The sequence below is a fragment of the Amphibalanus amphitrite genome, unplaced genomic scaffold, assembly GCF_019059575.1.
Source record: "Amphibalanus amphitrite isolate SeventyFive unplaced genomic scaffold, NRLGWU_Aamphi_draft 000162F_arrow, whole genome shotgun sequence".
NCBI lineage: Eukaryota > Metazoa > Arthropoda > Thecostraca > Balanomorpha > Balanidae > Amphibalanus > Amphibalanus amphitrite.
The window spans coordinates 298755-370132 of record NW_024881657.1 but is presented as its reverse complement, the minus strand read 5'-3'; the positions used below and the strand labels follow the sequence as shown (position 1 = coordinate 370132).

Sequence of the window (71378 nt, the reverse complement as noted above, 5' to 3'; positions counted from 1 at the left end):
TCAGCTGCGTTCCTCCCCTCCCTCGCCGCGCCGGCGGGTCGGCCATCCGCGCCCTGCCGCCCGCCGGCTGCTGGCCGGTCAGCTGGCCGGTCAGCTGGTCGCCCGCGGCTGTCGGTGCAGTGCGGGATGCCTACTTGCGGGGGGCCGTCGTGGCGGCGGCCCGGGTGGACTGGGCGAGCAGTGAGTTGGGGAGCGCTGCGCTGTCGGTGCTCTAGTTTGCATTGCGTTCGCATGATACGGCTTGAGCCAATACAGAGTGAACTGATTGAGCTGAGCAAGTCTTTATATACATTGAAAAGTAAAGCACTTTTTACTGCATCTACGGTGAGATGCTAGATAAAATTTATGGTCTACCTAATGGTATCCATTACTTAACAATTAAGTGAATCATTTCGTCGCTAAACTCTCGTAAATTCGTATGTCCGCCTCACTATGGAGTTTGGACCGTAACGTATGGTCTTTGCTCAGACAGTATACGAACAGGTGACGGGGATACCTCCCATAGAAGGATGCGACACGATTTTACTGCTAAATAGCGGCCGGCCGCCGTGGGGACGTTTTTGTACGACTTATATCTCGGCAACCACTGGGCTGATACACGTGCGGTTTTTTGTGTTGGGTAGCTTTTTTCCTTCTTTCACATAGTGTGCTACTCTCGATGCATATGGGTGACCCCTAACGCACGTTCCACGTGCAAAGCCAAGAGGTGCCTGTTTTGTAATAAGTGCAATAGCTCGCGGTAATTACTGGGCCGATTGCGCTAAAACTTGGCATGGAGGTAGACACATTCCAGGCGATGCATTTCCACGTGTCTTGGTAGGGGTGCAACTGCACGTGCGCACGGGCAGGGTGACGCTTCCAGATGTCGAGAACGGCTGGGCCGATTGTGATCAAACTTGGCACACCGCTAGAGGCTGGTAAGTAGGGTGCCGTGCACAAGTCAGATGGGACCCGCTATGCACGTGCGCACGTGCAGGCTGACGCTTCCAGATCTCAAGAACGGCTGGGCCGACTCTGCTGAAATTTGGCATACCGCTAGAGACTGGTTAGTAGGGTGCCGTGCACAAGTCAGTTAGTATGTATTTTCATGTGCCACGGTTGGGGTGCAGTTGCACCAGCGCACGTGTAGGGGTCGCTTCCAGATCTTGAAATTGACGGGGCTGATTGAGCTCCAATTTGGTACACCGCTAGAAACCGGCGAATAGAGTGCCGTGCACAAGTCAATTGGGGCCTAGGCTGCACGTGCGCACGTGCAGGGTGTCGCTTCCAGATCTCGAAAACGGCCGGGTCGATTGCACTCAAATTTGGCACACCGCTATAGACCGACGAATAGGGTGCCGTGCACGTCAGTCCGTAGCACACCGACTGCGGTCTGCACGTGCAAGGCTCATCCTCTCGTTTGGAGGCGGGCGTTTTTGCTGCGTTTACAAAGGTGCTTGCTCAAACAACCTGCGGTCCCGCGATGCGGAGCCCGGCATCGCAGATGCCGGGTAGGTTGTAGGTCAGGTTAGGTAAGGTTTGGTTAGAAAGACCCATTCTCGTGCATCGGGCAGCTTGTGCTACATCTACCTGACCAATACCCAATTTGGATTCCCAAAATTGATGGCAAACAGGCTTTTTGTATAACCGCAGGTTGTTTGAAAAGACAAACACTATTCGTTAGAATTGTGTTTTTCTATTGAAAAACAACCGGAGCGGTCCGTCTCCGGGCTATGTTTTGCAAGTCTGGCCGCGAATTGGGGCAACTTGACCGGGGCCTAAACGTGCATTGCGATTTTCGTAAAAATTTCAGGGTATGGGCTCCCGGGGGCGATCTACCTGATGGCTTCGGTCGCTACTCGCTTAAAACCTCGTGGCACGTGGCACGTGCGATTCCATTTTCCCCATGTTAAGTCAATGGGGTTTTGGACACTTTTTGCGCGATCGCGAATAGCGGGAAAACGAGCCAAGGAAGAGGTGGTTTTCTTCCCAGCATTTTATGGCAAACACGTTTGGGTACACGCTAGTGTGCGCCGTATACCCCTCAGAACTTCGTAACGTGACTTTGCACGAGGTCAAAGTTGAACTTTTTTCGCTCCCCATGTTAAGTCAATGGGCATTTTTGCAGAGACTTTTTCATTCGCTCATTGTACAAAATTATATGATACGATTTTGTTTAAACTTCCAGGACTTGTTGAGAAAAGACCATAGAACATGTTGTTATGCTTCTTTAAGCTGTGCAAATTCGTTTGTTCTTTTTAGGCTCGTTTAAAAATGAAAAATTTTAACATGGAAAGTCAATGGGAGCGTCTTTGCTGCTTAATAACTTTTTACAGTTGAGATATATTTATGTGAAAAGTTGATAGGTTATACAACTTTTGATGCTCTTTCCAATGATATATACAACTTTATTGCACGTGGTGCCGTTTTTGAGAAATATAGTAAAAAAGCACGACATTACCGAGATTTGAGCTCAGACCTATATCGTTACGGTGTCAGGCGGACACGAGGACAGGTGGCGCCGCCGCCGCCCGCATAGCGGCGGGAATGTGAACTAACCTGTTTACCATCTATGGTATGGTACCATCGGGGGACCGGCCGCCGTCGGCACCATTTCGGGACTTTGCATCGCAATAAAAGGCTTATTTACAATTGAAAATGGACTAGCGAGAGTCGTTATGGAATCAGAATTTGATGCTCTACAAAACTAGGCTATTTTCATTGTGATGGCATCACAGACTACACCGCTAAACCCAATAAAGCAGATTTATGTCGCGTCATCGATGATTACATATAATGTATCATTCTTTGATATATGTAGTCGGGTCTTTCAGCTGCGTCCCTCCCCTCCCTCGCCGCGCCGGCGGGTCGGCCATCCGTGGCTTGCCGCCCGCCGGCTGCTGGCCGGTCAGCTGGCCGGTCAGCTGGTCGCCCGCGGCTGTCGGTGCAGTGCGGGATGCCTACTTGCGGGGGGGGGGGCCGTCGTGGCGGCGGCCCGGGTGGACTGGGCGAGCAGTGAGTTGGGGAGCGCTGCGCTGTCGGTGCTCTAGTTTGTATTGCGTTCGCATGATACGGCTTGAGCCAATACAGAGTGAACTGATTGAGCTGAGCAAGTCTTTACATACATTGAAAAGTAAAGCACTTTTTACTGCATCTACGGTGAGATGCTAGATAAAATTTATGGTCTACCTAATGGTACCCATTACTTAACAATTAAGTGAATCATTTCGTCGCTAAACTCTCGTAAATTCGTATGTCCGCCTCACTATGGAGTTTGGACCGTAACGTATGGCCTTTGCTCAGACAGTATACGAACAGGTGACGGGGATACCTCTAATAGAAGGATGCGACACGATTTTACTGCTAAATAGCGGCCGGCCGCCGTGGGGACGTTTTTGTACGACTTATATCTCGGCAACCACTGGGCTGATACACGTGCGGTTTTTTTGTGTGGGGTAGCTTTTTCCCTTCTTTCACATAGTGTGCTACTCTCGATGCATATGGGTGACCCCTAACGCACGTTCCACGTGCAAAGCCAAGAGGTGCCTGTTTTGTAATAAGCGCAATAGCTCGCGGTAATTACTGGGCCGATTGCGCTAAAACTTGGCATGGAGGTAGACACTTTCCAGGCGATGCATTTCCATGTGTCTTGGTAGGGGTGCAACTGCACGTGCGCACGTGCAGGGTGACGCTTCCAGATCTCGAGAACGGCTGGACCGATTGTGTTCAAATTTGGCATAACGCTTGATACCGATCAGTAGGTTGCAGTCATTTAGTATGTATTTCCATGTGCCACGATTGGGGTGCAACTGCACGTGCGCACGTGCAGGGTGACGCTTCCAGATCTCGAGAACGGCCGGGCCGATTGAGTTCAAATTTGGTACACCGCTAGAGACCGATTAGTAGGGTGCCGTGCGCAAGTCAGTTTGGACCCATCTTGCACGTGCGCACGTGCAGGGTGACGCTTCCAGATTTCAAGAACGGCTGGACCGATTGCACTCAAATTCGGCAAACATCTAGAGATCGATCAGTAGGGTGCCGTGCACAAGTCAGTTAGTATGTATTTCCATGTGTCACGGTTGAGATGCAACTGCACGTGCGCACGTGGAGGGGTCGTTTCAAGATCTTGAAAACGGCTGGGCCGATTGAGCTCGAATTTGGTACACCGCTAGGGACCGGCGAATAGGGTCCCATGCACAATGCAATTGGACACAGCTTGCACGTGCGCACGTGCAGGGTGACGCTTCCAGATCTCGAAAATGGCCGAGCCGATTACACTCAAATTTGGCACACCGCTATAGATCAGCGAGTAGGGTGCCGTGCACGTCAGTTTGTAACACACCGACTCCGGTCTGCACGTGCAAGGCTCATCCTCTCGTTTGGCGGCGGGCGTTTTTGCTGCGTTTACAAAGGTGCTTGCTCAAACAACCTGCGGTCCCGCGATGCGGAGCCCAGCATCGCAGATGCTGGTAACAAGTGTGGTTAATTGTTCTAATCCCCGCTGCAATGTGAGGGTAACTGCTTTTCTACAATCACAAAATTTGAATTCATATAGGTAACCGCAGGTTGTTTGAAAAGACAAACACTATTCGTTAGAATTGTGTTTTTCTATTGAAAAACAACCGGAGCGGTCCTTCTCCGGGCTATGTTTTGCATGTCTGGCCGCGAATTGGGGCAACTTGGGTCAGGCCTAAACTTGTGGCTCGATTTTCTTAAAAATTTCAGTGTATGGGCTCCCGGAGGCGATCTACCTGATGGCACCGGTCGCTACTCGCTTAAAACCTCGTGGCACGTGGCACGTGCGATTCCATTTTTCCCATAGTAAGTCAATGGGGGTTTGGGACACTTTTTGCGCAATCGCGAATAGCGGGAAAACGAGCCAAGGAAGGGGTGGTTTTCATCCCAGCATTTTATGGCAAACACGTTTGGGTACACGCTGGTGTGCGCCGTATACCCCTCAGAACTTCGTAACGTGTCTTTGCACGAGGTCAAAGTTGAACTTTTTTCGCTCCCCATGTTAAGTCAATGGGCGTTTTTGCAGAGACCTTTTCATTCGCTCATTGTACAAAATTATATGATACGATTTTGTTTAAACTTTCAGGACTTGTTGAGAAAAGACCATAGAACATGTTGTTATGCTTCTTTAAGCTGTGCAAATTCGTTTGTTCTTTTTAGGCTCGTTTAAAAATGAAAAATTTTAACATGGAAAGTGAATGGGAGCGTCTTTGCTGCTTAATAACTTTTTACAGTTGAGATATATTTAAGTGAAAAGTTGATAGGTTATACAACTTTTGATGCTCTTTCCAATGATATATACAACTTTATTGCACGTGGTGCCGTTTTTGAGAAATATAGTAAAAAAGCACGACATTACCGAGATTTGAGCTCAGACCTATATCGTTACGGTGTCAGGCGGACACGAGGACAGGTGGCGCCGCCGCCGCCCGCATAGCGGCGGGAATGTGAACTAACCTGTTTACCAGAGGGGTGTTCACGGGCACCGCACACTGCTGCGTGCGCTGTGTGCGGTGCGTCCAGCAGGCGTGGGGGTAGGGGATGGGTAGGCGGTTCTGACGTCACGGCTGCGTGCGGTGGACGGTCCGCTGTGGCCAGTCCCGACCGGCCACAGCGATCGCTGTGTGCGGTGACGGAAGGCTGACGTAGGGACGCAGTGGGCGGAGCTTGGAGGCTATGTGCGGTCCGACCGCACACAGGGCCCGTGAACAGCCCTCTGATCTATGGTATGGTACCATCGGGGGACCGGCCGCCGTCGGCACCATTTCGGGACTTTGCATCGCAATAAAAGGCTTATTTACAATTGAAAATGGACTAGCGAGAGTCGTTATGGAATCAGAATTTGATGCTCTACAAAACTAGGCTATTTTCATTGTGATGGCATCACAGACTACACCGCTAAACCCAATAAAGCAGATTTATGTCGCGTCATCGATGATTACATATAATGTTTCTTTGATATATATGTAGTCGGGTCTTTCAGCTGCGTCCCTCCCCTCCCTCGCCGCGCCGGCGGGTCGGCCATCCGCGGCTTGCCGCCCGCCGGCTGCTGGCCGGTCAGCTGGCCGGTCAGCTGGTCGCCCGCGGCTGTCGGTGCAGTGCGGGATGCCTACTTGCGGGGGGCCGTCGTGGCGGCGGCCCGGGTGGACTGGGCGAGCAGTGAGTTGGGGAGCGCTGCGCTGTCGGTGCTCTAGTTTGTATTGCGTTCGCATGATACGGCTTGAGCCAATACAGAGTGAACTGATTGAGCTGAGCAAGTCTTTATATACATTGAAAAGTAAAGCACTTTTTAACCGCAGGTTGTTTGAAAAGACAAACACTATTCGTTAGAATTGTGTTTTTCTATTGAAAAACAACCGGAGCGGTCCTTCTCCGGGCTATGTTTTGCATGTCTGGCCGCGAATTGGGGCAACTTGGGTCAGGCCTAAACTTGTGGCTCGATTTTCTTAAAAATTTCAGTGTATGGGCTCCCGCAGGCGATCTACCTGTTGGCACCGGTCGCTACTCGCTTAAAACCTCGTGGCACGTGGCACGTGCGATTCCATTTTCCCCATGTTAAGTCAATGGGGTTTTGGACACTTTTTGCGCGATCGCGAATAGCGGGAAAACGAGCCAAGGAAGAGGTGGTTTTCTTCCCAGCATTTTATGGCAAACACGTTTGGGTACACGCTAGTGTGCGCCGTATACCCCTCAGAACTTCGTAACGTGACTTTGCACGAGGTCAAAGTTGAACTTTTTTCGCTCCCCATGTTAAGTCAATGGGCATTTTTGCAGAGACTTTTTCATTCGCTCATTGTACAAAATTATATGATACGATTTTGTTTAAACTTCCAGGACTTGTTGAGAAAAGACCATAGAACATGTTGTTATGCTTCTTTAAGCTGTGCAAATTCGTTTGTTCTTTTTAGGCTCGTTTAAAAATGAAAAATTTTAACATGGAAAGTCAATGGGAGCGTCTTTGCTGCTTAATAACTTTTTACAGTTGAGATATATTTATGTGAAAAGTTGATAGGTTATACAACTTTTGATGCTCTTTCCAATGATATATACAACTTTATTGCACGTGGTGCCGTTTTTGAGAAATATAGTAAAAAAGCACGACATTACCGAGATTTGAGCTCAGACCTATATCGTTACGGTGTCAGGCGGACACGAGGACAGGTGGCGCCGCCGCCGCCCGCATAGCGGCGGGAATGTGAACTAACCTGTTTACCATCTATGGTATGGTACCATCGGGGGACCGGCCGCCGTCGGCACCATTTCGGGACTTTGCATCGCAATAAAAGGCTTATTTACAATTGAAAATGGACTAGCGAGAGTCGTTATGGAATCAGAATTTGATGCTCTACAAAACTAGGCTATTTTCATTGTGATGGCATCACAGACTACACCGCTAAACCCAATAAAGCAGATTTATGTCGCGTCATCGATGATTACATATAATGTATCATTCTTTGATATATATGTAGTCGGGTCTTTCAGCTGCGTCCCTCCCCTCCCTCGCCGCGCCGGCGGGTCGGCCATCCGTGGCTTGCCGCCCGCCGGCTGCTGGCCGGTCAGCTGGCCGGTCAGCTGGTCGCCCGCGGCTGTCGGTGCAGTGCGGGATGCCTACTTGCGGGGGGGGGGCCGTCGTGGCGGCGGCCCGGGTGGACTGGGCGAGCAGTGAGTTGGGGAGCGCTGCGCTGTCGGTGCTCTAGTTTGTATTGCGTTCGCATGATACGGCTTGAGCCAATACAGAGTGAACTGATTGAGCTGAGCAAGTCTTTACATACATTGAAAAGTAAAGCACTTTTTACTGCATCTACGGTGAGATGCTAGATAAAATTTATGGTCTACCTAATGGTACCCATTACTTAACAATTAAGTGAATCATTTCGTCGCTAAACTCTCGTAAATTCGTATGTCCGCCTCACTATGGAGTTTGGACCGTAACGTATGGCCTTTGCTCAGACAGTATACGAACAGGTGACGGGGATACCTCTAATAGAAGGATGCGACACGATTTTACTGCTAAATAGCGGCCGGCCGCCGTGGGGACGTTTTTGTACGACTTATATCTCGGCAACCACTGGGCTGATACACGTGCGGTTTTTTTGTGTGGGGTAGCTTTTTCCCTTCTTTCACATAGTGTGCTACTCTCGATGCATATGGGTGACCCCTAACGCACGTTCCACGTGCAAAGCCAAGAGGTGCCTGTTTTGTAATAAGCGCAATAGCTCGCGGTAATTACTGGGCCGATTGCGCTAAAACTTGGCATGGAGGTAGACACTTTCCAGGCGATGCATTTCCATGTGTCTTGGTAGGGGTGCAACTGCACGTGCGCACGTGCAGGGTGACGCTTCCAGATCTCGAGAACGGCTGGACCGATTGTGTTCAAATTTGGCATAACGCTTGATACCGATCAGTAGGTTGCAGTCATTTAGTATGTATTTCCATGTGCCACGATTGGGGTGCAACTGCACGTGCGCACGTGCAGGGTGACGCTTCCAGATCTCGAGAACGGCCGGGCCGATTGAGTTCAAATTTGGTACACCGCTAGAGACCGATTAGTAGGGTGCCGTGCGCAAGTCAGTTTGGACCCATCTTGCACGTGCGCACGTGCAGGGTGACGCTTCCAGATTTCAAGAACGGCTGGACCGATTGCACTCAAATTCGGCAAACATCTAGAGATCGATCAGTAGGGTGCCGTGCACAAGTCAGTTAGTATGTATTTCCATGTGTCACGGTTGAGATGCAACTGCACGTGCGCACGTGGAGGGGTCGTTTCAAGATCTTGAAAACGGCTGGGCCGATTGAGCTCGAATTTGGTACACCGCTAGGGACCGGCGAATAGGGTCCCATGCACAATGCAATTGGACACAGCTTGCACGTGCGCACGTGCAGGGTGACGCTTCCAGATCTCGAAAATGGCCGAGCCGATTACACTCAAATTTGGCACACCGCTATAGATCAGCGAGTAGGGTGCCGTGCACGTCAGTTTGTAACACACCGACTCCGGTCTGCACGTGCAAGGCTCATCCTCTCGTTTGGCGGCGGGCGTTTTTGCTGCGTTTACAAAGGTGCTTGCTCAAACAACCTGCGGTCCCGCGATGCGGAGCCCAGCATCGCAGATGCTGGTAACCGCAGGTTGTTTGAAAAGACAAACACTATTCGTTAGAATTGTGTTTTTCTATTGAAAAACAACCGGAGCGGTCCTTCTCCGGGCTATGTTTTGCATGTCTGGCCGCGAATTGGGGCAACTTGGGTCAGGCCTAAACTTGTGGCTCGATTTTCTTAAAAATTTCAGTGTATGGGCTCCCGCAGGCGATCTACCTGTTGGCACCGGTCGCTACTCGCTTAAAACCTCGTGGCACGTGGCACGTGCGATTCCATTTTCCCCATGTTAAGTCAACGGGGTTTTGGACACTTTTTGCGCGATCGGGAATAGCGGAAAAACGAGCCAAGGAAGAGGTGGTTTTCTTCCCAGCATTTTATGGCAAACACGTTTGGGTACACGCTGGTGTGCGCCGTATACCCCTCAGAACTTCGTAACGTGTCTTTGCACGAGGTCAAAGTTGAATTTTTTTCGCTCCCCATGTTAAGTCAATGGGCGTTTTTGCAGAGACTTTTTCATTCGCTCATTGTACAAAATTATATGATACGATTTTGTTTAAACTTTCAGGACTTGTTGAGAAAAGACCATAGAACATGGTGTTATGCTTCGTTAAGCTGTCAGAATTCGTTTGTTCTTTTTAGGCTCGTTTAAAAATGAAAAATTTTAACATGGAAAGTGAATGGGAGCGTCTTTGCTGCTTAATAACTTTTTACAGTTGAGATATATTTAAGTGAAAAGTTGATAGGTTATACAACTTTTGATGCTCTTTCCAATGATATATACAACTTTATTGCACGTGGTGCCGTTTTTGAGAAATATAGTAAAAAAGCACGACATTACCGAGATTTGAGCTCAGACCTATATCGTTACGGTGTCAGGCGGACACGAGGACAGGTGGCGCCGCCGCCGCCCGCATAGCGGCGGGAATGTGAACTAACCTGTTTACCAGATCTATGGTATGGTACCATCGGGGACCGGCCGCCGTCGGCACCATTTCGGGACTTTGCATCGCAATAAAAGGCTTATTTACAATTGAAAATGGACTAGCAAGAGTCGTTATGGAATCAGAATTTGATGCTCTACAAAACTAGGCTATTTTCATTGTGATGGCATCACAGACTACACCGCTAAACCCAATAAAGCAGATTTATGTCGCGTCATCGATGATTACATATAATGTTTCTTTGATATATATGTAGTCGGGTCTTTCAGCTGCGTCCTTCCCCTCCCTCGCCGCGCCGGCGGGTCGGCCATCCGCGGCTTGCCGCCCGCCGGCTGCTGGCCGGTCAGCTGGCCGGTCAGCTGGTCGCCCGCGGCTGTCGGTGCAGTGCGGGATGCCTACTTGCGGGGGGCCGTCGTGGCGGCGGCCCGGGTGGACTGGGCGAGCAGTGAGTTGGGGAGCGCTGCGCTGTCGGTGCTCTAGTTTGTATTGCGTTCGCATGATACGGCTTGAGCCAATACAGAGTAAACTGATTGAGCTGAGCAAGTCTTTATATACATTGAAAAGTAAAGCACTTTTTACTGCATCTACGGTGAGATGCTAGATAAAATTTATGGTCTACCTAATGGTACCCATTACTTAACAATTAAGTGAATCATTTCGTCGCTAAACTCTCGTAAATTCGTATGTCCGCCTCACTATGGAGTTTGGACCGTAACGTATGGCCTTTGCTCAGACAGTATACGAACAGGTGACGGGAATACCTCCCATAGAAGGATGCGACACGATTTTACTGCTAAATAGCGGCCGGCCGCCGTGGGGACGTTTTTGTACGACTTATATCTCGGCAACCACTGGGCTGATACACGTGCGGTTTTTTGTGTGGGGTAGCTTTTTCCCTTCTTTCACATAGTGTGCTACTCTCGATGCATATGGGTGACCCCTAACGCACGTTCCACGTGCAAAGCCAAGAGGTGCCTGTTTTGTAATAAGCGCAATAGCTCGCGGTAATTACTGGGCCGATTGCGCTAAAACTTGGCATGGAGGTAGACACTTTCCAGGCGATGCATTTCCATGTGTCTTGGTAGGGGTGCAACTGCACGTGCGCACGTGCAGGGCGACGCTTCCAGATCTCGAGAACTGCTGGACCGATTGTGTTCAAATTTGGCATAACGCTTGATACCGATCAGTAGGTTGCAGTCATTTAGTATGTATTTCCATGTGCCACGATTGGGGTGCAACTGCACGTGCGCACGTGCAGGGTGACGCTTCCAGATCTCGAGAACGGCCGGACCGATTGAGTTCAAATTTGGTACACCGCTAGAGACCGATTAGTAGGGTGCCGTGCGCAAGTCAGTTTGGACCCATCTTGCACGTGCGCACGTGCAGGGTGACGCTTCCAGATCTCAAGAACGGCTGGACCGATTGCACTCAAATTCGGCAAACATCTAGAGATCGATCAGTAGGGTGCCGTGCACAAGTCAGTTAGTATGTATTTCCATGTGTCACGGTTGAGATGCAACTGCACGTGCGCACGTGGAGGGGTCGTTTCAAGATCTTGAAAACGGCTGGGCCAATTGAGCTCGAATTTGGTACACCGCTAGAGACCGGCGAATAGGGTCCCATGCACAATGCAATTGGACACAGCTTGCACGTGCGCACGTGCAGGGTGACGCTTCCAGATCTCGAAAATGGCCGAGCCGATTACACTCAAATTTGGCACACCGCTATAGATCAGCGAGTAGGGTGCCGTGCACGTCAGTTTGTAGCACACCGACTCCGGTCTGCACGTGCAAGGCTCATCCTCTCGTTTGGCGGCGGGCGTTTTTGCTGCGTTTACAAAGGTGCTTGCTCAAACAGCCTGCGGTCCCGCGATGCGGAGCCCAGCATCGCAGATGCTGGGTAACCGCAGGTTGTTTGAAAAGACAAACACTATTCGTTAGAATTGTGTTTTTCTATTGAAAAACAACCGGAGCGGTCCGTCTCCGGGCTATGTTTTGCATGTCTGGCCGCGAATTGGGGCAACTTGGGTCAGGCCTAAACTTGTGGCTCGATTTTCTTAAAAATTTCAGTGTATGGGCTCCCGCAGGCGATCTACCTGTTGGCACCGGTCGCTACTCGCTTAAAACCTCGTGGCACGTGGCACGTGCGATTCCATTTTCCCCATGTTAAGTCAATGGGGTTTTGAACACTTTTTGCGCGATCGCGAATAGCGGGAAAACGAGCCAAGAAGGAGGTGGTTTTCTTCCCAGCATTTTATGGCAAACACGTTCAGGTACACGCTAGTGTGCTCCGTATACCCCTCAGAACTTCGTAACGTGTCTTTGCACGAGGTCAAAGTTGAACTTTTTTCGCTCCCCATGTTAAGTCAATGGGCGTTTTTGCAGAGACTTTTTCATTCGCTCATTGTACAAAATTATATGATACGATTTTGTTTAAACTTTCAGGACTTGTTGAGAAAAGACCATAGAACATGTTGTTATGCTTCTTTAAGCTGTGCAAATTCGTTTGTTGTCTTTAGGCTTCTTTAAAAATGAAAAATTTTAACATGGAAAGTCAATGGGAGCGTCTTTGGTGCTTAATAACTTTGTACCTTGAAGACATATTCAAGTGAAAAGTTGATATTTTATACAACTTTTGATGCTCTTTCCAATGATATATACAACTTTATTGCACGTGGTGCCGTTTTTGAGAAATATAGTAAAAAAGCACGACATTACCGAGATTTGAGCTCAGACCTATATCGTTACGGTGTCAGGCGGACACGAGGACAGGTGGCGCCGCCGCCGCCCGCATAGCGGCGGGAATGTGAACTAACCTGTTTACCATCTATGGTATGGTACCATCGGGGGACCGGCCGCCGTCGGCACCATTTCGGGACTTTGCATCGCAATAAAAGGCTTATTTACAATTGAAAATGGACTAGCGAGAGTCGTTATGGAATCAGAATTTGATGCTGTACAAAACTAGGCGCCTATTTTCATTGTGATGGCATCACAGACTACACCGCTAACCCCAATAAAGCAGATTTATGTCGCGTCATCGATGATTACATATAATGTTTCTTTGATATATATGTAGTCGGGTCTTTCAGCTGCGTTCCTCCCCTCCCTCGCCGCGCCGGCGGGTCGGCCATCCGCGCCCTGCCGCCCGCCGGCTGCTGGCCGGTCAGCTGGCCGGTCAGCTGGTCGCCCGCGGCTGTCGGTGCAGTGCGGGATGCCTACTTGCGGGGGGCCGTCGTGGCGGCGGCCCGGGTGGACTGGGCGAGCAGTGAGTTGGGGAGCGCTGCGCTGTCGGTGCTCTAGTTTGCATTGCGTTCGCATGATACGGCTTGAGCCAATACAGAGTGAACTGATTGAGCTGAGCAAGTCTTTATATACATTGAAAAGTAAAGCACTTTTTACTGCATCTACGGTGAGATGCTAGATAAAATTTATGGTCTACCTAATGGTACCCATTACTTAACAATTAAGTGAATCATTTCGTCGCTAAACTCTCGTAAATTCGTATGTCCGCCTCACTATGGAGTTTGGACCGTAACGTATGGTCTTTGCTCAGACAGTATACGAACAGGTGACGGGGATACCTCCCATAGAAGGATGCGACACGATTTTACTGCTAAATAGCGGCCGGCCGCCGTGGGGACGTTTTTGTACGACTTATATCTCGGCAACCACTGGGCTGATACACGTGCGGTTTTTTGTGTTGGGTAGCTTTTTTCCTTCTTTCACATAGTGTGCTACTCTCGATGCATATGGGTGACCCCTAACGCACGTTCCACGTGCAAAGCCAAGAGGTGCCTGTTTTGTAATAAGTGCAATAGCTCGCGGTAATTACTGGGCCGATTGCGCTAAAACTTGGCATGGAGGTAGACACATTCCAGGCGATGCATTTCCACGTGTCTTGGTAGGGGTGCAACTGCACGTGCGCACGGGCAGGGTGACGCTTCCAGATGTCGAGAACGGCTGGGCCGATTGTGATCAAACTTGGCACACCGCTAGAGGCTGGTAAGTAGGGTGCCGTGCACAAGTCAGATGGGACCCGCTATGCACGTGCGCACGTGCAGGCTGACGCTTCCAGATCTCAAGAACGGCTGGGCCGACTCTGCTGAAATTTGGCATACCGCTAGAGACTGGTTAGTAGGGTGCCGTGCACAAGTCAGTTAGTATGTATTTTCATGTGCCACGGTTGGGGTGCAGTTGCACCAGCGCACGTGTAGGGGTCGCTTCCAGATCTTGAAATTGACGGGGCTGATTGAGCTCCAATTTGGTACACCGCTTATTTCTGTGGTGATACCGTCTGTATTGATCCCGTGTTACCTGACGTGGCAGTGCAGGCAGTGTGTGCCGTATCTCTGTAACCGCAGGTTGTTTGAAAAGACAAACACTATTCGTTAGAATTGTGTTTTTCTATTGAAAAACAACCGGAGCGGTCGTTCTCCGGGCTATGTTTTGCAAGTCTGGCAGCGAATTGGGGCAACTTGAGCGGGGCCTAGACGAAATGTACAATCTTCGTAAAAAGTTCAGTGTATGGGCTCCCGGAGGCGATCTACCTGATGGCACCGGTCGCTACTCGCTAAAAAGTCTTTTGCGCGTGGCACGTGCGATTCCATTTTCCCCATGTTAAGTCAACGGGGTTTTGGACACTTTTTGCGCGGTCGCGAATGGCGGAAAAACGAGCCAAGAAGGAGGTGGTTTTCTTCCCAGCATTTTATGGCAAACACGTTTGGGTACACGCCTGTGTGCGCTGTGTACCCCTCAGAATCTCGGGACGTGTCTTTGCACGAGATCAAAGTTGGAATTTTGCTGTGTCCCATGTTAAGTCAATGGACGGCGATGCCGAGACTTTGCAGAGACATTTTCATTCGATCTTTGTACAAAATTTTAGAGATAGATTTCGCCCAAACTCATATATCTTGTAGAGGAAAGAGCATAGTACTTGCTGGTATGCTTCGTTAAGGTGGCAAAACTCATTTTTTCTTTTAAAGTTAATTTGAAATTTAAATTTTTTAACATGGAAAGTCAATGGGAGCGTCTTTATTCCTCTATAACTTTTAGCTTTAGTAAGATATATAGGTGAAAAGTTAATATAATATACAACTTTTGATGCTCTTTCCACTGATGCATAGCACGTCACTGCACGATGTGCCGTTTTTAAGAAAAGCTGTAAAAAATCAGGGCTCGACTGTGACTTGAACCCAACCACATTAGAGTATACGAACAGGTAACGGCGATACCTCCCGTGTGCGGATGCGACACTGATTATTGCTAAATATTAGCAGTAGGCCGCCTGTGGGGTGCCTTTACAAACCTTATATCTCTGCAACCACTGGACCGATTCACTCGCGGTCTTTTGTGTGGGATAGCTTCTTCCTTTCTTACACGTAGTGTGCTGTTCTCGATGCGTATAGGTTACCCCTAATGCACGTGCCACGTGCAAAACGAAGAGGTGTCAGTTCGGTAACAAGTCTAATAACTCTGTAGTTAGTTTGCCGATTGCGCTGATATTTAGCATGGTTGTAGGCACCTGCCGCGCAATGCATTTCCATGTGTCACGGTTGGGGTGCCGCTGCACGTGCACACGGGCAGGGTGACGCTTCCAGATCTCGAGAACGGCTGGGCCGATTGTGATCAAAGTTGGCACACCGCTAGAGGCTGGTAAGTAGGGTGCCGTGCACAAGTCAGATGGGACCCGTTATGCACGTGCGCACGTGCAGGCTGACGCTTCCAGATCTCAAGAACGGCGGGGCCGACTGTGCTCAAATTTGGTATACCGCTAGAGACTGGTTAGTAGGGTGCCGTGCACAAGTCAGTTAGTATGTATTTTCATGTGCCACGGTTGGGGTGCAGCTCCACGAGCGCACGTGTAGGGGTCGCTTCCAGATCTTGAAATTGACGGGGCCGATTGAGCTCCAATTTGGTACACCGCTAGAAACTGGCGAATAGAGTGCCGTGCACAAGTCAATTGGGGCCTAGGCTGCACGTGCGCACGTGCAGGGTGTCGCTTCCAGATCTCGAAAACGGCCGGGTCGATTGCACTCAAATTTGGCACACCGCTATAGACCGACGAATAGGGTGCCGTGCACGTCAGTCCGTAGCACACCGACTCCGGTCTGCACGTGCAAGGCTCATCCTCTCGTTTGGTGGCGGGCGTTTTTGCTGCGTTTACAAAGGTGCTTGCTCAAACAACCTGCGGTCCCGCGATGCGGAGCCCGGCATCGCAGATGCCGGTAATGAGGTAGCCAAGTACTAGGACGAGCAGAATGATTTTGAAGAACGTTCAACCTTTGGGAAATATTAGTGGAAATCCCGGGATTATCAGTACCTTATGGGGATACACAACCATGCCTTGTAGGTACGGTTGTGCCCCATGGCAAAGCTACAATCTTTCACCCGGTGCAGGGGTTGAGCACCCCCAACCATTTTGAAAAATCGACACCCCTGCACATCATAACCGCAGGTTGTTTGAAAAGACAAACACTATTCGTTAGAATTGTGTTTTTCTATTGAAAAACAACCGGAGCGGTCGTTGTCCGGGCTATGTTTTGCAAGTCTGGCAGCGAATTGGGGCAACTTGAGCGGGGCCTAGACGAAATGTACAATTTTCGTAAAAAGTTCAGGGTATGGGCTCCCGGAGGCGATCTACCTGATGGCACCGGTCGCTACTCGCTTAAAACCTCGTGGCACGTGGCACGTGCGATTCCATTTTCCCCATGTTAAGTCAACGGGGTTTTGGACACTTTTTGCGCCATCGGGAATGGCGGAAAAACGAGCCAAGAAAGGGGTGGTTTTCATCCCAGCATTTTATGGCAAACACGTTCAGGTACACGCCAGTGTGCGCTGTATACCCCTCAGAATCTCGGAACGTGTCTTTGCACGAGGTCAATGTTGGAATTTTGCCTTGTCCCATGTTAAGTCAATGGACGGCGATGTCGAGACTTTGCAGAGACATTTTCATTCGATCTTTGTACAAAATTTTAGAGATAGATTTCGCCCGAACTCTTATATCTTGTAGAGGAAAGAGCATAGTACTTGCTGGTATGCTTCGTTAAGGTGGCAAAACTCATTTTTTCTTTTAAAGTTACTTTTAAATTTAAAATTTTTAACATGGAAAGTCAATGGGAGCGTCTTTATTCCTCTATAACTTTTATCTTTAGTAAGATATATAGGTGAAAAGCTAATATAATATACAACTTTTGATGCTCTTTCCACTGATGCATAGAACGTCACTGCACGATGTGCCGTTTTTAAGAAAAGCTGTAAAAAAGCAGGACTCGACTGTGACTTGAACCCAACCACATTAGAGTATACGAACAGGTGACGGGGATACCTCCCGTGTGCGGATGCGACACTGATTATTGCTAAATATTAGCAGTAGGCCGCCTGTGGGGTGCCTTTACAAACCTTATATCTCTGCAACCACTGGACCGATTCACTCGCGGTCTTTTGTGTGGGATAGCTTCTTCCTTTCTTACACGTAGTGTGCTGTTCTCGATGCGTATAGGTTACCCCTAATGCACGTGCCACGTGCAAAACGAAGAGGTGTCAGTTCGGTAACAAGTCTAATAACTCTGTAGTTAGTTTGCCGATTGCGCTGATATTTAGCATGGTTGTAGGCACCTGCCGCGCAATGCATTTCCATGTGTCACGGTTGGGGTGCCGCTGCACGTGCACACGGGCAGGGTGACGCTTCCAGATCTCGAGAACGGCTGGGCCGATTGTGATCAAAGTTGGCACACCGCTAGAGGCTGGTAAGTAGGGTGCCGTGCACAAGTCAGATGGGACCCGTTATGCACGTGCGCACGTGCAGGCTGACGCTTCCAGATCTCAAGAACGGCTGGGCCGACTGTGCTCAAATTTGGTATACCGCTAGAGACTGGTTAGTAGGGTGCCGTGCACAAGTCAGTTAGTATGTATTTCCATGTGCCACGGTTGGGGTGCAGCTCCACGAGCGCACGTGTAGGGGTCGCTTCCAGATCTTGAAATTGACGGGGCCGATTGAGCTCCAATTTGGTACACCGCTAGAAACCGGCGAATAGAGTGCCGCGCACAAGTCAATTGGGGCCTAGGCTGCACGTGCGCACGTGCAGGGTGTCGCTTCCAGATCTCGAAAACGGCCGGGTCGATTGCACTCAAATTTGGCACACCGCTATAGACCGACGAATAGGGTGCCGTGCACGTCAGTCCGTAGCACACCGACTCCGGTCTGCACGTGCAAGGCTCATCCTCTCGTTTGGTGGCGGGCGTTTTTGCTGCGTTTACAAAGGTGCTTGCTCAAACAACCTGCGGTCCCGCGATGCGGAGCCCGGCATCGCAGATGCCGGTAACCGCAGGTTGTTTGAAAAGACAAACACTATTCGTTAGAATTGTGTTTTTCTATTGAAAAACAACCGGAGCGGTCGTTCTCCGGGCTATGTTTTGCAAGTCTGGCAGCGAATCGAGACATCTTGATTGGGGCCTAGACGAAATGTACAATCTTCGTAAAAAGTTCAGTGTATAGGCTCCCGGAGGCGATCTACCTTATGGCATCGGTCGCTACTCGCTTAAAACCTCGTGGCACGTGGCACGTGCGATTCCATTTTCCCCGTGTTAAGTGAACGGGGTTTTGGACACTTTTTGCGCGATCGCCAATAGCGGGAAAACGAGCCAAGGAAGAGGTGGTTTTCTTCCCAGCATTTTATGGCAAACACGTTTGGGTACACGCTAGTGTGCGCTGTATACCCCTCAGAATCTCGGAACGTGTCTTTGCACGAGGTCAAAGTTGGAATTTTGCTGTGTCCCATGTTAAGTCAATGGACGGCGATGTCGAGACTTTGCAGAGACATTTTCATTCGATCTTTGTACAAAATTTTAGAGATAGATTTCGCCCAAACTCTTATATCTTGTAAAGGAAAGAGCATAGTACATGCCGTTATGCTTCGTTAAGCTGGCAGAAATCGTTTTTTCTAATAAAGTTCGTTTGAAAATGAAAATTTTTAACATGGAAAGTCAATGGGAGCGTCTTTGTTGCTTAATAACTTTTTACGTTACAGATATATCAAAGTGAAAAGTTAATAAAACATACAACTTTCGATGCTCTTTCCAATAATGTATAGAACGTCACTGCACGATGTGCCGTTTTTAAGAAAAGTTGTAAAAAAGCAGGGCTCGACTGTGACTTGAACCCAACCACATTAGAGTATACGAATAGGTGACGGCGATACCTCCCGTGTGCGGATGCGACACTGATTATTGCTAAATATTAGCAGTAGGCCGCCTGTGGGGTGCCTGTACAAACCTTATATCTCTGCAACCACTGGACCGATTCACTCGCGGTCTTTTGTGTGGGATAGCTCCTTCCTTTCTTACACGTAGTGTGCTACTCTCGATGCGTATGGGTGACCCCTAATGCACGTGCCACGTGCAAAACGAAAAGAAGTCAGTTCAGTAACAAGTCTAATAACTCTGTAGTTAGTTTGCCGATTGCGCTGATACTTGGCATGGTTGTAGGCACCCGCCGCGCAATGCATTTCCATGTGTCACGGTTGGGGTGCCGCTGCACGTGCGCACGGGCAGGGTGACGCTTCCAGATCTCGAGAACGACTGGGCCGATTGTGATCAAAGTTGGCACACCGTTAGGGCTCGGCGAGTAGGGTGCCGTGCACAAGTCAGATGGGACCCAGTTTGCACGTGCGCACGTGCAGGCTGACGCTTCCATATCTCAAGAACGGTTGGACCGACTGTGCTCAAATTTGGCATACCACTAGAGACTAGTTAGTAGGGTGCCGTGCACAAGTCAGTAAGTATGTATTTTCATGTGCCGCGGTTGGGGTGCAGCTGCACGTGCGCACGTGTAGGGGTCGTTTCCCGATCTTGGAAACGGCTGGGCCGATTCAGATTAAATTTGGTACATCGCTAGAAACCGGCGAATAGAGTGCCGTGCACAAGTCAATTAGGGCCCAGGCTGCACGTGCGCACGTGCAGGGTCACGCTTCCAGATCTCGAAAACGGCCGGGTCGATTGCACTCAAATTTGGCACACCGCTATAGACCGGCGAATAGGGTGCCGTGCACGTCAGTCCGTAGCACACCGACTCCGGTCTGCACGTGCAAGGCTCATCCTCTCGTTTGGCGGCGGGCGTTTTTGCTGCGTTTCCAAAGGTGCTTGCTCAAACAACCTGCGGTCCAGCGATGCGGAGCCCAGCATCGCAGATGCTGGGTAACCGCAGGTTGTTTGAAAAGACAAACACTATTCGTTAGAATTGTGTTTTTCTATTGAAAAACAACCGGAGCGGTCCTTCTCCGGGCTATGTTTTGCATGTCTGGCCGCGAATTGGGGCAACTTGGGTCAGGCCTAAACTTGTGGCTCGATTTTCTTAAAAATTTCAGTGTATGGGCTCCCGCAGGCGATCTACCTGTTGGCACCGGTCGCTACTCGCTTAAAACCTCGTGGCACGTGGCACGTGCGATTCCATTTTCCCCATGTTAAGTCAACGGGGTTTTGGACACTTTTTGCGCGATCGGGAATAGCGGAAAAACGAGCCAAGGAAGAGGTGGTTTTCTTCCCAGCATTTTATGGCAAACACGTTTGGGTACACGCTGGTGTGCGCCGTATACCCCTCAGAACTTCGTAACGTGTCTTTGCACGAGGTCAAAGTTGAATTTTTTTCGCTCCCCATGTTAAGTCAATGGGCGTTTTTGCAGAGACTTTTTCATTCGCTCATTGTACAAAATTATATGATACGATTTTGTTTAAACTTTCAGGACTTGTTGAGAAAAGACCATAGAACATGTTGTTATGCTTCTTTAAGCTGTGCAAATTCGTTTGTTCTTTTTAGGCTCGTTTAAAAATGAAAAATTTTAACATGGAAAGTCAATGGGAGCGTCTTTGCTGCTTAATAACTTTTTACAGTTGAGATATATTTATGTGAAAAGTTGATAGGTTATACAACTTTTGATGCTCTTTCCAATGATATATACAACTTTATTGCACGTGGTGCCGTTTTTGAGAAATATAGTAAAAAAGCACGACATTACCGAGATTTGAGCTCAGACCTATATCGTTACGGTGTCAGGCGGACACGAGGACAGGTGGCGCCGCCGCCGCCCGCATAGCGGCGGGAATGTGAACTAACCTGTTTACCATCTATGGTATGGTACCATCGGGGGACCGGCCGCCGTCGGCACCATTTCGGGACTTTGCATCGCAATAAAAGGCTTATTTACAATTGAAAATGGACTAGCGAGAGTCGTTATGGAATCAGAATTTGATGCTCTACAAAACTAGGCTATTTTCATTGTGATGGCATCACAGACTACACCGCTAAACCCAATAAAGCAGATTTATGTCGCGTCATCGATGATTACATATAATGTATCATTCTTTGATATATATGTAGTCGGGTCTTTCAGCTGCGTCCCTCCCCTCCCTCGCCGCGCCGGCGGGTCGGCCATCCGTGGCTTGCCGCCCGCCGGCTGCTGGCCGGTCAGCTGGCCGGTCAGCTGGTCGCCCGCGGCTGTCGGTGCAGTGCGGGATGCCTACTTGCGGGGGGGGGGGGGCCGTCGTGGCGGCGGCCCGGGTGGACTGGGCGAGCAGTGAGTTGGGGAGCGCTGCGCTGTCGGTGCTCTAGTTTGTATTGCGTTCGCATGATACGGCTTGAGCCAATACAGAGTGAACTGATTGAGCTGAGCAAGTCTTTACATACATTGAAAAGTAAAGCACTTTTTACTGCATCTACGGTGAGATGCTAGATAAAATTTATGGTCTACCTAATGGTACCCATTACTTAACCCGCGCACCGACGGGGGGGGCGGATATCCGCCCCCCCCTGAGGTTTTTCGCGGATAGCGAGAAAACCGCGGCGCGTAGCGCCGCGAAATTTGGTATGACTATTCTCTCATCAATTTTACACATGGTGTGCAAGTTTGAACCTCCTAACTTTTAAGGTCAGGTCACCAGGTCACTTTGAATGACCCAACCTCAAGTCACTTTTTTGCAACTTTGTCACCGTGCCAGAGCTACAGTAGATGTCGGAGGCCTTTGAAAGTCGCAGGATGTTATTAGGTCATTAGTAGCTACAATTTGTATATCTCGGAATTTTGATGTCGGTGACCTAAGGTCAGGTCAATTTCGCGACCTCCCCATTATAAGTCAATGGGGGAAAAATCAACTCCCTGTTTTTACCACTAAAACGGGTCGGAATGGCCCCATATACCATACGTGACTTCACATACGATCAACCTTCACTACCTTGAGGTCTGTTTTGCTGTTGGGCAGCTGTAAGGTCATGTGACGTCATCAAAGGTCACCAAAGGTTTTTTGCCAATAACTCCTTACAGGAACAAGATACAGCCGTGCGGATGGTTTCATTGTGTTCAGCTCGTCAAGACGCATCGAATGATATACATGATGACCTCGAGGTCACGTGACCTGAGGTCAACCTTTGACCTTGACCTTTCGAGGTCAACATATATATCATTCGATGCGGATTGACGAGAGGATCACGATAATGCCCTTAGTTTGTTCCTATCTTGACTACTTCGAAAGTTATTCGAGAAAAACCCTCTCCATATCTAGCGCCGCCATTTTGACTTTTTCGACCCCTGTGACGTCATCTTTGACCTGACCTGAAAATGACCTTAGTAAAAATTGTAGACCTTGTCCGTGCGTATCCGATGCCGTTTACCGCTTGTCGCTATCTTGCTTCGTTCTCGAGATCTCAGGGGGGGGCGGTCATCCGCCCCCCCCCGTCGGTACTAAGTTGGCGCAGACCCCCGTCGGTGCGCGGGTTAACAATTTAGTGAATCATTTCGTCGCTAAACTCTCGTAAATTCGTATGTCCGCCTCACTATGGAGTTTGGACCGTAACGTATGGCCTTTGCTCAGACAGTATACGAACAGGTGACGGGGATACCTCTAATAGAAGGATGCGACACGATTTTACTGCTAAATAGCGGCCGGCCGCCGTGGGGACGTTTTTGTACGACTTATATCTCGGCAACCACTGGGCTGATACACGTGCGGTTTTTTTGTGTGGGGTAGCTTTTTCCCTTCTTTCACATAGTGTGCTACTCTCGATGCATATGGGTGACCCCTAACGCACGTTCCACGTGCAAAGCCAAGAGGTGCCTGTTTTGTAATAAGCGCAATAGCTCGCGGTAATTACTGGGCCGATTGCGCTAAAACTTGGCATGGAGGTAGACACTTTCCAGGCGATGCATTTCCATGTGTCTTGGTAGGGGTGCAACTGCACGTGCGCACGTGCAGGGTGACGCTTCCAGATCTCGAGAACGGCTGGACCGATTGTGTTCAAATTTGGCATAACGCTTGATACCGATCAGTAGGTTGCAGTCATTTAGTATGTATTTCCATGTGCCACGATTGGGGTGCAACTGCACGTGCGCACGTGCAGGGTGACGCTTCCAGATCTCGAGAACGGCCGGGCCGATTGAGTTCAAATTTGGTACACCGCTAGAGACCGATTAGTAGGGTGCCGTGCGCAAGTCAGTTTGGACCCATCTTGCACGTGCGCACGTGCAGGGTGACGCTTCCAGATTTCAAGAACGGCTGGACCGATTGCACTCAAATTCGGCAAACATCTAGAGATCGATCAGTAGGGTGCCGTGCACAAGTCAGTTAGTATGTATTTCCATGTGTCACGGTTGAGATGCAACTGCACGTGCGCACGTGGAGGGGTCGTTTCAAGATCTTGAAAACGGCTGGGCCGATTGAGCTCGAATTTGGTACACCGCTAGGGACCGGCGAATAGGGTCCCATGCACAATGCAATTGGACACAGCTTGCACGTGCGCACGTGCAGGGTGACGCTTCCAGATCTCGAAAATGGCCGAGCCGATTACACTCAAATTTGGCACACCGCTATAGATCAGCGAGTAGGGTGCCGTGCACGTCAGTTTGTAACACACCGACTCCGGTCTGCACGTGCAAGGCTCATCCTCTCGTTTGGCGGCGGGCGTTTTTGCTGCGTTTACAAAGGTGCTTGCTCAAACAACCTGCGGTCTAGGTGTTTACATGTTCAGAAAATGATACAAAATATGACACAATTAATTATAGCTGCAACTGGATAGTGGATACCAACCTCAACTGAAAGTTTCTGCAGCCTTATAACCTAACAAATGACTAAATTGCCAAAATAAATCCCTTAGTACAATAGCTTGACTCTAAAATAACAGAAATTTTGCATGCAGACCCTGAAATGGAGGGTTTATGAAAAGTAACAAAAATAAACATTCACTAATATCAATTTTTTTTTATGTTGTTATAAATTTCATATGTAGCATAAGCGCCAATACTGCCTTCATTTACAATGTTGCTACTGTTTTCCACTCACAAACGCTGCCCTCCGTGGACAGCAGCAGCAGCAGTGAAACGTCACCCGTGGTGTGACATCATCACCCATGACGTAATGGAAATCCAGTTGTTACCAAGGCCCGCGGTGCCGCGTGGTCGTCGGGGCGGAGTTGTGAGTATTTTCGGTGTTTTAAATGGTTGATGGCCATTTGAACCAGCTTCATATTATTTCCTACAAATTTTTGCATCAAATTATTGCTTTGAAAGACCATTGAAACCCCTTATCTCTTCATGAAACACGATCATATTCATCGTCGACGAAAATGGCGCGGGACTCCATGTGCATTCCGATCGAAATAAATCGTAAATTAAATAATATTCGATGATAAGTATCATATTCTAGTGACACATTTTCATAAAATAAGGCATAAACTTTGCAAGGAAGTCAACATTGGATAATTGGATTCTTATTTTGCTCACATATCCTTGTAGTAGTCAAATGGCTCAATTGTTAGATAGATGTAAGTATATGTTTTGGCTTGATGTTTGCTGTGAAACCACCCAGCCACTTGCTGGTTGAGTGGTTTTCTGATAATTACCTGATAATCATTTCTTCTTTTCCTTAAAAGAAACTAAAATTCCTTTCAAAGTAATCCATTTTAAGGAAAGGCGGCTTGCTCATTGGCATTTCATGTTCTAGTTTTGTTATTGCTGGCAGTATTTTGATACAATAATGCAATATGAATTTTTTGCAATAATAAAACCTAAGACAAACTTAGTTAATGCGTCAATCAAACACCCAACAGAAAGATTGTGAGTCCTTGTGACGTGAAGTAGAATATTCTATGAATGTGTTATATAGAATATGCCAAATATTAAATTAATTATTATTTGATACTGATAGCTGAGCAGGTGAATTATGCCACAATATAATTTCATTTTCTGGTTTTAAAATAGCCGGCAGTATTTTACTTCAACAAATGTAATATACATAGAATACATGTTGTTATGTTACCTACATATGTTAAAAGTTTAATAACAGCCAACAGAAGGAGCTGTTTCAGCAGATAATGTTTGTACCTTATGCATTACCTTTCTTTTCTGCAGGACCATGCTTCCGCTGGGTGGTCGACATTTACCTCCTGAAGAAGTTGAGCAACATGAAGACCACCAGATGAGGTGTCTGCAGTTCATGTGGAACTCTGCAGACTACAAGTGTTATGCCAACCACAACCAAAGTGCTGTGATCATGGAGGCATGAACCTCATGACAACACTTCAGATTTGCAGTTGAACCAAAGTGTGATTCAAACCACCTGTGGCATCTCACTCAATGTGTGAACAGTGTGATTATTGTGCAGTGTTCAGCTGCAACTAAGACATTGATTAGTGACTTGTTTTGCAATTAGCCACCAAAAGCATTTTTTGGGCTGGCTGCTGTAATTTGGTTGTGCACTGCGCAATAGTGGTAGTGTTTTGTCACTTGTCAAGTTGTCAGTTGTGCATGTTGCATGTTTCTCTTTCCTCGGCCCTCATTATCAGTTAAGTGGTGAATTGGCATCACTCAGTCTCCCCAGATCTCCATTGACTGTCTGTCAACCACCTAACTTGAGATAGTATTTGCTAATAGTGTCAGAAAAGAAGTGATTGTAGACATTTTTAGGAATATGAGCTCCGTTTCATGCGTGTTCCAGTGGTCATTTTGTCACATGTCCCATAGTGTAATAAATGGAAACTGTTGTTCCCTTTTGAAGGTACTCGCGGATGCAGAAAGCGTTGGGCCTAATTATTAAACGCACCCTCCTATCAGCGACGCACGAAATCGACAAATATCATCCTTTTTAGAACAGGAGGAAACGAAAACTTGTGAACATAGCTGTACCTACAACAGTGCATAAGGAATTGAAATTCTGGGAGTTTTTGAAATTCGGAGAAACTCAAGTTGTCCGTTGTCGACAGGTATGCCCCCTTGCACGTCAAAGACCGCCTAAAAAACAAACGTCTACAAATGAAGGCAGTATTCGTATGTTCGTTGTAATTGCAGCAGCCTAGCAACATGTATTGCGGTCCGATGGCGAATTGCACTCGTGCTCAAAAACTATGCCGGTAACTGCCAATGCACTTAGGTCATAGGTGAGGAGAGGAAGGGTTATGTCATATGTCAACATCATAGAAATGGCTTCATCTGAGCTGTGCCTATTGTACATAATTCAACCAATCTATGCATTTCGTTTCTTGCAATCTACTCATGCTTTCATTCCAGCTTCAGAGTAATCATCCCATATTGTACGTCTTAAGATATTGATTTCTATGGCGGTTTGCAATTACTAGCCACGTCTCACCTCAGTTTGGTGGCCCCGCATCGGCCCACTCGGCTGCTCTAAAATTGACTTACGGAGGAGGATGGTGGCTTTTATTTTAGCTTCTCCGCCGACTGCGGGGAGCGCCGTCGCCGAGGTAGGAGCAATAATTAGCTTATGTTTGGGACTAATTTCCACGCTTAATTAACATTTTAATGTTTTTTTAATTAATTCATGTTAATCCTTGACGCATTCTCTTTCTATTGATACCATCCACCGGTCTGAGAATTACTGCCTTGCTGCGTAAGGGCCGATAAAAGATCACGCTTTTAGGGGTATCTCTTCAACATGGGGCAGGAGCAATAAATAGAGTGCTCTAATTTTAGCTTATTTCCCTGGTTGATGCTCTTCCCATGCATCACGGTGGGTGTGAAGATAACCTGAAGGTCAGGTCAGGTCATTGACCTTTGATGACCTCGGTTCACTTTTTCGAGTTTTACATGTTTCTAGGGTAGTTTATAGGGCTGATTTCGAATTTAGCATCCATTTGAACGTTTACTACGAAGTAGTTTTAGTGCTTTCGTGACATGCTACGACGCCGTCAGTGGTAGTTGACACCTACTATGGATAGCCGGTAGGACGCCTAATGGTTGACCTGACCTGACCTGACCCGATCTGGCCTAAATGCATGAAGAAATCATCTGTGATCAAAACTAACATCAGATATTTGTGATCAGCACCCCGAAAAACCCGATAACAGCTTCACTTTACGCAGTTCTAGCAGGTCCCGATTTTCCCGACTTTTGGAATATTGACCTGACCTGGAAGGTCAATCAATGAAGTAGGACCTTAAAATTGGGTATCATCGGCTTTCTCTCGTCACGGGCAACACCCTCGTTTTTTCCGCGAAGCTCTAGCTCGATCAGGGGCCTAACGGCAAGGGGTCCGATCGACCCCCCTCCCCCTCCCCCTACACATTAGAAGCTGGAAAACGCTGCACACATTCGAGGGCTAATATTGTCAATATTGACTACCGCAAAAAGTAAAAGCGGCCAACTTGGCCATTTTCGAAGATATCGGGCTAAAATTTTTGACAGTGGGTCATCGGTTCGGTACGTGTTCAATCACATGCTCCATTTCCCTTTTTCAGCACAAATGTAAGTTTTGAAGACCATCACTGATCACAGTAGCAAATGCTTCGAAAGATGGATAGTAGGCAACATATCCTGAATTTGCCGTGCTGCATGGGAAGTAGTGTTGATGAAAAAGGGGTTTTTGGTTCAGATTATTGTGGGTGCAGAATACATTGTCTGCACCCACTGGATAAATATTGTGGGTGCAGCTGCACCCTTGCACCCATGCTTCCTACGCTTATGCACTCAAGGCCCACTGCCTACCGGGTTAAGGGGTTCGCTAAGTAGGCGCCTTACCTAACATACTTTTTAATTTTTACTTTTAATTTTGGTCAAACTTTTATTTGGTGATTGTGTTCTACATCAAAATTTGATACCCTGCGCACGTGAGACAATCGTTTTATTCAGTAAAAATATTTACGCTCTATTGCTTTCATCTGATTCGCTGATTGCTTCGTTGTCATGGAAATTCGCTGCAGCTGTGCGTGTATTAGCGCATATTTACGTCTGGACAACGAGTTGCGGGGAAAAGTGCTGATTTTGTTGCAGTTTTAGGAGCCGGTGATGAGGCTGGATTTTTGGGTTACTTTTTCGTTCCGATTCATGTATTTCATAGTGTTTGGCTTTTGAATATTTTAGTTCTTTCAGTTAAATATTACTTGCCTTACAACTTTCGTAAAAACGTTTCATTTTTTTATAAGCCGACCTTCAGAGTCCCAAAAATACATCAGCACTACAATCATTGTAAACAAACAAATGGAGCGCACCACTTGGCTCTGTTCCAAGGCGCTTTTTAAGTTTATCTGGTGGTTTCCGTACTCTTGTACGTCGTTTTGTTGGATGTTTTGGATCCCTTAGGATTGACTTATATCATATTTAAGAAGCATGTGACTAAATACAATCCGAAGTATCCAGGAGCCTGACAGAGGTCCTGACTCCTGAGCAATATCAATATCAAGTTGAACTTGAAGTTATGAAATTTTGGTTGATAAACGCAAGTTAAACGGGCTCATATATCAGCAAGAAAAAGTAAAATTAAAAGAGCTTATTGGCCGAAATAAGCTATAATATTGCAGATCTTGGAGCAATACTGAAGAGCGCGCTGAGCAGGATCATGCCAGAAAATGCTGACTGATGAGCGCACTGCGCATATTGATGTATTGGTATGAATATTGAATGATGACTTACAACAGCAAGATAAATTAGTGCTATCAAGTTAAAAATCTAGAATGAATGGACTTTGGCAGCTTTACTATGCTTAGATGCTACGCAAAGTGTAATGTGCATCAGGTACTCAGTGTCTGGCAAATGAAACATGCGATCATTCCATTGCTACTGGAGGAGAAAGTTTGGATCACAAAATCCACTTTATGTTGATTTTGATGTTAATCATTACTGTATTTCTTGAAAAAAGGATTGTTATAAAATTGTCAATGTGACAATCCATGCAACGATGTGATCATATAATGTGTTCATAGTCATTCATGATAGTGATTCATGATTGTTGGTCCAATATACAATGGCAAAGCTCTCAGTCTCAGCGTTTCTTCCTGTGGATGGCCAGCAGTGACTCAGAGCTTAGAAGTAATAGTTTTTTTTTCACAAGGCTGGGATAAAAAGTACTGAGGGTAATCTTCCACCAAGAAACTCTACTTTGACATGGTATGAGATGTAGGCACAAGTAGGTCGGTGGCAGGTGCTTAGTTCCTATAGTCGGCAGTTGTGTAGGTTTAGTCAGGTTAGCTTAGATTAGGTTATGTTAGGTTTTTAATTTGTGAAGTGTCCATAAAAATGTGACCTGAGCAATGAGCACACCTCAATAACCTGACAGCTGACCTAACCTCAATAGTCAATCGTCACACATATTTGCAGCCTACCCAAGACCTGCATAGCACCTAGCAGTAGCACCCAGTTATAGGTAGGTACTCACCCTAACTCAATCTTACCTGCTAACCTTCAACTTGCCTATAGTTAGCTCACCTTGCCAAGCTGCATCCAGGGAAACAGTCAACTGAGGAACTGGCTCATTGGGTGGCTGGTGTGAGTCTGTGCATTTAAAGTGTTTCTTCTCTGAAGCTGCTCTGCACTGCTGTATGTCATGTTAGATGCTCAGAAAATGTGGGAAATGATTACTAAGCTACTTTAGTGCTTTGTTAATGCTTGAGACATGAACAAGTACAGATCCAGCAGGGTACAGCTATGAGTTAGGTGCTAGGTGAGTATGTTATGTGAATGTGCTGTTCCCTGTTTGACCATGGTAAGTATACAAACAAGCAAAGGGTCACAGTTATATTCAATCTCCACATAAACATAGAACAAAAACGGCCATATAGCCTCACTCCGAACACACCACAAATAACTTATGCCTTTGCAGGCACAAAAATGCTTTGATTTACAGGACAGGTATACAATATAACCTCTGTCCTTGGGGATCTTGCTGCCAAGTTGAGGTACGATGACTGAACTTCAGGATTGATCAACATTTTCTTCTTAGCCACTGCTTATATACAACTGAAAGACCAAATGCTTGTTTGTAAACTGCCTTGAAAATTTAATGATCCACCTTCAATTCTGACATGAAGGCACAAATAAAATAGTTCCCTCTCCTTTTGGAATACACAAAGCAAAATATTCAATAACTTGAATAACTTCTCGTGGATGGACAAGAGCAATTAGCATAGCTTCCCCTCAAGTTAACTTCTGGCACTGATGAATTACACTGACGCTTATTCGCTTCATATTTTGTAACAAACGCGCAAAAACTGCAATATAACAGCACTATATGCTTCTTGACAAAATGCAAAAGTAGTAAAAATTTAGCCTTGATGGCATTCATTCTTGGTGAAAACGTAATTGAAAAATATTTTGTAGTAACTATTAAATTGCGACCGAAAACAGTGCACGGTTTGAAAAAGAATCATTCCAATGACGGTCCATTCTTGCGGTCCTGAAATCGCCACTATTTCCGGCCTCTCCAACGCAACTCGTTGTCCAGACGTAAATATGCTAGCAGTAAGATGTCAGCTTGAACCACTGCTTGAACAGTTGTCGCCTGTTAAATGCCGCACGTGCAATTTGGCGGGCGATTTCTTGTGAAGAAGCCTGCTGCAGTTGACGCAAGGCTATATAAACCAGGTAGAACGTTCCCGACGAAAAAGTGGTGACAAGCGATAATTAGTAGCCGCGACCCTCACTTGTTCAAAACTATATCCGCAAGCAGCATTTACAGGCTAGCGGAAATCGCCCAATTGGCGTTCGGCAATACTCGACGCTGATTGGCCCGATGCTCGTGACGAAATTGCGGGGGACTGTAGCTATTTCCCTATGGCGTTTCATAGACTTACGGCTTTTGAAGGGGATTTATACCAGTTTTTGTCAGGTTTGAGGCCATTTTTGAGCTTGGATATTCTTTCTGTGACTTTTGGCTGTGTAATAACGACATTTAATCATAACATTTCTATATACTACCGGTGTCACATCGGCCAAAAAGACCGTAAGTACATGGGATAGACGGACCACTGATGATGGGGCCACACATGCCGGCGTGTGGTCATCGGAGGTCCATGAGGGCTCGACATAGGCCCTTCATGGGTCGGTATAGGCCCGGTGGGTCCAGTGCAAGCCTATCAGGGGCTGGTTCTGACCCAACAGGGCCCAGTGGCATATAATGTAAGGCTGTCTAGGGACGTTGAGGGCTCATGGGGGCCATATAGGACCAATAGGGACCACATAAGTCAATCAGGGGCCATTTAGGCCAATAAAGGCACTTCAGGGGACTTGAAAAGGTCATTCAAGAGCTGTGGTGGGCCCATATGAGGGGACGGCACTGGTCCAGCAGGTGCAGTCAGGGGATGTTGTACGGGTTTCTCAGTGGCCCATTTCGGCATATCAGTGACCAATTTGGACCCAGCAGGGGGCTTTGTAGAACTATCAGGGGCTGGTGATGGTTCATCAGGGGCCAGCGTTAGTCCATCGGGGCACGGCATATGCCCATCAGAGGTAATTGCGAGCCCACGCTGAACAATGATGGCCCTTCAACGGCCCCTAATGGATCTACATTGACCCATGGGCCATGATGTGTCATGTATTCCCCCTATGACAGGCCTACTCAGACCCCTGATGGACATTCCCGGCCTCTGATGACCCTCTACTGAATGCTGATGGGGCTCTAAGTTTCTCCAATAACCCTTCGTCAACCCATTATTACCATACGCTGGCACTAGGGGCCCCACATCAGCCGCAGGGCAGTCCGTGCCATGACAGCATGTCTTTTCGGCCGATATTACATCGGTAATATTTATCAAAATCATGATTTTATTGTGTCATTATATAGCTAACAGTCATAAGAAATATATTTTAACTCGAAAACAGCTCCAAACAGCATATAATTTTAAAGAAACTCCTCCGAAATCTAAAAGCCTATTCGGGTCCATAGAGAATAACTGCGGTCCCCCGCAATTTCGTCACGAGCGTCGGACCAATCAGCGTCGAGTACTGCCGAGCGCTGATTGGTGAATTTTCCGCTAGCGTGTAAGTACTGCTCGCGGAACAAGAGTTCGTCGACAATCCTCCACAAACGTCTGTCACCATTTTTCGTAATGCTAAACAGCGGGAGCGTACCCCCCTGAGTTGACGGTAATGGTGACAGTGAGGGTAAGAGTTGAAGTGAAAATAAAATGTTTTTTTTGTGGTCATTTATTACGTATAGGTTTGTTTATGAGTAAAAGTCTATATTCTATTTTAAGAATACCTGATTAGGTATTTTGTCATTGTTTTATTGGATGCACTGCAAATCTGGTAATTTTTCTGCGTATGAATACCTATGCTTTGCCTGGAATGCGTTATGGCGTTATGGGACTCACGACACATTGACATGCCAACTACTCAGTTACGACTACTAGCTGTGTGTCATTGTATGCATGTATATTGTATTTATTGACATGATATGTTTCCTGCCTACATTATTAATCCTTTTCTCAGTTAATAGGACGTTCCAGGCTCAGACATAAGTTGATTCCTATAATATAGAGCAGGGGTCAGCAATCTATGGCCTGCAGGCCGGATCCGGGCCGCAGCAATCTGACGTCTGGCCTGCGACTGGTATCAGTACCTAGCTTACATTGTGTTCCGGCCTGCAGTTCCTTCAGAAATTGACTATCATACAAAATGTACTAGAGTGTGTTGGCACAACAACACAATACAATAACATACTTCCTATGGCATCTGATATTTATAGGTGCCCAGCCAGCAAATTAGTTCGGTTCCATTCTGTTTTGCCTTGGCAACTCCTACATACCACGGTGACTATAAATACGGTGATCTCATCTGGATTTGGTCACGTGATCATTTTCGAGCGCAGCGCACGTGCAGTTGTGGCGAGGGCACTTCCAGAAATTCTGGATCCATGCGATTTTGGAGCCAATGTAAAGTCTATGGGAAAATGGTCCATTTTTATTTGTTTTTCTTATCACACCTAAACTTTCAAGTTTTTCTCAAAGATTCACCCTGATTCATGTGTAGAATTGATTGGTCTTTAATATGGCATCAATTTTAGATTTTTATCGGATAATTTCAAAAATTACTTACCATTTAAACTACCAAAAGAGGTGATTGCGGCTAAGCATTGTGACAGCCATATCATGTCATTGGGAAATTACGCTTTCTTGTGCATCTTCATTTTAACTGTTCTCGAAGTTAGTACCTACTGGATGATTCATGCGTAGAATTTGTTGAACTTTTGTCTTGTGTCACTGTTAATGCATTTATGAAATATTTATTCAAGTAATTAAGTAATTTCGCCCCGGCCGACATGGACGCCGTTGTGAGCCGGTTTTGGCGTCGGGGAGAGAGAGAGAGAGAGAGAGAGAGAGAGAGAGAGAGAGAGAGAGAGAGAGAGAGAGAGAGAGAGAGAGAGAGAGGAGAGAGAGAGAGAGAGAGAGAGAGAGAGAGAGAGAGAGAGAGAGAGAGAGAGAGAGAGAGAGAGAGAGAGAGAGAGAGAGAGAGAGAGAGAGAGAGAGAGAGATAAAGACCAGGGGCCATCGGTGAGGCGGGAGCTCCACGACAGGTACTGGGAGCGGGCTCGCCTTTTCCTCGTAGTGACCCATCAAGGCTGGGCGGCGGCGGTACTAGTTTCGCAAGAGACAGAGACATGGAGCGACTCGGGACTCGTCTCAGTCCGGCCGCCACCCAGCCGCCCGCCGCGCCTGGCCGGGCTGCTGCTTCGCCGGCCGGGTGGTGCGGGCGGCCCTCCCGGCTCCTGCCCATCTGGGATGCGCTCCCCATCCGCAGGGCGTCGGCGGCGCCCAAGAGGCACAAGAATAACGGCGGTGCTGCGGGCGGCTTGTGGGGTGACGGTGCCGCGCTCCTTCCCCGGCTCCTCGCCGTCCGTCCCCCCTCCCCGGTGCCGTTTTCTTCCAGGGGAGGTGTCCCGGCCGCCGTGCCGGGGCGTAGCGCAGTCCGTGCTTTCAGCACAGCAAAATATCCACCCAGGCTAGATTAAGGTAATGACAAACTAGGATTAAGAGTGGCTACAGACTTCAGACATTATGCAGACTTAACATTAAGATATTATATATGCAACTAAATGACACACATGGTGTTTGTTCTAACCTTCTCAACAGAAAGTGAACATGTCAGGACAGCACCCCTTGGTGACCATTATACTCAAGGGGTGTAGGCACTGATCCCCCAGGGGTGAAGTGATAGGAGCACAAACATGAGTCACTAGTTAGCTCTGTGTCTTTCCTCCTGCAGGAAAAATATATGTGTGATGCCCAATGTGACTGGTAACTGCATATTATAAAGCTGGAAATATTGTACAAAGTTATGACAATACAAGCAAACAATGCATGTTACTGCTCTTGTTATTCCTATATGAGACCTCACAAGACACAAAAATATGCATGGTAAAAAAGGGAGCAACAATACATTTCAAATGTAGCTTGCATTAAAATGATCATGGATTTCACTACATCAAAAGTGAATGAAATTAAGTGATAATCAAAGACTCTGAAAAAGAAGATCAGCATAACCATAGATATGTAGACTACATATGTCTTGTTTCCAAAGCTAAAGTATGATCCTCAATGTTGTAAAAGTTGGTTGGCTTTTACAATAACTTTGAATAAAAAACAACATATGGTAAACACAATTCAAGGAAATGCCAAGATCCATCCAACCTTTGACATGCCCTGTTTGGAATGCTGTTAAACATGCTATGATCTTCTCAGAATACGAAAAATCAACTCAAAATATTACCTTCTTTTATTACAAATAAAATCCCATGAATTTCACTATTGTGACTGCAGAGCTCATTCAGTCAATCAGAGACCGTGCAGAGACTTCATCATTCAAACAGAGAATCAATGTGCAAAGACTAACACTTTAAAATCTACAGACTTTTCACAAACATCTTTCATGCTACAAGCTTATGCCTACTCAACACTTTTTTTCATGACTCGAATATGGTGGTGTTCATTTTAAGTGAAAACATTCATCCAGCACTAAGCAGATTATTTCTAACCTCCACTAAGTCCCAATTTCTGCTATATTTCGTTTGGAGTCACTTCATAGTTTGAATTCAAGGTGCCTTGTGGATTTACCCCAGTTATGTAGGTAAATACACAAGGATTTATCGACTTCACCTCAGTTATGTAGCTGCTCCCTTAATTTAAGTTTCTCGTGAAATTTCATTGAGGCGTTGCAAGATGGGCTGTAGCCAAATTCTCTTTCCTGTTTAGCTGATGCTCATAATACCTCAACATTTTTCATTCCAATTTTTGTAGCTGTTAAAAATTGATGAAGACCCATCCACCTAGACAACAATGACGTTACAGAGGAAATCCCTGGCTGTGTTTCACCGGCGCGCTGCCAGCCGCTGCCAGCGCATTCCGTGAGCTAGCGTCAACCTCTGGTAGTGTCGGAGGTATAGGCTTGTTGATGTCTCTATGTAAGCCAAAAATGGCTGGCAGAGTGCCGCGAAACACCACCCTTATTTTTGCACAAAAATGGTGTGATAACTGTTCCTGCAAGAACATATAAGGTGAAATGAAGTAAAATCAGGTCAAACATTAATATATACCCAAAAGAGGCAGTGTATGGAGTACCTATGTTCACATTACCAATAATATGATGCACAACAGGCCATAGAAAAACCGGTGAATGTTGAATTGTAACCCAATTTCAATATCAACATAGCACTTGGCATTGACAATAAAACACACCGTTTTTGATGTTAAATCAACAGAAAAAACTCCTGAACATAAACAAAATGATCAGAATATATAATAAGGATAATAGTATAAATAAAAATCGACGAATCGACCTATCATCGCCCCTACACATTCAACACTTCCAAGTGCTTCCAAGTCCCAATCCCCATTCCACGCACAGATTGTTTACCTCTTGGTTTACCCCGTGTTCGCAGTCTCCCGGACGACGAAGATTCTATACACCGTTCGACCAATCACGTTCAAGATCAGCGGGGCTTGGCCGCGGTTCTCGAACGCCATTGGCCAGATTACGCAGAATCTTCGTCGTCAGGAAAACTGTGAACACGGGGCTACATTTTTCGCTACGGTAACAAAAGCGCCAGAATTGACTACCAGAATTGGATCCGAAGGTCAAATGGGTCACGTGACTGTGCAGTTCAGATGGACAACACCTGCTACATACCATACCAGATTTAAGCCGGAGTAAATAGAACGCCCTCGGAACAGGGGTATGGGTCGCTATGGCTCGGAATCGGCTAGCCATCTTTCCCGCAGTGCTTGAAGGTGGTGTGGTTTCGCTCCAGCTATAGTGTTACACCATTGCGGTGTGCTACGGCTATGTCCGGCAGTGCCTCGTAGCTGCTCTAGCTTACTGTGGCTGAAGTAGGTACTGTTGAGGTACGACACGACTAGCATAAGTCCGGCCACGGCGCTGGTGTGCTCCGTGATCTTGGGTCAGCTGTAGAAGAGCCCCCCTAGCTAGCAATTTGGTTTGGCTCAAGTCCGTTTTGCCCCGGCAACTCAGACATGCCACGTCATTTGGACCGGTGTAAACGGAACGCCATCGGAACAGGAGTCGGGTCGATATGGCCCTCTATTCCGGTTAGCCAACCTCTGCCGTAGCGCTGCGCTCCAAAGTTGGTATGGTTTCGCACCGCCAAATTCGGCTGTCTGCCAAGGCGTGCTATCAGCTATTGCTAGGTCCGGCTGTCTCGTAGCTCGTAGCTGTTCTGGCTTCCTGTGGCTGGAGTACGGTTGAGGTAAGGCACGGCTGATTGTGGTACGAGCGGGCTCCGGGATCGCGTGTCAGCTCCAGAGCCCCAGATCCTGCCCATACCTCGGCCGGAGTAAGATGCCGCAGCTAGCCAGAGCAAAACCAAATACGGTCCAGACTTATTTTGTTGGCGAGCCACAGCTTTTCAGTTCTTTGGCCGGAGTAAAAATGCTGGAGCTAGCCAGAGTAAAACCAGATACAGACCAATTTTGCTGGTTGGGAGCCATGGGAGGTATCTGATCAGATAATAAAGATTGCTTAGTGATTTGTGTGATTGCAAAATGCAATTACTCAAACTAAGCTTATAAGTGATGTCTTTATAGACTGCAATGTTTGGAGGTAGGCAAACATCATAGGTTGGGTTAGGTTTGATTAGGTTTAGTTAAAGTTTAGATTTTGTTATTTTTGGTTAAGTTCCTACGTTAGTTTTGACTTGTTTAGGCTACTTTTAAAATAGATGTAATTGTTTGTACCTTTGAGGAGTGAAATACACTGAGGACCAAGTGGAGATGACGATCAGCAGTGAGTAATGGAGTGCTTAAATGTGCTTTCCTACATGCCGGGGTATGTCTTAAGCACAGCACGAGCCGGGCAGTAAAACTATGACCAAGAAACTGTCGGTGTCAAAATGCCATGTTATTTAATAGGCCGGGCAGGAAACAAAAGTTTACTGCCTGGGTTTACTGCCCAGGGCAATGACCTCTCAACTACAGTTAATCGCATTCGCCCAGAGGTATAATTGACAGGGAATGTATAATTGACATCATTATTGCATGATATTTGCCGCGTAAAATTAAAAAACTAACATTTCTTGGTAAAACATATCTTATGAAGGGTCTTGAAATATTTTGCATTGGCTACAAAGCCGAAATTATGGTAAGATATGCGCCTATTAATCGAAATCCGTTATCGCTTGTTCTCATATCTTCGTGTGATTTGTCCACTGATACCTTGGGCCTAAGTTGTTGCGTTATTGTTTGACAGTTGTAGTCCTTTCCTGGAAACAAACATGTAAAATATGGAAATATAATGTATTTCACGAAAGTTTAGCCATAGGGCATCAACAAAGTGTGATTACAAAAATAAAGAAAAGATTCTTGCAAGAGCACTGGAAAATTTACGTTAAATCACTATTATAATACCTTCTTCTTGTTATAATGTCGTGGTAAATTATTCATGCATTATGTTCCTTGGATATCCAGTTGTGCCATTCTGAGTTGATATTTTCAGACGCGATTCTTTTTGAAGTAAGGAATTTTGATGCATTTTCTTCTATAAATTTCCTTTAGAGCTTTATCCACAGCCGTTGCGCAATCACTGTTCGGTAATTATAGACAAAACAATTGTATAAAAGTGTCACCAAAACCTGTCGAAACTACTTAGCATGTATGCGGCATGTAGGAAAAATCTTACTGACCTCAGCCGCACGAAATTATTTGGAAACTCGGCTTGCAAAATTTGACTCCGGCCCTCGTGCTCCGCACTCGGGCCTCCGTCAATTTTGCAAACCTCGTTTCCAAATAATTTCGTCGGCCCGGTCAGTAATATATAATCTGACTCTGAGACATGTTTTGATGTCAGTTTTTCCAGTGTTTCAGGAAAAAAATCTTGCAGTTAAGGGTATGTAATTGCTAGATAATTGCATTATAGCATGATGTGATATTAAGCAGCTCCATTTAACAACTACAAATGCAAGGGGACATTGGTTACTCCAACCCTTTCCTCGCCAAATTTTTATTACCCATGTAACCCCTTTATTCTGGAGCAATGCTTCAGAACATACACTTAACCCGCGCGGGGCTGGGGGGGGGTAAATTTTACCCCCCCTCGCGAATTTTTGCGATATCTCAAAAACGGCGGCGCGCAGCGCCGCCAAACTTTCAGTACCTTTTCTTACATCAATTTGACACGTTCCCTGAAAATTTGAGCGAAATCCGTCGGAAATTTTTTTTTTGAGAAATTGACGTTTTAGTGACGTCATGTTCGCCATTTTCGCCTCAAAAACGGCAAAAGTTCAAACGCCGCTAACATCTTCATTTTTAAAGGAATCAAGACGTAACAAAAAAGGTTATGCGTAATTTTACTTTGTCTATCAAATGGCTATCTCGGTTTTTTTGAAAATTTTGGATTTTGGCCTAAATTTTTTCAAAAAACTGACTTTTGGGAAAATCATTATAAAATCCAAAATTTTGAGTCTATCGAAAAAAACCGGAATATATGTCAGAGAAGCTGTCTATGTGCACCTACATACCAAATTTTAGAAGAATCGGTTCAAAAATGTGGGAGTTATTCAAAATTTTATGACGTCACGACACACAAAATTTTTGAAAAATGACTTTTTTGGAAGTTCTAGGCCTCGTACGGAAACAAAAATAGCACCATTCGATTTGCCGTGAAAAACTGCATCAGATAGACACCTTTTTAGGCCTTAACAACCAACTTCAAAATTTGACCTCACTTGACCTGACCTTGACCTGACCTCGACCTGAAATTCATCCAGAGGTGGTCCATATCACTTATTGAGTGTGCCTATTGAGTTCTATGAGTAAAATGACCCATAAAACATGTGTCGCACATGCCCTTTTCTATATTTTGTTTTTTGGTGACCTGACCTGACCTGACCTGACCTGACCTTGACCTTGACCTCTGAATGATATCGTATGCAACGAATATTGTCTTGGTAGCCTAAGAACACGTTTTGAGTGATCAGTCTCAGTCCATGACTCCATACTTCGGGAACTACGGTGCAAGGCCGATACTGTAGAAACTTGCAATTTGTACCCTTGACCTGACCTTGACCTTGACCTCAAACTTTAAATTAAGTACATGTTTTTAGTAGTTCGTGATGAGAGCTTTCGATTGGCGTTTGAATTTTCCAAATCGGACCATTAGTTCGGGAGATAACAGGGGGGGGGGAGTAAAATTTACCCCCCCCCCCAGCCCCGCGCGTTCGGCTGGAGACCCCAGCCCCGCGCGGGTTAAGTGCAAAGCACCTATGACATACTGATAACTGTCTGTGTTTCAGATTTTGTTATAAACAACTAGGAAGATAACATCTGCAGGTCAGCAAAAATGAGAAAAATGAATATAGTTGCAGCAATGGCCAGCAACAGAGGCATAGGGTGCAACGGCGATTTGCCTTGGAGGTTGAAGTAAGTAGTTTCACGCAGTGATTATCCCTATTTTGTGAAAAGCTGTCTTTCAGGCGACAGAAACGGTGCAACACTAGGAAGCTAGGAGCATAGCATACCTAAATGACCACAGCACTCAGCAGTCATTGCACCATTAAGCCCTGATAGTTAGATAGTTAGTTGCACCATTAACCCGCGCCGGGCCGGTGCTCTGAGATTCCGCGCCGGGCCGCGGGGGGTGTCTGAACACCCCCCCCCCCCTTCTAACTCGGCTCCTGGGCCACTTAGCGACACGCGGTAAGCGGCAATCGAAAGAACGTCAAAAATAAGGACGAAAACACTCGCCGTTTTTGAGCTATCTGCGAAAAACCGCAAGGGGGGGTGTTCAAACACCCCCCCCCCCCGGCCCGGCGCGGGTTAAGCTCTATGCGCTGCCGGGGGGCAACATCTTTCGCAACAGATCTTAATAGGCTCTAAGTCTACACTGATTGCACTGATCACTCGGATCGTGACAGAATCTGATCTCGGGAATAGCCCTGTCATAGGTTCTGGATTAGTCTGTGCTGTGACAATATCAGGCCCACGCATGACTGTGTTCAATATGCATTGAATTGTTCGCAACACAACATTCATATTTTTCAGCTTTTCAGCTTTTTCGTTCTTGGTCTCGTCTTGATCTAAGGAGCCAACATTCAACTTGACTCTTTTGAAAAGAAATGTTGTGTCTTTTCAATGAAACGTAACTTTTTTCTGCTTTGGGTTGTGGGCTTTCTTACAGCACATAGGGAAAGCAGCATCTTCGCAGCATCTCCTTGGTGTATCCTAATTACCAGTATAGCGCCTTTTGGGGCGACTAACGGAGCGAGCGAGAGGGTGAGCCTTGCACGTGCGAAATTTCGAGGGGGTACCTCCAACTGACTTGTGCACGGCACCCTACTAACCGGTCTCTAGCGATGTGCCAAATTTGAGCACAATCGGCCCAGCCGTTCTCGAGATCTGGAAGCGGCACCCTGCACGTGCGCACGTGCAAAATGGGTCCCAACTGACTTGTGCACGGCACCCTACTAACTGGTCCCTAACCGTGTACCAAATCTGAGCGCCATCGGTTCAGCCGTTCTCGAGATCTGGAAACGACCCCTGCACGTGCGCACGTGCAGCAGCACCCCAACTCTGGCACATGGATATGCAGTGCCTAGTGGGCGCCTACCTACATGCCAACTTTCAGCGCAATCGGCCAAGTGGTTACCGAGATATTGCAACAATTACAAAACTGACACCTCTTCGTTTTGCACGTGGCACGTGCATAAGGGGTCACCCACATGCATCGGGAATAGTCCAATACTTGGTAGAAGGAATGAAGCTACCCTACAAAAATTACCGCGTGTAAATCGGTCAAGTGGTTGCTGAGATATAAGCCTCGCAAAAGCGTCCGCACGGCCGGCCGGCCGGCCGGCCGGCCGCTCATACTCAGAAATTTCCGTTAATCTAAGGAAAGACTACGCTCGCTTCGCTCGCTCCGTAATCAATAGGTACGTATCTATCTATTTAAATGTCACCAAGCTTCCACGCAAACTGAACCTTTTGTGCTAAATTTCTCGAATTACTGCGACTGATTCACTGCATAAAGCAGTGTGTGGCCATTATCATCAAAATCCTTTTGACCAATAGGCATATTTGCTGTCGTTTCGTTCTCTTTAGGAAGGAGTTTAAACACTTCACCTCATTGATTCGTCGGCTGGATGATCCCAGCAAAAAGAACGCTGTCATCCTCGGACGAAAGACCTGGGAATCTGTACCAGCCACAAGTCGACCCATCAAAGGCAAAATTAACGTCATCGTCACATCTCAAGCTGACTAGTGAGTACTGACTATTATGCAATTTCATCGCTGAATGTTTATCGTTTCTATGAATCTTTACTGATGTAATCCACAAATATTCATGGTACCTGTCAGCCAAATATTGGATGCTGCATTGTGGAATGAACAATGAACATACCAGTCCTGCTCGGATGACCTGACCGACGGCCGTTCTGTTTCGGCGCTGCAGCACGGCCTCAGGTGAGGACGTGTACGTGGCTCACAGTCTGGAGGAGGCCATGACACTGCTCTCCTCGCCGCCACTCTCGGACACTGTGGAGACGGTGTGGAACCTCGGCGGGTCCTACATCTACAAGGTGGGCAGGGGGAGCTCATGGCTGTGTCTTGTTAAGTCTTCACTATTTGTGTTTTTTAACCACAATTACCTAATGATATGCGTTAGTTAGAGCGCAACAGTTTCAGACCTCACTAAATGACAATAATTGTTTTCCATTTCCCAGGTTCTGTATGAGCCAGAATTAGTAATCCATGAAGCTAAACGAGGCCCATAAAATAAATGAACGATGTATGTTCAAATGAGTAGTCAGATTGTGGTAGTCTCAATGCGAACGGCTTTGTCCATTTATATTGGTTGAGAGGAAAGACAGTAAATAATGTATCGTGTCGCACGACATTCCAGGAGGCGATAGACAAGAAGCTGGTGGACAAAATGTACCTGACCCGCATCAGGAAGGAGTTTGACGCCGACGTCTTCTTCCCGTTGTACTCTGACGACGACTTTGAGCCTGCCAGGTAAGTTCCGCCGGGGCTGGTCGGTTGGCTGTGGTACTGAGTCCACTGGGGAGTGTTTAGCCGCGCCGGCCCTGGGGCGCGGTCACCGGCAGGACGCTCAGCCGGGCCTCTGGGGCCGCCCCACCGGCGCCGGGACGCACCGAGCGGCCTCTGGGGCCGCCCCACCGGCGCCGGGACGCGCCGACGGCGCCCTCTGCGCTGGACGGCACGGCGAGCTATCGTAGAATATGCCGTGGTAGTCGCAGAGGGTCATGGCCCCTCCCCCTCCCCTAATTCTCGATATTACGGCTAGGGCAGTACTTTAAACGAAATGACCACCTGAAGCTTCTTATACCGGACCCACTCGAACAACTTTACTGTGACATTTGACCTATAAGTTTTACTTAACAGCGGTAGGCTTGCGTCAGGAGCAGATGCAAGATATTTCATCGCGTTGTCTGGTTATCTACGAAAATAGTTAAGCGATTTCACCGGGCTAGGCAAAGTTATATTAAAGGAGGAAAACATAAGTAATCGGTGAATAGTAAGCACGACAAAGCATATGCTCCCTAGATTTAGATGCGTGTCGTTTACAATACAGTAAAGCAAGGTCACCCAATTACATGTGCTGCATCTTGCGCAAATCTGTGTAGCTATTGAATAAGGATGGAGTTTTGACCGCCCGCACGGGGCGTGTTTCAGCGACCCCGACGTACCCTCGGAGGTTCAGGAGGAGAATGGAGTCGAGTGGACGTACCACGTGCTGAAGATGAAGTGACCGCTGATGGTGACCCAATACTCGGCAAACCTTAGGGACCAGAACGTCACATCAATACTCAGAGTTCAGGAACTGTCTGGTTGCGGGGACCATGATATTATCGCGTACCCTGTTCTCGTTAATGGTGTTAATAGAGATCGGATTGTCAGCAGTGGGTGGGGTTAAGTGCCATTCCATATGATTGGTGGGTCGGGCCTTGAATGAATATTGGGTTTTGCAATCCTATTTTTATAGAGACATACATTTTCCTTAAATCCATGTTTGTTGGAGACTTGAGTGTATATGAAGTTCCGAAGGTAATATATGGTAATATGAAGTTAATACGAAGTATGAAGTAAATGGCTAGCCGGATTTTCTTATTTAAACCGTGCAGATAGTTTTCCCGATGTTAACTGCTGCCGTCGGGTAAATTGTCATCACCACGGTCTGTCTGTCATCATGCTAGCAGTATTATTTACTGGTGTAAGGCCTCTTTGTCGGTGAAGAAGCGAGAGGAATAAAACGTAACAGTTTTCATGTACAGATTCCTTCTTTGCCGCTACAGCTGCTCGCTAGTTACATTGAGGCGGGCGCGGGTGTGCAATAGTGAAGTAAAGCGTGAAAATGCATCGCCTAGTGGATGCCTATTGATCAGTCTGCATAAGTTTGTTTCCGAATATTTTGAAATTCCTGACTTACCACACGCCGCCGTGTGCCGTGACGTCACACAGATGCGTCGTGTAGCCGCTTTCGGGGTAGAAGAAAGGGTACCTAATGCTACTGACCCGCAAACGTAAGCAGTTTGTAAGTGCGATTGCGAAGGTGAATCTTCACAGACGCGTAACAAGTCGAGCCAATCATACGAAGACTTTCGGAATGCGGAGGACTGGCATTGTCCTGGCTCGCAACCGCGTGCCATGCTATGTCATACTGTGTCCTAAAAAGATATTTGCAGAAGGCATGTGTAACACAGTGGTAAAACATATACTTCACGCGAATACAGCTTTCATTGTGCATCACACCGTCGATGCCACTTGTATCAATAGCGTCATGAACAATTGATCAGACTTGAAAATATCTATTGACTCCTGAAAAAAAAACATTTGTCAAAGTCGCGGTGGAGGCCTAAAAGTGATCGTAGCGACTAAACTTCCAAACGTCACAATTCCGCCGATCAGAAATATCAACGAGTACCCGAAGTCTTCCAGCAGGAAGTCTATGAGTGCGGTGGCCACGGGCTGTGGCAGGCCTCCGGACACAAATATCACCCCGTAAATCTGACCCGTGTTCTTCTGTCCAAACGAGTTCGCTGTGCCCGTCACCACCAGAGAAAACGTCCCCGAGAACGAGAAAAAGATGGCCCAGATCCAGGTCAGGTAGAGGCCGCGCCCCACCTGTGCGGCTGCGTCCAGCGTGAACATGAGGGAACAGAAGAGGCCCGAAAGAACCACCATAGTCGGCTTATACCCGAACCCGTCGCAGAGCACGCCCCAGCCGAGGCGGCCCAGCATGCTGAACACGGACGAGCCGGAGCCCACCAGCTCCAGAAAGTGGTCGTCCTTGATGTACACCTGCCCAAAGGCCTTCCACAAAGAGTTGATGATTGACACGGAAAAGCAGTTCAGCATGTACGCCAGTAGTAGCTGGTAGAACGCCAGCGTTCTCATCGCTTCTTTCAGTGTGTAGGCGCGGGTGCTGCCGTCCAGACTCACGACAGACATGTTCCGTTCGGCGTGTTTCTCGACATCGTGGTCCATCTCGTCTGCCAGCTCGAGTTTGGCCTCGCGGCGCTCCGAGGTCACTATCCGGGCTCGGCCCAGCGGAGGGTTCCGCATCCCGGCGAGACAGAGCAGCTGGATGCCGGCCGCCACGGCCGCCTGCACGTAGAATACGTCCGGCACGCGCTCCAGCAGCTCCTCGTCGTGGAAGAAGCCGTCGCTGTCCGTCGCCACGTTGTCCGGGTTGAGGAAGCTGGTCTGCAGCGTGGTGAAGAGGATGCCGCCGAGGCCGTAGCCGCCGACCACCACGCCGCTGACGACGCCCTTGTTGTGCGGGAACCAGCGATACCCGACCAGAAGCGGCACGCCATACACCAGGCCGACGCCGAGTCCGTTCAGCACGCCGTACGTGACCAGCACCCAGCCGAACGAGCCGTCCACGGCCAGGCCCGTCAGCGCGATGCTGCTGGTGGTGACCAGACAGCCGAGCAGCACCACCAGCCGCGGCCCCAGCCGCTGGTACAGCACGCTGCCGGGCAGCAGCGCCAGGCCCTCGGCCAGCGCCATGCACGTGCCCACCCAGGCGGTGCGGCCGTAGCCGATGTCCTGTCCGCGCTGCACGTGCAGGTACGAGGTCAGGTAGGTGGTCAGGTTGCCGAACGTGAAGAGGCCGCCGAGCGAGAGCTGCAGGAAGAAGCCGGAGACGAGTGCGGCCACGCCGCCGGGCGGCAGTGCGCGCACGCTCGACGTCAGCCGGCGTAGCGCGCCGGACGCCCTCTCCATCATCGTGCCCGTCTCTGTCGGAGACAGACGGCGGCTGGAGAGCCGGTGGCTGGTGACCGGTCACGGCGGATTCCTGGGCCGCTGGTCAGTGGTGGTCAGTAGCCCACCGAGTCTGTCCTTCCGGTTGGGTCGAGTTGAACCTCGGTCCTCTTACTAGGGACCTCTCAGTTGTGCGGACTGCCAACCTGAAAGGCAATGGAAGGTTAACTCTCGACGCTCCTATTGGTTATTGGCATTTTCGTTTTAGGCTGCAATAATCGCGCGAGCCTACCTTGCTCATCCTGGCACAGCTAGCGGCTGCTCTCCGGGTGTTATGTGTCCGCCATACCATGATATTTTGCCAAAGATATGATAACCGGGTGAACGCGATCGTCACGGCTGGGATGACGATCCTCAAGAGCCGATTCTTCAAGAGGCTATTTCTTTAAACGTGGGTCGTGCTTAACAAAATTACTTGCTGAATAAGCTAGGCCGGTCTCTGCTGACTGCTCTGTCCATCGGTGGCAACCCGGTGTCGCTGCGACCCTCTGTTGCCGATACATAAGCCCGGGAAGCAAGAAATGTCGGTCCGCTTTTCGGCCGGTCGCTGTTTTTCCGCGCCCTATGTTCAACCAATGTCGAGCGTGCCTGGTGTTCCCGACCCTCCCAAAGACGCACCCCTGGTCGCACCGGACCCAAATTTTGGATACGATGGTCTTCCCCACGCATAGATTACACCTGCCAAATTTGCCCCCCTGCGCGGTGCCCTGGCTCTAAATGCGTATCTGCCAAACAGTAGCTCACCGGGGGTGAACACCGAACGGCGAACATCGCAGCTTTCATACGCACGGCCACAACTCTGTATGCATACGCAAGGTACGGAGAAGGTTACCCAGTCCATTCAGTGGTGGCTCCATCTCGACGAAAGTGGTGCAAGATGTAGGTACATTAATGAACATGGAATATGTTTGGGGCTCAAGCACAGTGAACCGTTTGTGGTCAACGCCTGTTGTTAGCATATACGATGAATTAAATGGAAGCTGAGGCAATTTTCAAAATCCCAGACACAAACAGACCAGACATTTTACAATTTCCCCGGTCTTGGGCACCTAACCAATCGTTAGACTGTATCATGCACATGTGTTCTCCTACCTTTCCAGAACGCGATGAGCTGTTTCACAGCTGGAAGGCTGGATTAGCTGCTGCCGCAGTGTCGGCGGAAGAGGGTTGGCCGGTCGCTCCTCGCCGCGCACCTCTCCCCGTTCACGGAGCCGCGTCGGTCCCCCGGCACTCCCCCTGACGGAGCTCCACTGGCGCCGAGCGTCCGACAGAGACCGGCCCAGTTCCGCCGCCACCGACAGCCGGCCGCTATCTGCCGCAGTCGTTCGCTGTCCACCTATCTCATAGGTTCACTGTAAAAAATATTTACCTACTTACTTCATGTTATCGCGGCAAATCTCACTAACCTAAAGCGTGTTAGTTTCACACGCTTCTACTGACCAAACTTGTTTCATATATGGAGCCCACTTATAAAAGGGGTTATCAACTACTGCATTAGTTTTCGACGCCGTGTTAGCATAAACATCTTACACGTGCAACTTTGACAATGTGTGAAAGCAAGGGGTGTTATCATATGTGACACAGTTTTAAGACATTGTATATTTCACGCGAAAACAGCATTCATTGTGCATTACTCAATACAATGCAACATATCTCAATAGCGTCATGAACAATTGATCAGATTTGAATATATCTATTGACCTCTGAAAACATTTGTCAAAGTCGTGGTGGAGGCCTAAAAGTGATCGTGGCGATTAAACTTCCAAACGTCACAATGCCGCTGATGAGAAATATTAGCGAGTACCCGTAGTCTTCCAGCAGGAAGTCTATGAGCGAGGTGGCCACCGGGCCCAGCAGGCCTCCGAACACAAATATCACCCCGTAAATCTGACCCGTGCTCTTCTGTCCAAACGAGTTCGCTGTGCCCGTCACCACCAGAGAAAACGTCCCCGAGAACGAGAAGAAAATGGCCCAGATCCAGGTCAGGTAGAGGCCGCGCCCCACCTGTGCGGCTGCGTCCAGCGTGAACATGAGGGAACAGAGAAGCCCCGAGAGCGCCACCATCGTGGGCTCGTACCCGAACCCGTCGCAGAGTACGCCCCAGCCTAGGCGGCCCAGCATGTTGAACACGGACGAGCCGGAGCCCACCAGCTCCAGAAAGTGGTCGTCCTTGATGTGCACCTGCCCAAAGGCCTTCCACAAAGAGTTGATGATTGACACGGAAAAGCAGTTCAGCATGTACGCCAGTAGTAGCTGGTAGAACGCCAGCGTTTTCATCGCTTCTTTCAGTGTGTAGCCGCGGGTGCTGCCGTCCAGACTCACGACAGACGTGTTCCGTTCGGCGTGTTTCTCGACATCGTGGTCCATCTCGTCTGCCAGCTCGAGTTTGGCCTCGCGGCGCTCCGACGTCACTATCCGGGCTCGGCCCAGCGGAGGGTTCCGCATCCCGGCGAGACAGAGCAGCTGGATGCCGGCCGCCACGGCCGCCTGCACGTAGAATACGTCCGGCACGCGCTCCAGCAGCTCCTCGTCGTGGAAGAAGCCGTCGCTGTCGGTCGCCACGTTGTCCGGGTTGAGGAAGCTGGTCTGCAGCGTGGTGAAGAGGATGCCGCCGAGGCCGTAGCCGCCGACCACCACGCCGCTGACGACGCCCTTGTTGTGCGGGAACCAGCGATACCCGACCAGTAGCGGCACGCCATACACCAGGCCGACGCCGAGTCCGTTCAGCACGCCGTACGTGACCAGCACCCAGCCGAACGAGCCGTCCACGGCCAGGCCCGTGAGCGCGATGCTGCTCGTGGTGACCAGACAGCCGAACAGCACCACCGGCCGCGGCCCCAGCCGCTGGTACAGCACGCTGCCGGGCAGCAGCGCCAGGCCCTCGGCCAGCGCCATGCACGTGCCCACCCAGGCGGTGCGGCCGTAGCCGATGTCCTGTCCGCGCTGCACGTGCAGGTACGAGGTCAGGTAGGTGGTCAGGTTGCCGAACGTGAAGAGGCCGCCGAGCGAGAGCTGCAGAAAGAAGCCGGAGACGAGTGCGGCCACGCCGCCGGGCGGCAGTGCGCGCACGCTCGTCGTTAGCCGGCGTAGCGCGCCGGACGCCCTCTCCATCATCGTGCCCGTCTCTGTCGGAGCCGGACGGCGGCTGGAGAGCCGGTGGCTGGTGACCGGTCACGGCGGATTCCTGGGCCGCTGGTCAGTGGTGGTCAGTAGCCCACCGAGTCTGTCCTTCCGGCTGGGTCGAGTTGAACCTCGGTCCTCTTACTAGGGACCTCTCAGTTGTGCAGACTGCCAACCTGAAACAGAATTGGCAAGGTTAGCTCTCGACGCCCCTATCGGTTTGTTACATAGCTGCTAGCCGAGGAATGAGGGTACTTCCTCGCATGTCATTTCGCGCCTTATTGTCGTATGTAGAGCTTCGCGGAAAAAAAGCGTGAGCGCCGTTGAAGACCCATGGGTTGGTTCCCAATTTTGCAACATCGTATTGCCTCAATCTATTCAATGCCGTAGAATGGCTTTCCCTTGTCGACCTACACTGCATCTCTGGCACTCGCACCGGTCTTACCAACCGACGCCGTCAGAGACGTGCGCCCGCATTGTCATGACTGCGTTCCCGGCCTTCTCAAACTCGGCACACCGCGTCAGTCGGGGTCCGTATGTTCTGGTTCCTCAGTCTTTCCTGAAGGTGCGTGCCGCGGAAACCACAGGTGACCGACCGCGCCGGAATCCCTCCAGGGTTCTGTGGTCGCTAGGATGGTCGGGGTAGGGCAGTTCGCTCAGTTAGGTGATCCTAGACGCGAGTATTTCCACGGACTCGCAAGGAATGTAAGTTTGATTACATCGAAATCAAACTTTTGTTCACGTTACTCACCGAGCCCTGGTAATCCACTTGTTCCTAACAAGCACCGCTTCACTTGTTCCGTCGTCGCTAGTGACTAAGTAACTATGCAGCACTAAGTTACCGGGTCCTATCGACGTGTTATGATGAGCACACGCTGCGTATATGTAGTGTATGCTGTCGATCCGGCCCGACACGCTGCGACCCGCCGCGCTGACTGACCCCATCAGTCACCCGCTGAGCTTTTATCAACAGCGCGTCGCGTCGCACGGTGCATGCGCATTGCGGCCGCGCGCTCCCACCCAGCGGCGGCCGCGTGCGCCGACCCAGCGGCGGTCACCGCTCGCGGCGGCGGAGCGGCCAACCCACTCAACGCGATCCGCCTCTCGACCAGACGTATCCTAACAATAACGGGTGCCATACGGCCTCTCATAGGGGTAACAGGACTCGGTCTAAGTTTTATTTTCATTTTCCTCTAACTGGCCATATTTGCTCAACTGGATACTTTTTTCCGTTTTAGTCTACAATAATCACGCGAGCGTACCCTGCTCCTCGTGGCACAGCTGGCGACTGCTGTCCGGATGTTATGTCTCCGCCATAGGCATACCATCATATTTTGCCAAAGATATGATTACCGAGTGAACGCGATCGTCACGGCTGGGATGGTGCTGCATGTGTGTACATGCAGGTTCAGCTTTTATATCTGAAAATAACTGCCGGACCGATTGCATCCAAAGTTAGTGCGCCGGTTGGGACCGGTTGGAAGGATGGCTCACACAAGTCCGTTGGGGTCCCACTTTACACTTGCATACGTGCGGGAGCCGCTTGAATGTTTCAAGAACGACCTGGCTGATTACTTTAAAGTGAGCAGGTACAGGGAGCAACTAAATGGTTGGCCCGTTCAAATTAGTGACAAGTCTCCCTTTATGCGCACGTTCGCGCTTGCAGTATTGCGCTCGTTCGTTCTTTGCCCAAAAAAGACGTTTTGCTGATAATACGAGTAAATACCTAATAATGATTCTTATGACAAAAAGTGGTTGGTACCTACAGGGTGTCCCAGAATTACCCGGACATTTATTTTCTGGCTAAAAGTACGACTGCGCTCGTTTCTGATGATATACAAGCATCATACTTTTAGAAGATATCCCTTAGCTATCGAGATTGGGGACTGTGTGCTTTTGGTGGCCGGTAACGACTCGAATCAACTATTATCCAGAGTCAAGTAAGAGTAGTCCTTTCCGTTTTCAGCTTAAGCCACTAATAGGCAACCATGGTGAATCAACTCCCGTTCTCAACTTTGTAAACGGACTTTCGGCATGGTTTTTGCTGGAGAGCTTCAGCAGCTCATCTGCAAGCAGTTAGGATTGAGCAAAGCGCAATTATATCAGCTAACGAAGCCAGAGAGAGCAAGAGATAAACCTGATTGACAAGCTTGGGCTCGGCCAAAAAGGGCCATGCACCAGTTGTCAAACAAGTGGTTGCTTGTCATAGACAACAAACGTCACCAATCTAGCTAAAATCTAGGTAAACAATAGATCAGGATTATCTACAAAACATTAGTCTACTTTGCACCACTATCTTCGACAAAATTTTGGAATTTGGGGTCCTTCGCCAGAAAAATACGCGAAAACTACGGGAAAAGCAGCGCAATCACTACAATTCATCCCAAAAACATAACATATACAACAAAACAGTATATTGAAGGACACTTTGTGGTCTAACGAAGGTATTATGTCATTTGAACCGCCTGAAAAAGGCGTGTGTGAACGTCAGATGGCTACAACGCCCCAACAGCAGAAACGGCCAGGCACCCGCCGAAAATCAAATTGTGAGACATTTTGAGCCACCGTGCACTCATTCTGCTTGATATGATGGCTCAAAGACAACCGTTAGCACAGAATACTACTGCGGTAATATTCTACCAGTGCGAAAACTGGATGCCGTGAACCAAATGGCCATGAACGGGTTTGTTTTGGAAACCAAATCTGTTGGAAGCCAAAGGTTGCGCAATGTTCAGACATGGAGCTTCTCCACTCCAGATGTAAAAAACGCAGCAAAAGTGGCGTAGGCAGAAATTTTTGTTTTGGGGGATAATACCTTATGGCCTGGGAACACTTTGATGTCAAGTTTATCTTATATGATCGTATTATCCTCCGGCAAGAGGTCAAAGAAAACAGGCCTACACCCAGTTTCGGGAGACCCGTAAAACAACTGAGACCAGCAATGGCTGGCATTTTCCATCATTGTCGGCTGATCTTGTAACAAGCGTATCTATTGCATGTGCTAATTCACAGCCACCCTAGTTGACTATATAGGACGGTAAAAAGAAAAAAGCGCAATCATGGTTGCCTTATTTTATACGCTAATTAACAGTGTCCGGGTAATTATGGGACACCCTGTATTCTTACGATATCCATAGCTTAGGGAACAGCTTATTCAGACACGTGTTGGATTGAAAATTTTGACCTCCTTTATAACTGATCTCAGGTTGAGAATGCTCAGTGGTTATCGTGTAAGATTGGCGACTTCGATAGCCTTTCGACAGAGTTGACAGCCGATGGCGATAACTGGCCTGGAGTCTATTGAAGTAGCAAGGACACGCGGAGTTACCTCTGGAGAGGGAAGCCAGACATCCGTCCCGGCATCCACCGGTCTCCGGATGAGCGGCCGGACAGAGTGTGAACGGACGGGCCAAACACAGCCGTTCCCGGAAACGATACGGAACAGACGCCGCTGGCTACACGGGCACAAAGCGGCGCGAGCATGTAAAAACGGCCAGAAATGCCCCACAGAGGCGGGCGGTAAACACTACCGGACGCCCGCTGATATACGGCCGCAGTCGGCCGGACTAACAACTGACGTGCTCTAGTTCACAATGACATCGCATAACGTGGGTGTTTGAACGGGTGTGGGAAGAGATATGATATCAGCATCATCAGCCTACCTGTGCGCGAGGATGGAAAATTTGGAATCATACGATTTGTGGAGGTGAATGAACAAATATCAGTGTGCTCGCACAAAAATCGAGATAGGTCCAACGGGAGTTCAGGTGGGCCGAGTGTGATGAGACAAGGGAGCTGAGGAAGGTGATTGAAAAAAAAAATGTCGATATCGCCTGCTATACGTCACGCTGCCGATGTACCCGGCCCGGTACATCCGGTCTCGGTCAGGGTAGTCGAACCGCAAACGCCGCGAGGATGATACGAACATTTTACGGCATCCGAAAATCGTGTAGCAAGTCATTGTCTGTTAGTCGGAGTTCGTGTTATGCCTCTAGTATTGACCACTTACAGTATCACAAGGGGCACAGTTTTTTCGGGCTTTTTGGAATGCAGATGTTTTTTTGTCTTTTTGCGAACATTTTTCATAGCGTATTATTTTGGCTATAATTCCTGGAGTGACATCGATGATTGGTGTAAATAATTTACAGCGAAATAATTCAAATAATTTACATTATTTAGTGTAAAGAATAATGGAAAAGAAACGAAGGACAACAATAATCAAGCTTTAGGGATCAGTAACATGTTTGGTATTTCTAACCTATACTCTTATAGTAAATTCACCTTAAACAATTGTCGATATATTGAAGAAGGATCTGTTACGCAGCTAGCAAATGACGTGTGCCGCTTTTTGCTCTGATCTGAGAGGAATTTACAGTTTTCAAAAACAACCCAAATCGAATGAATTCGAATATTGCGTATAAGCATGTGCAAATAAGAAACAAGCCTGTACATTCGTTTCAGAGGTTTCCGAGGACTAGCTGAATTTGTATTAATTAGCGTTGATCTCCCTCGCGACGATGGCTACGGTAGGTATATCTTTGTATGTTACTGTATTTGGTGTTGATATAGGCACCTAACTGATCACCAGGTTGTATCATGCCCATGTGTTCGCCTACCTTCCGAGAACACTGCAGGCAGCTGTGCAGGTGGCGGGCCGGTCCGGCTGCCGTCGGCTGTCGCGGAGTCTGAGGGACGGACCCCGCGCACCTCTCCCCGTTCACGGAGCAGCGTCGGTCCCACGGCACTCCCCCTGACGGAGCTCCACTGGCACCGAGCGTCCGACAGAGACCGGCCCAGTTCCGCCGCCACCGACAGCCGGCCGCTATCTGCCGCAGTCGTTCGCTGTCCACCTATCTCATGGGTTGTGCACAGATGCAGCGGCCTCAGAGACAGAGTGCCGACGAGGGTGATAAGCGTGCGTCTGAGACATCGGTGGTCTCGATATGCGATGGAGATAGGTTGAAGGGTCTTTGGGTTACGCAGTAGTAGGATACTGAACAATGACAATTAATAAATTGCTTACCATCAACAATGATCAGTTTATCCCATTTGAGTTGCACGACTTATTTGCGCTTCAAAAGGCTGCATTAAAATAAAAATGATGAACAGTTTGCATCTATCTGACTTTGCAGGCGTTTGTTCCCAATGGTAAAACGGAAGATATGAAAACTAAATATAATCGCCCTGCAAACTATTCGCAAGCAACCGAGGAGTTTTCAGGGACGACGCCACCGACCTCTGAACCGTGGGCTCTATTCTTGTTCACAGGCTGTCACAGCCGCTGGCGCGCGGATGAGTGTAAACGTATACGACGTGTGGCCGCTGATATGCTGATGTAACGTAAACATTGAACGTTTTTTGCCTGAGGTATATACGCACATGCTTATTGTCCGGCCACTTCAGCAGACCTGTCATGTTGTCAAAAGGTATGTCGCTCTCAAGAGCCGTCTTTGATCGACTATGACTGGCAGAAATGTCCTAGGGAAGAAAGACCTCACGCGTCGCCATTGGCATGACATCGCTAATATTTCTGTTAGCATTGTGAAAGACACTGTAGCAAACATAGGCGGCGGAACGGTGAGGGCACCGGGGCACCGTACCCCCCTTTGATTTTGGCATTTTAACATTAGCCATATGGGCGTCGAATGGAAAGAATGGGACCAAAAGTCGGCAGTGCCCCCCCCCCCCCCCGCCCCTAAATTGAAGGTGTTCCGCCGCTACTGGTAGCAAACACATTTGCCGTGGCTCATACGAAGTTTCAAATATTCATCAACATACACCTATCAGAAATAATGGAAGGAGCAGTGACGTCACTGAATTGTTATCATTCTGTTGGCTTCTAACACAGCTTCAAAGTTCTCATAGACCTCGCTCCGCACAGTTGCGACCTGGGCACTGCACCCCGTATACCTAAACACCCGACCTACGCCATGTTGGGTGGGTCATTTCAGTGAATTTCCGTGGTTTGTGGAATGTTGTTTAATGAAATGTAGGTAGGTACAAAGAGGAAGTCCTTCAACACTCCCCTCTTCTCATTTCAGCATGCTTGTCTCGGCTCGCTCGTTTAAAATTATTGAAGCAAGTTGTTTTTAATTTTGTAGGATTTTTTCATCAAAGCAGATGTTCGATAGGATATCCAAATTGTATGTTCCACATTGATTTTTACCCGGCTGGCCTCCTGGGGACAGTGCTGGGCGCGGGCAAGATGCAGTACCTACCTACGTCCTACGTGGTGTTCAGTTCACAGCAAATCCCTGAAAGACCGTGGAAATATGGGGTTCCGGACAAAAAGTCAAATGATAAAAGGTAAAAGGATGATTAGTCAACAGACATAACGTCAAAAGCAAGAAGTCAAAAATCTTAAAAGTCAACAGGTAAAAGGTCAACAAAGAGGAAAGTCAAAAGTCAAAAAGTCAAAAAGGATAAAACGTCAAAAGATAAAAAGTGAAATTGCCAAAAAGTCAATGAACAAAAAGTCAACTAGCATAGAAGTCAAAAGACAAAAAGTCAAATGGACATAAGGTCAAAAGACAAAAAGTAAAAACGGCAAAAAGTCAAATTGCCAAAAAGTGAAAAGGACATAAAGTCAAAATCCAAAAAACCAAAAGGACAGAAAGTCAAAAGGACAAAAAGTAAAAAAAAACAACAAGTCAACCGGGCATGAAGTCAAAATAAAAAGTCAAAAGGTCAAAAAGTCAAAAAGACATATAGTCAAAATCCAAAAAGTCAAAAGGACAACAAATCAAAGGGACAAAAAGTCAAAAGGACAAAAAGTGAAGAGGACAAAGGTCAAAAGACGAAAAGTCAACAGGACATAAAGTCAAATTACGAAAAATCCAAAGGAAAAAAAGCCAAAATCCAAAAACTCAAAAGGACAAGTCAAAGAGACAAAGTCAATGACACCTGGATCATCAGTCATTACATACATGAGATAACATTTACAAACAGCTGTACACAATTAAGCAGGATGCTGCACAATATAACCTGCATCATTGGACAATGAAGCGAGACCGCCTCCATTGCGCGACTGATGGGGATTCTTCCCATGGCCCGCAAACGCGACTCAGCTGGTCACACGGGCATGCTTGGCTGAAATCTGGCACACATCCGTTGACACTTACGTGCTAGGTGGGGGCTCGCTCGCATCGTAAGGTTGTCATGAGGCAGCGTTAGGGGAAAATTGGGTAATATCGGACGGGTAACTTCAAGCCATCGTAACAAGAAGGCTGTCATTTCCTAACTGGGAGTCATTTAGATATATGAAGAAAGCCCAAAACTTTGTTTTTAGAAAGTCTGCTGAGGTTCCGGTGTTGCGTTGGAGCGCAGATTGATCCCCGAGTTATGCGTTGGCTTCTTGCTCTTTCGAACGCCACCTTCCGCGTGTCGCTCCGTGGCCCAGGAGCCGAGTTAGAAGAGGGGGAGGGGGGTTCAAACACCTCCCCCCATAGGGTAATATCGGATGGGTGTCCGATAATAGCAAACACGTATGGCCGTTCAAAATGCGCCAAAATGGGAGCAACAAACACATTGAACACAGAAAGTTGGCCCATAATCGATAACAAAAATGTTCAGGTAAGTGGAAAAGGTACAACTTGGCAGTTACAACTTCTTTATCTCTGCGAAAACAGTAACCCGGCAGTTGCTGGGGTATTTCGCCACCCACCGTTTGCTGGGGGGGGGGGGCGTTAAACGCCCCCAGCCAATAATTTGAGAACCAATAGGCGCAGCGAAACGCACGAGGCGGCAAACGAAAGAACGCGACGAGACGCTTCAGATGAGTACTTTGAAGTTGAATTTTGAGGTCACAGGTCGGGTCAAGGTCAGGTCAAACACCTGAAATCGAGCTTTCAGTAGCATGGACTTCAGGACTTCGCAATGGGCGCCTCTCGTCATAAACTCTGTCAAAACGGTGCACAATCCATCATATAAGGCCTACAAGAGTGTCAGCTCCATGCAGGGGTCAGTCAAGCATAGGTCAGGGTCAAGGTCAGGTCAACCGGGCAGGCACATATCCCCGAAAATAAAAACTGATATTCGCAACCTGTGACACATGTTTTATGGGTAATTTGGGGCGTAGAACACGATGGTGACATTCATTTTATCATATGTGTACGTGTTTGGCTAAAAAAGTTCAATTTAAGAAATTCATGTATCAAGGTCGTGAAGTAGTTACGAGAAATTGCCAAGATTCAGTTCAAGATTTTGGAAAATGCGGAACGATAATCAATAATCAAAGATGGCCATTTCATTCTTCATGGTATTGACAGTCTAATGGCGTTTACGGCATGTCTATATGTCTATTCTGTGATTTTATATGATTTTTTGAACATATGCCGTTTTTGGTCGAAAACTCAGAAATCATGACGTCACTAAAACCTCGATATCTCAAAAACTTTCCGACCGATTTTTTTGAAACTTTGTCACAATAAACTTCAATCAATTCCCTACAGGTACCTACCCAAAATTTGGCGCGCCGTTTTTATGCTATGGCCCGGCGAAAAAAGTGGGGGCGTTTAACGCCCCCCCCCCCCCCAGCAACTCGCGGGTTAATAAGTTGTATGGATGGCAGGACAAATGGCGACTATCGTAAAAAATATGACAGCCTAGTGGCAAACTGCCTGCGAGAGGGGGTGGTGACAAAGTAAATCCAGCGTTACCTTTTTTCCAAATAAAATATTTGCGTATGCACCTGGGGGAGAGTTCAGAAGATAACTGCCTGTCCGATATTACCTGCTGTCCGATATTACCCAACTTTCCCCTACATGATCCTTGGAGATAACTGGCTGTCCCAGGCGCAGTTTACTGGAATTATTTCAACAAATATAGTAACCCGGAATGTTATCGATACGAAAGGTTCGCTTGTTCAAATTTCCTATACACATTGTGTAGGGAGACGTTTCTCATCAATTGATTCCGTCACGGGTTCTATAAGCGCTTTCACACTTTTATTATAGTTCAAGCGTATTGTATGGTACAATTGGTACAATAGTAAAGCGCGTCGTTTCTTTTAGATAGGTGGAAGTTGGAACGAGAGGCAATTGTGTGCTTGTCGGATTGTCCTGCCTTGAAAGGAACGCTCATATCAGCATCAACAGACAACAACCTGTTAATATTCACGGACTGCATACAATTAAGGACAGGTGACCAATTTTCATCGAAAGGTAGGGACTGCATACAATTAAGGTGACCAATTTTCATCGAAATGTATAGGCCAATTAAGTTATCGAGATGCGATTGCTAAAAACACAATTTTTTAGGCCTTCGGAGCTGTGACGTCAAAAGAGAGGTGACAAGTATAGCGCATTGTGGCCACCAGTTACTGTCCCTCTCCTTCATCTTCGCCTCCGCCCTACGTCTCCTTATCGGAACGCCCCCCCCCCCCCCCCCGCCACCAGCAGGCACAGTACGCCAACTTTACATAGATAAGTTCACATTCCTAATATACTTTTTAAAGCAAAGTAAAAATAGGTAGGAGCGTTCTTATCGGTAGTGTCGGGGCACGCACGGGGACGCGCCGAGACGCGCTATGCGGTGCAGCCGGCGCCCAGCGGGCGGCGGCCGGGGATCAGGTGGCCCGGCGCGGGTCAGTCGCCGACCGGAGACGCGGGCTGCGGCGTACTTGAACCGGCTTGGTTAACGACTGCTGTTAAAGACTACTTTTTGCTGTTGACTACATTTTGCGCATCAACTTTTCGCGCACCTATTAACTATTTGCTTGTTGACTTTCTGTGTGTTGACTTTTAGCGTGTTGACTTTTAGCGTGTTGACTTTAAGCATGTTGACCTTTCGCGTGTTGACTTTTAGCGTGTTGACTTTTAGGCGTGTTGACTTTTTGCGCGTTGACATTTTGCGTGTTGACTTTATGCGTGTTGACTTTTAGCGTGTTGACTTTTAGCGCGTTGACTTTTTGACATGTCGGCTTTTTGTCTCTTTGACATTATGTCTTTTGACTTCTTGCGTGTTGACTTTTAGCTTGTTGACTTCTGGCGTGTTGACTTTTTGGCATGTTGACTTTTTGTTCATTTGACATTTTGTCCTTTGACTTCTTGCGATGTTGACTTTCTGTCTGTTGACTTAATGTCCTTTGACTTTTTATCCGTTTACTTTTAACGTTTTGACTTTTCATCCGGGAATCGGAAATATGTGGGGCCTGATGTGTCGCGGTATATTAAAACTAGCTACAGCTGTGCAATGCTGTTACCGCGTCTGTTACACCCTTCTTGCCCGTTTGTTGCCCTTTTCGTAACCAATGCGGCACCTACCAGCTATATTGGTGACAACTGCGCCATCTGCCAGTGCTTTTAGGTAATTTCCCGTGAGGCGCCGCGGCGGAGCTCTTGTTTGGGAATTACAGAGGCGTCGCCACGCCTCTGGAAGAGAAGTCCATCCACCCCATTTTTTTTTAAGCTAGATGAAGGCTGTCACACTTTGTGGATAATGTCGCCAGACGCCGCTTTTCACAAGGGTGGCTTAGCCGTTTAAAAAGCGGGCTTTCTGGATTACGTTAACTAGTGTTCGTGCGTGTATTTGTGTGCGTGTGGGGGGGGAGGGGGGTGATTATGGCCCTTTCCTATCACGAGAACCTCATGATCGCTTTGTTTCGGGAAGATGAATGCGATTACTCTCATCGAACTATTTTCATGCGACTACTCACCTGTTTTTTTCTGTTTTTTTTTTTTGTAAAACCAAAATGTCAACTAGCATCGGCGTTTTTCATGGAATGCTGCGAATCGCTGCAACTGTGTTCCGTGGTCGATTTCCAGATTTCAGTGACACTGCGAACAATGAATACATTTTTTTTCGCAGATCTGTTTCGTTTGTTTTGTTGGGAGGAAGTTCCTCTCGGCTTAAAAAGATCATTGCAGAGCTATGGGATAATAGAAGGTATAGGGCACTGGCCTGTGTGGGAGTTGGAACACCGACAGTGAGCCGCAGCAGTGAGACCGTCCCGGTGGGACCGGATTGCCCCGCTGGGACAGTCCGCCCGCCTCCCGAACGGTCACCTCGGAGAGGGCCCTGCTGTGGACCCGACACCATCCACCGATTGTCTGGTGGAGTGGCCCGTAAGTGAGCCACCGCCAGCCCGTAAGTGAGCGGAATACGGATAGGTTTGTCCTGAGGATGGCGAGGGTGGATGAGGCTCGTTTCTACCGTCTTCAAGCATGACATAAGTACAACAGATGAAGCAAACCTAAGAGGGGACTTGTTACCTTTTGACCTCTAATGGCTCTAATTTTTAGAAACATCAAAATTTGAACAGGCGTTAGAGTTCGGGAGATTCCACCTATTTTGCTCGACTTTTGATGTTTTCTTGTATTATTAAATTTTTCGTCATCGGAGCTAAAAACCAATCGCCAGAGAATGTGACATATCGACACCTTTTTTTAAACCCCACATTTGTTCTCCGGTGAATTTCAGACAAGTTGGTTAGAGACCTTCAAAAAAGGTACAATCACTCGATTTTTCTCAAGTTTGTCTGTCTTGGCAGAAAAAGCAATACCAGAACAGGCCTACGAACACACATACATATTTGATCAGGATCGGACGATTGGACACTTTTAAAAGGAGATCTTTCGTGCCTCCCGGAAATTCACGGGAGAGCAGATGTGGGGTTTAAAAAAAGGTGTCGATATTGCACGCCTCCTTATCACATGCCCTCCCTGGATTGTTAGTTGGTTCGTGTCTCGATAGATGTCGCCCCGGCCGCCTCCGGGAGGTGCCCGCTCGCCGTGGCTGCCTGTGTCCGGCCCGTTACCGGCGCGCCTCTGCCTGCATGCCGGCACGACCGGGGCCGCTGCACGGGCCACCGAGGTCGCTCCCCAGCGCAGGACAGGGGACAGATGGGGCTCTGGCAGCGGCCACGGCGCCGGCACATTTCCCTTGCAGATGCGCTGCGGCGGCGACGATGGCGGTGATAGGGCAGCGGGTCGGCTCGCCGGGTCTGGTCGGCTCGCCGGGTCTGGTCTGCTCGCCGGATCTGGTCTTTTCGGCGCCGGGCCGGCCGCAGTCAGCTCACCATGTAGCTCACCGGTGCTGCTCTCGCCCAGCCGGCCGCTACGGCTCTCACCAGTCGCGGACGTACAGTCCACAGCAGAAGTAATGTGGGGTTTCAGTCATGGGTATGTTCTGCTTCTGAAGCTTAGGAACGATTAGCCAGACTACAATGAAACTTTGAATGTAGCTTATATGTATCGTCACCCTTGCAGCTGCAATTTTAGCTATTGACATCTTCTTTTCGATCACTCCGCATTAAACAATCGCCAGTCAAAGCCAATCGTTGAGATTGGTAAAACCCTACATTACTTTAGCGGTGGGCTGTACTTCCCCGCGCCCCTTCACTGCCAGTCGGGCGTTTTTTCCCAAATCCTCATCCCCGGTCGTGTAGTGAGCCTCTTCTCCTGAGACATCTGTTGCTGGAGTCAGGAGCACGTCCCTGGGGAAGATATGGATGGATGAATCCCCACCGCCACCAGGCTGCTGTTGGACTGAGCGCCTTACGTGGGACAGTGTGATTACAAAACAATGAGGCGGTAATGTTATTGAGTGGAGTGTTTTTGACACCGATCGGCTGCTCATTGCACCACCGGGGCCGCGGTGAACCGAGAATACACCTCGGTGACGCTGAACAGTCTGGGAAGCTCCACTTCACAGTGAGCGGCCAGGAGTGGCCGGTGAGGGTCAAACCTCCTATCTATCGGTCACAAATGAAGGTCATGACCGTGATGATCGTCTAGTATCAGCCAAAGATCATGTGTTGCATAAGTCTCAGTGCGTAGGTCATTATCCATGAGATTCACAGTACTGCCGCTTGGGATTTACATCAAAGGATTGACGTGTGTCAACGGTGGAGCTGGTAACATCCCTAAAATGCGTATTTTCTCTAGATTTGATATAACATGTCGGCCAACGGGTACCTGGAGGTTAAACTGAATGTTGAGATTTATATGTAGCAGCCGAGCTGTGTGCGGATGTGCGCGAATTACCGCTACTTTTCTGAATGCAGTATTGTAATTTAGGCGTCAAGCTGCCCTTTGATAATGAATATATTATTCGTAGTGTTTATCTACTCAGTTCGGCTTTCTCTTTTTCGCCAGGCGTGGTCCTCATGATAAATTAAATAAAGAAATGTTTGCGCGGGCCCCGGCCGATGTGCCAGCTGCAGATTGACCGTTAGACATGCCGTAACTCCATCTACATCGCCCGGTACGCCACCAGCCAAACGGTCACTTATTATGGAAATCGTCCATGTCGGCAATATACGGGACCATATGCGCTCGTTTGGCTGTATTAAAACGCCGTGTCGAAGAGCCGAGATGACAATCAATTATGCACAATTTAGGGTGTGTCATTTTGGGCACTTTTTTTGCAAAACATGGTGCTCCACTGATTTTATCGTGCCCCAGACACGTAGAAACCGTGTGACATTTTTTATTTTCCCCAAATATTAACACCCATGCGGCGCCGACCGCCGACACTTTGGCCTATCTCTCAGCATTAGCGACCTCAGCGCCCCTAGCGGCAATGTTTTGAACTAACACGCTCGCTATGCTTTGTGAGCTTACGATCATCATTAAATGCATTTTACCGAAATGACGCCTTGCTGTTGGCTTGTCTGGCACTCAGAATGTTGGTGAAAATGTGATGTTATGCATCTTAAAGCACGAAATAGTTCTGTGTTAATGTATATTGCATAGTACTACCCCCGATCCCCGTCCTGGTCTGACGGGATACGTACGAGCGCATGTTTATAGTGCCTGCTATTAGGTGTCACATGTTTTTTTTGTAGCGTCGTTCACTGCATAGACCCCGGGGAACAGGGGGGGGGCAGTGGGGGCGCTTACCCCCCCCCCCCTCCAACTTGAGAGCCGAGTGGGCGCCGCCCGCTCAACATTGATGCAACGATGAAGGATCTCTGCTCCCTTTTATGGACCTACATGTCTGTTTTTATATAAACATCAGCACAAGGTATTTCTCTTGCATGTGAATGGTTTCTGCTGATTAGGCATCGATTTAAGAACACCTGCTATTGTCATCCCACTTTGATTTTATCTGAACTTGATCATAACTTTGGTAGGTCAGATTTTATACTGGACCATTTTGGTTCCGGATGGTATTTGATTTGGCGTGATGAGAACATTATGACGTACAACGGTGGTAAAGTCGTTGATTGATACAGGTTTACTCGCTCCGGTGGGAGGCAGTAGCGGCGGAACACCTTCAATTAAGTGGAGGGGGGGGGGGGACACTGCCGACTTTTGGTCCCATTCTTTCCATGCAACGCCCATAGGGCTAATGTTAAAATGCCCAAATCAGAGGGGGCACGGTGCCCCGGTGCCCTCCCCGTTCCGCCGCCTATGGTGGGAGGGCGGCGTGTGGGACTCAGAAGGAGACTAATGGCTTGTGTTGTGCCTTTGGTAGGACCCTCAGTATCACCGATGCAGGGCCTTCAGAGCCTCCAATTAGGGGCCTTTAGAGGCACTGGTGTGGGGTCCTCACAGACGCCCGTGTGGCCCCTCAGAGGTGCTGGTGTGAATCCCTCATAAGCGCCGGTGAGGGTCCTCACAGAATACAGACGCCGTTGTGGACCCTCAGAGACACTGGTGTGGGTCCGTTACATGTGGGTGTGTGGCCCTTAGAGCTGCTGGTGCGAACCCTTTAAAAGTCGGCAGGGGGCCCTCAACGACCGGGGAGGGGGACCTCAGACCGGCAAGGGGCCCACAGAGGCCGGTGGCATTTTCAGAAGCCCTGTGGGGTCCTTAGATACCGACAAGGTACTCTGAGACGCCAGTGCGGCCCTCAGTCTCTGGTGTAGGGCCCTCAGAGTTGCAGGTAGGTGGCCGTCAGATATGCTTTTGCCGAACCCTCACAGGCGCAGGTGTGGGTACCTCAGAGCCACCAATATAGAGTTGCATAAATGGTGTGGCACTGGCTTGGGGAACCCTCAGTGGTGTCCTTATGGGCCCTTAGAACTACTGGTGTGGGTCTCTCAGAGGTGCTGGTTGTGAACCCTCAGAGGCCCTGCTGAGGGCCCTCACGGTCTCCGTTATGGGATCCTCAGAAGCCGGCGTAGACCCTGACGGAGATCTTAGTGTGGCTACTTAGGGGCTCATGAGGTGCTCTTACGAGACCTGTGAGGTCTTTCTCAGCTGAAATATAGTCAGCGTGGACCCTCAGAGGTCAGTTGGTACTGCAGGGGTCTTTATGGCCGGGTGGGCTCTCAGAAGCACCAGTGAGGGCCCTCAGTCTCACAGTCGTCGTAATGGGGCCGTCAGAGACATTGGTGTGAGGCCATTACTGATTACAGGTTGGCGTAAGGCCCTAGATATGGCCCCTCTTGGGCCGGCAAGGACTCTCAGAGGCACGCTAGCGGCCATAAGAGGCCGGTAAAGGGCCCTCAGAGGCCGCCAGTAGCCTTCAGAAGCCGGCGTGTAACCCTCATGGACAATTTAGTGAGGCTTCTTTGGACTCACGAGGTGCTGTTACGAGCCCTATTCTTTCTGAATCGAAATATGGCCAGCATAGACCCTGAGCGGTAAACTGGTGCCACAGAGCCCCTCCGACCCGAGGGGTCCTCTGAATGCGATAGGGGGGGGACTAGATGGCACGTGCCTCCTGGGACCCCCTGACTACGCTACTATTTCATATGCGTCATGTCAGGTATTTTGGGCTTGCACCCCAACTTGAAGAATGTTCCTGGGCCCCTGTGACGATATATTGTATTCATTATAGGTATTCGTCATTAGCTTGCACTCTCTGCAATCTGCCCATACTATTATTTGTCCCTAGACGCGCTTACAGAGAGCAGGGATAAGCCCATACAGTCAACGGCCTGTTAGTTTCGCAAACAGCCGCCAGGGGCGCTAGGGTCGCCTATGTTGTGAGATAGGGCAAACTTCTCTCGCTCGGCGCCGCCTGGGGGTTAAAATTTGCGGGAAATTAACAATGCCACGCCCTTTCCACATGAGTGGAGCACAATAAAATCGATGGAGCACCTTGCATTGCGATTAGTGACACACCCTATTGCACATGTAGTTGGCGTATGTTCTATGAACCCCATTGTCCACCAACAATTACCTTATAGGATTCATGAGATGCGGCTGTGCTGTAATAAGTGTTCGTTTTGTGAGTGGTTTGGACAATGCATCCTGCAGGTTGGTTAGAGATTGCATCAGACTTAGCGAAACAGTAGCGTGCATGCACGTACATCGTAATGCAATTACTTTACAGCATAGAATGTGTCAGAAACGGAATCTTTATCATCCAATCATTCTGTATCTTTAAACAGCCTGTGCCAGTGTCTGATCGAACAATTCACTGCGGGTTTTTTTCCAGTTATTACCATCGTATTCAACGTAGCAAAATTATATTTAATGTTCCTGCAAGCTGCACGGCGCTTCACACTGCAGTGCACAGCCCCCGGGCTTCCCAGCCGTAGGGATCCAGACTCCAAATATCTGGCGCCAGGGTTCCATTCATCCGACTTAGGTCTGTGACGCGTGAGGTCTCAAGGTGTGAGGAGATGTACCCTGTATGGTTGTGACGGTCTGGCCCTAGTCAGCGGCGCGTCGGGCCCCGGGGTGGGAGGGGCTGGACTCCAGGGTAGGAGAGGCTGGACCCTGAAGAGTGTGACGGCCTGGCCCTAGTCAGCGGCGCGTCGGGCCCCGGGGTGGGAGGGGCTGGACTCCAGGGTAGGAGAGGCTGGAGTTGGACCCTGAAGAGTGTGGCGGCTTGGCCCTAGTCAGCGGCGCGTCGGGCCCCGGGGTGGGAGGGGCTGGACTCCAGGGTAGGAGAGGCTGGAGTTGGACCCTGAAGAGTGTGGCGGCTTGGCCCTAGTCAGCGGCGCGTCGGGCCCCGGGGTGGGAGGGGCTGGACTCCAGGGTAGGAGAGGCTGGAGTTGGACCCTGAAGAGTGTGACGGCCTGGCCCTAGTCAGCGGCGCGTCGGGCCCCGGGGTGGGAGGGGCTGGACTCTAGGGTAGGAGAGGCTGGAGTTGGACCCTGAAGAGTGTGGCGGCTTGGCCCTAGTCAGCGGCGCGTCGCCCGTCGGGCCCCGGGGTGGGAGGGGCTGGACTCCAGGGTAGGAGAGTCTGGACCCTGAAGAGTGTGACGGCCTGGCCCTAGTCAGCGGCGCGTCAGGTCCCGGGGTGGGAGGGGCTGGACTCCAGGGTAGGAGAGTCTGGACCCTGAAGAGTGTGACGGCCTGGCCCTAGTCAGCGGCGCGTCAGGTCCCGGGGTGGGAGGGGCTGGACTCCAGGGTAGGAGAGTCTGGACCCTGAAGAGTGTGACGGCCTGGCCCTAGTCAGCGGCGCGTCAGGTCCCGGGGTGGGAGGGGCTGGACTCCAGGGTAGGAGAGTCTGGACCCTGAAGAGTGTGACGGCCTGGCCCTAGTCAGCGGCGCGTCAGGTCCCGGGGTGGGAGGGGCTGGACCCCAGGGTAGGAGAGTCTGGACCCTGAAGAGTGTGACGGCCTGGCCCTAGTCAGCGGCGCGTCAGGTCCCGGGGTGGGAGGGGCTGGACCCCAGGGTAGGAGAGTCTGGACCCTGAAGAGTGTGACGGCCTGGCCCTAGTCAGCGGCGCGTCGGGTCCCGGGGTGGGAGGGCTCCGAGTTAGCCCACTATGAGACACGTCGGTGACGCGCCGGGCCCCAGAGTTGCCCCGTCCACCGAGAGGACGCCACTCTGAGCTCACCTTGTCGACCCTCCGAGGAGCAGCGGGATCCCCGCGCAGCGCGGTGCCGCAGAGCTGTGACCATGTGAGAGTGGCGTGGCCCCACCAGAGGCCCGGGAAGACCCGAATGACACCGGGTGCACCTCTGCCACCGCATTCCGGGCGTCGACAACGCCTTCTGCTGTCGGCAGCGCATGCAAATGTGCGATGCTTGCTCCGACGCGCCCTGGTAGACTGAAAGCAAAAAGCGCCAGAAGAGATGCCGCTGGCTTACCTACGCGAATAACTGAACATTGTTGAACTGATTGCTAATGCTGAAGGCCACATATCCAAATGTAGGAAGTCAGTATTTGCGTTCAATTACGATATCCTTGATTTTGATTTGGTCGATACCAATTGATTAGAGAGTTTGAGGAATTACCGTTGCGCGTTAATTTGCTCAAAGTTTACCGGCTTTACTATGTACTCATAACCGCAAACGCCGCGCAGCTCGTTCGCGTTACGTCCGCCGGTGTGACTGTTGATGGCTGGCGCAGCCTCACGACCTGCTTCTCCCTCTCCCTCTCCCTCTCCCTCTCCCTCTCTATCCCTCCCCAGTCTCACCGTCCGTCTCCCTCTCTATCCCTCCCCAGTCTCACCGTCCGTCTCTCGCCCCTGGCCGGTGTAGTATAGGTACCCACTGCGATGTCAGGCGTCTCGATACATCATTGACGGCCGTCAGCCCTGCCAGTCCTGCTACAATGGACAGACACCGAGGCGGCGCCGGCGAGCCTCTGAATATGCACACCCGCCGCGGCCGACTCATGTTTATTAAATACTGATTCGCCGCCTGTCACCCGATATCCCGGCGCTGGGCTGGCGAAATGTGCTTCCCCGAGAATACCCGTTTACTAAGAGAACCCTGCATTGAACTAAATGCACAAAGCAACAGGTTTTAATAGCAGTGTCAACATTATTGCATTCCTATTTCACTGACCGGGCTGATCGGCCTGCGGGATGACCGACATAAAAATATGGATTTGTATGTGAAAAGTATAGCTGCCATGAATATGATATTCTTCTAAAACACTGTTAACCTTCAAGCCGATATTTTGCATGCACAAAAATAAAATATAGGTATAACTGCAGTCGTGTTGATATTTCCATTACCTTAATCATTGATGCGCCAGGCTGCAAATTGACCTGAATGAAACTGATACAAAGAAGTCGATCATGCTAAAAGTTAGGCTTTTTGTATGCCTACAGGCCTTACAATGCCCTCAGTTCAGAGCAGAACAGACTTGAGGCACACCTAACCTGCAATCTTCGATTGCAGATGAGTGGGAAGGTTATTACATATGTAGTTAATTAGGTGCCGTTTCGGAGACCATGTCACAATCGAATATTTTAAACGTACTATCTGCATCGCCATCACTGGGGTAGGTACCAATCACTATTTATGTTTTCCATTGCAACGCTTGCTCGCTTCTGGAATTACCGTTCGCCACGTGACCAATGTTTCATTCACGTGCACATTTTACCAAATGTCAAAACAATCGGCGCATCTGGCTGCCTCCCAGCCCCGCGTCTTCTGCATACCAAGTGTGCGCTGGTCGCTGGTAAACCCTGCCGGTGCCGCTGGCTGCTGCCGAGATGGCCGCGCCGTGTCGTGTCGTGTCGTGTCGTGTCAGGAGACGGGGGCGGTGCTGACCGGTCTCCGGCCGCCGACGGCACGCCTTAGTCGACACGGGGCGACACGGACACGGGGCGACACGGACACGGGGCTGGACAGAGCAGCTCCCTCTGATCAGGGAGCGCTACAGAGCTCAGTCGGGGGCGCTGACCCCTTCGCTGGAGCGAGGTCAGGTCATTCTCTTGTTAGTAGAGGTCAGGTCAAGAAGTAAATTTTTCCTCAGATTGTCCAGTTAGGTGACTGGTCATACAACGGCTTCATCGCCTCTGTCGCTCATCTCCCAGACGCGAAGTTCTCTCAATCAGAGCTCTCTCAATCCTGGGACACTCGAAGGCAATGTGAAGTGTTACCGTCATTATTGACGGATGAAGATGGCAGAACCACTAGCGCTCACACGCAAGTGATTAATCGATCGCACAAAAGTGTGAAGCGTGATTGCTTTGCAGCTGCATGTAACAGGGAAGACATCGGTGCCGGCTAGAAGTATTTATTTGATGGTTGTGAGCTTCACACCGTGCTGAGCAATGTAGCGTCGCTCCATCCATAATCATAAAGAACTTATTGGATGAGGATAGTTGCACCTGCCGAGGAGGCGCCGATGTTTTCACCTGATGATCTGCGGGCTCCCGCGGAGCCCTTGTGACGGTGGCTGTGATTCAAGAGTCGGCCGATTACATTGACAGAAATAGGAGCTGACAGGTCGCAGCAGGTCGCGCCGATAATGGCAGAGATTGCGGCTCTTGATCGCTGCAATATCACGGCAATAGACAATGGGAGTTCATTCAGCGGGGTGAATAGATGGCGGCCATGAGACGAGAGATTAACCAAGCCTAGCCGCGCTCGAATTCTCGGGTGTGATTTGAGTGGCTCTTAGATCTGAGTGGGGATTTTCGTTACTTTAATTATGTGTCATTCATCACTGACGTAAAGTGACGCTCACTGGCAAACATCACAACCACTTGAAACAGTTAATCTCTCTCAAATGTATGCCAAACATAGTACATTTGCCAACGGTTACCAAGCGTAGTGAAAGGACGTCTGTGTGATAAACTGAACGACAAGCTGCTAGGCTAGGAGTTATGTACACGATGAGCACCACATATGTTTAGCTGGGACTGAGCTGCTGTATCATGTGACACCAATGCGATGAAGCGCTCTCAGTTTGTGATGGCGAGACCCTTCCATCGGCCCCCTGTCCCGGTGAGGTAAGATAATGACCACTCAGCGCCGCACCACCCACCCCGGTACGCACAGCCCGGACAGCGGCCAGCTCCGCCAGCGGTGCCCGTCCCACCGCAATGTCTGTCTGTCTGTCTGTCGGGGCAGCGCCAATCGGAGACAGTAAATCCCCGGGACGCTGGCCGTCACCGCCGGCCCGTCACGCTGTCCGTCACGGCGCCCGCAGAGGGGCGTCACGGCCGTATGTACCCGCCCCGAGCCGTCACCGGCCCTCCGCGACACACGCCATTAGCGGCAGATGGGCGCGCACAGCTCGGAGAGTAATGAGGTGACGCTAATGCGCCGCGCTGCGACACCGCCGCGCCGTGACGTCACTGGTGGTGATGCAGGTGACGTCACTGGGGTCGGACGGCCGGGGGCGTATCTGGGCGGCATCGCAGAGTGACGTCACGCGGGCTGATCGAGAGGGAGAGAGGAGAGGGCATGAATCTGACGTCAGTGACTGCCGACGATCTGCAGTGATGTTCCATCGTGTACTGTGAATTTTTTAACGTGTGTACCCCGCATATCCTATATAAGCCCGTCATCAGACTGTAAGCTGAGCATCGGGCCAAAAAGGAAAAATCACATGAAAGTCACATTAGAATTACCTCGATAATTTTTAGTCCACAGTGCCGAGGTTAGGCATTGCGTGCTTTTGTTGTTTTTCGGTTCTACATTTGCTTGCATCTTTTTGGGCAACTTTAGAATTGCCTGAATGTTTCAGGCGAAGCCACAGTTGACAGCAGACTCGTAACTCAACAAACTGATCCATCCCGTGTCACCTGTATCAGCCTTCTCACCCTGCTCCGTGCTTTTCGTGCCCTCTCTGCCCCTTTCATCAGCCGACCGATCGTCTCGGGCCGCCGCTGTGAAGCAGCCTCAGAGGAGGCCCGTCAGGGTCTTCCCAGGTCACCCGGTGCTATCTGGCCGGTTCGCAGAAGGGCCGGCCGAGCCGGGGTCGATCTGTAGCCGCCACTGCGGCCGCTGTGCCCGTCTGTGACGAGGCCACGAGCACATGTCGACAGTGACAGACTACTCCGATCGACGGCAGGGGAGAGGGCTTATTTGTCCAAATATCTCCACATCGCACCCCCCGACATGTGCCAGGTATCGCATTGTTTGCATTAACGAGGCCACTGTCACACCTGTGGCAAAATTGCACGAATTGTGAGCGACCCCTGGAAACACCCCTCAAATGCCGACCTTAGGAAGCGCTGGGGGCTGGCCGGTTCGGAAAGGCTCCCTTTCCTGCCGGGCGGACGGCGCGGCGGTGGAACTCATTGTTATTCCGTGTGGATCGGTGGCTTCGTCCGACAGCCATAAATCACAACTCTCGCCGATTGCAATCGGCCCCATACGGCTGCAGCTGCGGCCGCGACAATGGCGTAAGGCAGCCGGCGGCGGCCGGGGGGGGGGGGGGGGGGCGACCGTCGCATGACCCGGGCAGTGGCGCCGTCCGGTCACACAGGCTCCGGCGACAACTCTGACACCGCCGGGCTCCGGCGACAACTCTGACACCGCCGGGCTCCGGCGACAACTCTGACACCGCCGGGCTCCGGTGACAACTCTGACACCGCCGGGCTCCGGTGATACAGTGACACCGGCAACATAGAACACTCAATGGCGCACGGACACGGCTCGCACAGCGAATTGGCTGCAGGTGACGTTATCAG

General features: G+C 49.0%; 2 protein-coding genes and 1 long non-coding RNA gene across 21 annotated transcripts; 1 reads left to right on the top strand and 2 right to left on the bottom strand.

The window, feature by feature from the left end:
* The first annotated feature begins 30866 nt into the window (after positions 1-30866).
* LOC122383366 (putative dihydrofolate reductase) lies at positions 30867-47738 on the top strand. 18 transcript variants are annotated; one of them, XM_043369680.1, is made up of 7 exons: positions 30867-30882; positions 32377-32400; positions 40037-40163; positions 41841-41999; positions 42190-42316; positions 42640-42752; positions 43434-44031. In XM_043369680.1, exons 3-7 carry the CDS (start codon positions 40084-40086, stop codon positions 43507-43509), a joined length of 555 nt encoding a protein of 184 aa, XP_043225615.1. In that variant the 5' UTR covers positions 30867-30882; positions 32377-32400; positions 40037-40083; the 3' UTR covers positions 43510-44031. The 18 variants fall into 18 exon arrangements, with proteins under 18 accessions (XP_043225615.1, XP_043225632.1, XP_043225621.1 ...); XM_043369687.1 differs by lacking the exons at positions 30867-30882; positions 32377-32400 and adding exons at positions 37016-37084; positions 37335-37533; XM_043369681.1 differs by lacking the exons at positions 30867-30882; positions 32377-32400 and adding exons at positions 37164-37197; positions 37335-37533.
* LOC122383368 lies at positions 47166-53961 on the bottom strand. The gene is made up of 3 exons (XR_006256829.1): positions 53904-53961; positions 51611-51613; positions 47166-47264 (listed from the first exon to the last, which is right to left on the bottom strand). It is a non-coding gene; the product is annotated as an uncharacterized LOC122383368 (long non-coding RNA).
* Positions 47613-54016, bottom strand: LOC122383365 (uncharacterized MFS-type transporter YhjX-like). Of its 2 annotated transcripts, none has more exons than XM_043369678.1 (2): positions 53765-54016; positions 47613-49324 (listed from the first exon to the last, which is right to left on the bottom strand). In XM_043369678.1, exon 2 carries the CDS (start codon positions 49140-49142, stop codon positions 47745-47747), a length of 1398 nt encoding a protein of 465 aa, XP_043225613.1. In that variant the 5' UTR covers positions 49143-49324; positions 53765-54016; the 3' UTR covers positions 47613-47744. The 2 variants fall into 2 exon arrangements, with proteins under 2 accessions (XP_043225613.1, XP_043225614.1); XM_043369679.1 differs by lacking the exon at positions 53765-54016 and adding an exon at positions 49900-50179.
* Positions 54017-71378: the final 17362 nt, after the last annotated feature.

Excerpts from the sequence above, each read along its gene's own strand:
- LOC122383366 (XM_043369680.1), top strand. The coding sequence starts at position 40,084 with ATGAGAAAAATGAATATAGTTGCAGCAATGGCCAGCAACAGAGGCATA. Across the intron at positions 42,000-42,189 it reads GTCACATCTCAAGCTGACTA|CACGGCCTCAGGTGAGGACG; the intron begins GTGAGTACTGAC and ends TCGGCGCTGCAG. Across the intron at positions 42,317-42,639 it reads GCGGGTCCTACATCTACAAG|GAGGCGATAGACAAGAAGCT; the intron begins GTGGGCAGGGGG and ends ACGACATTCCAG.
- LOC122383365 (XM_043369678.1), bottom strand. The coding sequence starts at position 49,142 with ATGATGGAGAGGGCGTCCGGCGCGCTACGCCGGCTAACGACGAGCGTG.